This window comes from Gossypium arboreum, chromosome 5 (genome assembly GCF_025698485.1).
Source record: "Gossypium arboreum isolate Shixiya-1 chromosome 5, ASM2569848v2, whole genome shotgun sequence".
Lineage (NCBI taxonomy): Eukaryota > Viridiplantae > Streptophyta > Magnoliopsida > Malvales > Malvaceae > Gossypium > Gossypium arboreum.
This window is the reverse complement of record NC_069074.1, coordinates 32,708,046-32,768,993: the sequence shown is the minus strand read 5'-3', so window position 1 is coordinate 32,768,993 and position 60,948 is coordinate 32,708,046. Positions and strand designations below refer to the sequence as shown.

General features: G+C 33.2%; 2 protein-coding genes across 4 annotated transcripts; one reads left to right on the top strand and one right to left on the bottom strand.

The window, feature by feature from the left end:
• Positions 1–10,213: 10,213 nt before the first annotated feature.
• On the top strand, positions 10,214–12,372 carry LOC108452786 (uncharacterized). 3 transcript variants are annotated; one of them, XR_008282671.1, is made up of 4 exons: positions 10,214–10,287; positions 11,131–11,261; positions 11,373–11,441; positions 11,995–12,372. XR_008282671.1 is itself a non-coding variant. In XM_053027692.1 (4 exons), exons 1-4 carry the CDS (start codon positions 10,408–10,410, stop codon positions 12,092–12,094), a joined length of 354 nt encoding a protein of 117 aa, XP_052883652.1. In that variant the 5' UTR covers positions 10,350–10,407; the 3' UTR covers positions 12,095–12,372. The 3 variants fall into 3 exon arrangements, 2 of the variants coding, with proteins under 2 accessions (XP_052883652.1, XP_017606064.2); XM_053027692.1 differs by lacking the exon at positions 10,214–10,287 and adding an exon at positions 10,350–10,461; XM_017750575.2 differs by lacking the exon at positions 10,214–10,287 and adding an exon at positions 10,494–10,680.
• Positions 12,373–25,138: 12,766 nt separating this feature from the next.
• On the bottom strand, positions 25,139–27,238 carry LOC108452521 (pentatricopeptide repeat-containing protein At2g27610-like). Its single transcript, XM_017750319.2, has one exon. It carries the CDS (start codon positions 27,236–27,238, stop codon positions 25,139–25,141), a length of 2,100 nt encoding a protein of 699 aa, XP_017605808.1.
• Between the last annotated feature and the right edge of the window lie 33,710 nt (positions 27,239–60,948).

Genomic DNA, 60,948 nt, shown 5'->3' with positions numbered 1-60,948 from the left:
AAAGGTAAGGGCTTAAATTTTTTTTGAAAAGGTTTCAGAGCTTTTTTGATGCATTTTGAAAGTTTAAGTACCCAAATGAGTGAAAAAAAAAAGCAGGGCTTAATTGTTTTTTATAAAAAAAAAAAAATTGAGTGCTTTTTGCACCTTTAAGCCAAATAAAATTAATTAAAACTAAATTATTATGCTAACAAATTATTTCAACACGTGGAACCATGGGCCGAGTTACGTGGGACTAACAAATGAGTTTCGAGATATACGACTTCTGTTAGACCAACGATCGAAAGTAGAGGTATGTATTTTTTTTTTAAAATTTGAATTATATAATATTAATGTAGTTGATTTGAGATTTAGTAGTATCTATATATCTGAAATTTTTATTATTTTAATATAGTTTGGATGGATGTCATACGAGGATCCAACAATTCAAGAATGCATCCCGTTGGTTAATCCCAACATTTGGCACGTGAAAGTGCCATTGGTAGTGTACACTACCATAGAGATGCACAAGCCGGATAGAGTGTTGCGACAATTCGGGTTTAGGCAATCAATTCTATAGTAGAACCTCAAGAACTCGATGATCTGCATCCTATCGACTTGCAGGGGAGGACGGATGAGAATTGACCGATATTCACGTCAGATATATCAACATGTGGAACAATAGGTATGAGTTTTTACCTACCCACGAGGTCATTGTCGCTCTGGAGTTAGCCTGCAATTCGAGTACATGCAATGCTTTAGGGTTTATGGCAAGCCATACTTGTTAGGGGAAGAGGTGAGGAGTTGACAACCGCATACGAGGAGGCCACAACGGGCGCCTATACATCCAATGTCTAGTGAGGTGGGTCCATCGTCAGCACCTACACAAGAACTGTCATCGATGGCCGCACCACCTATTGGCTAGTATGTCTCGTCTTATTCTAGTGCGTATACTAACCCTTTCATTTTCATAGAAGCACAATATATTCTACCATGTTTTTCTACTTCTACTTCGATGTTAGGTTTTGTTTTTGAACCTTTGTCCCCAATGTATTACATGCCGATGCCTTCGACATTTCCAATGACGATGATGCCGATGACGATGTATAGGCCATTTATGTTTTGGGCACCGACCAAGAGTCCAGTCGTTATGCCATCGATGCATGGACACAATATAGTTATACCCTTACGTCGATAATGCCGCAAACACCTTCGGGATCATTGTTCTACCAAAATGGATCATCTTCCTAACCACCTATTCTTAGACCGAAGGATGCACGATGGCAATTGAGGAGCAATAGACCGCAATCAACCACGAATGAAGGCTTAGAAAATGAAAGGTCGAGACCACAATCTACACTGGAGGTTGAACCAAGAAATAATTCGACTTACAACCATCGACCACCTTAATGTGACACACATTTACTTTATTATTGTACTTTTCATTTTAATTTAAATAAATATCAAACGTTTTTATTGTATCGATGTTGTACATCATTATTTTTTAAATAAATATCGTTTTGCAATAAAGTTGGTCTTTGTTATCATTTCATAATATTAAATCAAGATTGTACATATGCAATAGAAGAAAGTTTTATAATTTATTGATTTGTATTTTATGGAAAAAAATATGTGTTTACAAATTACAACAAAATTAATGTTAATGATGTGTTGTACTTGTATCATCCCTTCAATTTGGACATGACAACATTGTATGGCCCGGTTCCTACACCACCAACATAACCTCGATTGGTTTGACATTTCAAAAATTATTATTTAACATTTCAAAAAATTATAAAAAAATAAATAATATATAATAAACTTTTAAAATTTAAACCAAAATATAACAAAACCCTAAACCCTAAATCCTAAACTCTAAATTCAAAAACCCTACTTTATAAATCATAAACCTTAACTCTGAAAAAAAAACCCTACTTTTGGAAGCTATTTCTGGCAACATGCTGAAAACGCTTATAGTTGGAAGCCTTTTCTTGCAAATCATCTAAAAATGCTTTCATTAGAAACAGCCTATTCCCATAATTTTTCCAAAAATCGACCTATTTTGGTTTTTTTTTTTGACATTTTTGAGTAAATTAGTCAATAAAAATATAAATATATTTGTTTACATTTTTATTATTCTTATTTAAAATTTTAAATAAATTGAGATGGTGTTATTTTGATTTACTGCTAATTAAATTAAAAATACCAAACTATTTTCTAAAAAATATTGCTGTAAATTCTTTGGTTCATCCATAGGAAGTAACCTTTAGCTTTTCTTTGTCCTGTGTTCACTTGAATTGTTATTTTTCATATTACTCCTCCTTTTAGATAAGTGAATATTGAAGTTATCTGCAGATAGAAGTGTAGGAACTTATATTAATATCAGAGTTTACATGTGAACTGCAACATAGTTGTTTCGATTATATTGATAAATTTATGTAACATGAAGTAATCAATTCATCGACTGTACTAGAAAATCTTGTGGATATGCTCTTTTGTAGCTTTTGTGATTCTCAAACTTTTTGGTTTTAGTGATATTTTACCTTGGATTTTTCTTTTGTGATTTTGCAACTGGAAACGAGGATTGTCTCTAATGAAACAGATGGTCCATAACTATGCAATAGAGGGCATATCCAGATAGTTGCAACAGCTTATCGGTTTCCTTGTTCATCTGTCTTTTGTTTGAACAAAAAATCAGGTTTTGTTTTCAGTTTGTGGTGTGTCTTTAAGGTGAAGCAAACTATGGTGTGTGTTTGAATAAGTCATCTCTATAATTTAAAATAAAAGATGGCTTTTAAGACTCCTTGCTCTTATTTTTGTTAGTTTGATGTTATTTCTTTCTTAATTATGTTAGGATTTGGGAACCGATAGTCCGAATGACCGAAAGTATCTGGACCTCCGACTCGGATAAACTCAACTTGGAAGAAGAATGTTCGCCACAATTAGCTGAAGACCTCGTAGGAATGCAAGATGCTCGCAGAGATAGCTCGCATAAGGGAGCTCGCGTAGGCTTCGCAGAGATAAGGTCACATGAGGGAACTAGAGTAAACCTCGCAGGGACGAGGTTGCGAGCCATGTCTGGGAAAAGGCCCCGTCCCTCGTGACTGGCGGGTACGAGGTCCACTAAAAGAGTCAGTCCCAGGGTCAGAAAGGATCGCGTGCTCCACAGGTAAGCGTCTAATAAGCTAGAGGAGGCCTAGAGAATGTCTGCATCAGGGATAGGGAATGTTAGTGCCCTCGGCCCAAAGGCCAAGACAAAACAGTAGGCCCTATTGTGAGCTATAATAGTATTAGTATGAAATATGTATAAATACCCATTGTGTTTCCCTTAATACATCATAAGCTAATATTACAACAAATTCAAATACATTTTCATCTAGTTTAGGTTGTTATGTTTTTCTTTTTAAGTATTCGTTTTCAATATCCAAATAAAAAACCGATAATTATCAGCCTGCAAGCATTGAACCGAACTTGTGGCCTTCTTGTTAGTAGCTGTAATACCCCCTACCCGTATTCATTGCCGAAATAGGGTACGAGGCATTACCAGAGTTTACGAATTAATTTTTTTAATTTTTTTTACTCAATATAGCCCCTTTATAGATATCTAATATTCCCTGCAATTTTAAACCGAGACCAATCCACATCAACCAATTCAATTCAACATATTTTCAAGATAGATTCATGCATTTTTATAAGATAACCTCATCACATACCAAAACCAAGATTTGTTAGCCATACCAATGGCTGGCCTTACATTCATTTCACATTAACATTTACTTTATTAGCTTATACATGCCATTGATTTCCAAAATAAAGTTTCTTGATATACCGAAATATTGAAGTTGATAGTGTGATGTGTCTCCAACCAAATCCGACCTCTGAGCTCTTAACACTACAAAATAGGAAAAAAAAATAGGGTAAGCACTTTGTGTTTAGTAAGCTTATGTAACAAGAATTATACTTGCCTAATATTTTCAATACAATGCAATAAACATTCAAATATCCATTCAATGCATTATTACCCTAACATGCACAAACTCAACATTCAAGTTAGTCCAATAGTTTCCACGTATCAATAATATATACCATGATTGATGAGCTCATCGATATCATGATTTCCATTCCCTTGTTATTTTTCCATATTTATCCTGTTAAATTTCTCGGAATTTCGATGGATTTTTAGAGGTACACTTTTAGTATACATTTTCGGGTCCGTCAATTCATACTCATGTGCGCACATTTCCATTTTAGAGAGTACACTCTCGCGAACCTCATCCTTACAGCGGGATTACCAGTCTAGGTTAAATCCCCTGCAACGGCAATTACTCTAAAGAGCTTGGATCTGAATTACCAGTCCAGGCTAAATTCAGACCCTAATTAGGATTACCCGTCCGGGATAAATCCATTTTCCACGTATTCTTCGAGAGGGCTTATATCAGGATAGGATCACTCATCCGGGCTAGATCCTTTTTACCGTCAATTCCTTTTTAGAGATCCATCGAATTTTCCTTTCATTCAACCAGGATTTCTTCTCCTTTTTATCAAATATATCAATGTTTTATCAATTTTCATACAATGAACATTCAAATCATATTCACATCAATAACATACATTTCAAGCATTTAATAATATAATTCAAGTTACACGAGCTTACCTCGATACTTGTTCGTATACAAAAATCTACTAATCCCGAAATTTTTCCATTCCTCGATCTAGCTTTGTATTTCAATCTTCTGGATCTAAATAAACAAATTTAATTATCAATTTAATACATTTCATGTTCGAATGCAACATTCTCTATAATTTCACTATTATTTATAGTTCATTCAAAGCTATCTACTTGAGTCATGGTCACTAAATTATTTTTATATTGAGCTACAAAACTCCAAATTAGGATCTGCTAATTTTTCCTAAAACTAGACTCATATATATTCTTACCATTAAATTTTCAGAATTTTTGGTTTAGCCAATAAGTACAGTTTATTCTTTAAAGTCACCCCTGTTCTGCTGTCTGACAGTTTTGACCCTTCTTCACTAAAAATTAATTATCTCTTCATACAGGATTCAGATGATGTTCACATTTATTTTTCTTGAAAATAAACTAATTCAGGATTCTAAAAATATAAATTTAAGCCCCTAATTATTTTTATTAAATTTTTTATGATTTTTCAAAATCATAATAGGGGAACCCGAAGTCATTCTAACCTTATCTCACAAAATTTATTATATCTCATGATTTACAAATTCATTACTTACAAGTTTCTTGTATCAGAAACTAAACTCAATAAGATTTAATTCCATATCTTGTTCATCTTCTAATTCGATTTATACAATTTATGGTGATTTTTCAAAGTTAGTCTACTGCTGCTGTCCAAAACTGTTTTAGTGCAAGCTGTTTGTTACTATTTTCTCCTAAGCTTTTAATAAATGATAATTTCGTCCCTACTCAATTAACCTCTTAATTGAGCTGATTTTTCTCAATTAACACTTTATTCTATCACTTTAAACTACTTTACAACCTTTTGAAATCATAATTTCAACACTAGACTTTAATTCCAAACATTTTCATAATTAGGTCTTAAAAATCAATTTCTATTGAAATTACCTAATAAAATAATCTCATAAATAAATTAAAGCTTCAATTTCATTCTATTTCGTCATAAACTTACAGCACTCAACCATGGTGACTTTCAATTTCATCCATGAAATCAAAAACTAATTAATTTAATAGTAGGACCTAGTTGTAAAAGTCTTAGAAACACAAAAATTACAAGAAATAGGCAAGGATTAACTCACTTGGTGCAAAAATTATGAAATACCAGCTTAAAGAACCCCTCCTATGGCGTTTTGGCTGATGAGAATGAAGAAAAATGAAGAGAAATCTAGATATTTCCTATTTAGTCCTATCTTTATTTAGTTAATTATGCAATATTCTAATTTTGCCCTTAAATCATCAATTTTCCTGCTGATTTCATGCCCTCGCCGTCCAGCCCAAATAAATTTTGGGTCTAACTGCCTTTTAAATCCTTTCTTATTAGACACTTAAGCTATTTAATCATTCTAGCAACTTTTATACCTTTTTCAATTTAGTCCTTTTCATTTAATTAACTACCCAAACATTAAAATTTTCTAACGAAATTTTAATACCACATCACTAACATTTCATAAATATTTATAAAAATATTTCCGACTCGGTTTTATGAGATTGAGATCTCGATACCTTGTTTTTACCCAATTTCTTCAATAATTTTTTTCTAACTAACCACTAAATCGGTAAAATTTTTCTATCGATATTTTCATACGATTTTCCTGTTATATTAATATTCATACAATTTTTTTTAAAAATAATTTCTCTTTAAATCGGATTTGTGGTTACGAAACCACTGTTCCGATAACTTTAAATTTAGGCCATTACAGTAGCGTGAAGCTACAACCAACAGAGCTAGCTAGCCAATTGTTTTATTTCTAGAAACAGTCATATATGAAGCTTTTCTCCATTAGTTAAATATTAATATTTTTAACTTTTGAATTTAAAAATAATAATACTTTAATTTTAGCTCCTCTAAAATGTAATGATTTAAATTTAATTTTTAACATCATAATTACATGAAAAATATTATATATTTTAACATATTTTAAAGATTAATGTATTGTGTTATCCACTTTCTTTTCCTCCAACATATATTGCATTAAAGATATCAGGTATCAAATATTATATCAATAGTTATAATTAAGTATTTAATTTTTAAAATAAATTTAAACTAAATCCGATGGTATTTAAATACGGGACTTCAAAGTTATCAAGAAAAACCCTTAGATACCAAGTGAAATAGATTAAAGGCAAATTAGGCTTTAAACCAAATATTTATTACAATGGAGAAACTCATCAAGGATGTTAAATTAAGCAAACAAGCTGATTATTTTTGAAATACATTTAAAGCTAACGCAATGAGATATATATATATATATATATGTGTGTATAAAAATTAATCATCAAATGCAGATGGAGCAATGTTGGATTCTGGAGCCAGAGAAGGAGAACCGACCCCTATAAATCCAATATTTTTTATAAAATCTTTTGCGATGAGTTCATTGGCACTGTTCAATAGATGGTACTTGTTTTAAAACACATATTTTAAACATATTTAGGTTTATAAAATTTTAATATTATCACTAAAGCAAAACTTTGTCTTAAAATATTTTATACATTTTAATTTTATCATGCACACTTTATTACTTCCATGTACATATTGCATGTATTATTATTAATTAATTTTAAACTATAATTTTATTATTTATTGTATATTATTTTTAAATACATTCATGCGTTCTAAATACGTAGCTTCCACACATATAAATACGCGATAGAATTTGTAGTATTGATAATATTGTTGATTGAGTTGGTATCAAAAGTTAACTTAACATCAAACCTAAAATTGGTGATAACATCACGATAAACAATTATAGTGCATTTAATATTCTTAATTTAATGTACTCAAATGTTTAAATTTTGATTTACTCGCAATTTAATCTAATTTTTTATTTTAATATTATACGTATTGCATGTGTTATTACTAAGGCATGATGACGTTTTAACCCTCCAACTTTACAAATAAAATTTTTTTAGCTCTGCATTTAACTTTTCACTTTTTTTAGCCATCATTTTTTTGTCAAATCATCCAAAAAAATGGATGAAAAAGTTAAAATTTTTAACTTATGTGATATAAACGTGGATTGCCATGTGGATGATAATAAGCATTTAATTAAATTTTAAAATTTTAAAAATTCAAAAAATATAGAATTTAATAAAATTAAAATCATTAAAATTATTTAAAATATATAAAATAATATTTAAACTTTAAAAATTTATTTAAATGTTAACATTCATTCACATGGCAATCCACATGTATTCCATGTTAACAAAGTTAACTTTTCCATTCATTTTAGGATGATTTGATAAAAAAAAATACAAGTTCAATGGCTAGAAGAGGTAAAAAAATAAAATAGAGGGCTAAAATGACTTTTTTTATGAAGTCGGAGGGTAAAAAGTCATTATATCTATTTTAATTAGTTTCAAACAATGCATTTCATTATTTATTGGGTTGAAATACAAATTTGTCATCTTATTATAAGTGAATATTGAAATTTGTCACTATACTTTATTTTCTTTGATATTTGCCATTATATTTTGAAAATCTGGATAAATTTATCCCTCAACTTTATTTAATTGAATTCTACTGCTAAACTTTAAATTTTATTAAAATTTTCTACCAAATTTGATTTTAATTAAATTTTAGTATTCAATATTAATTTTAATTTGAAAACATAATTTAATAAAAAATTCTTTCAAATATTTTATTTTAATAGTTAATGGTAATTTAATTTATAAATATTAAAATTTAATAAATTAACTAAGAATTTTATTTAATTAAATAAATACTTAAAATAAAAAACACATGCATAAAAAATAAAATTAGTTTTTAAAAATAAAATTAGTATAAAATATGAATGTTTGTCAGTAATCGAGAAAGTATGATACAAAATTCAATCAAAGTATAGCGGTGAATTTTTTTTTGGTAAATACAAAGTAAATTAATTACATACTATCTGCAATACTAGAAATCGCATGTTGAACATCTATACGTATTTGCTCCATCAATAAATCTAGAGTTTCTTAGAAACTATAGGACCGTAATGAAGATTCCTCATCGAAGCAGCCAATTCATGCACAACCACATTAGCCTCCCTTGGAATTTGTTGTACGACTACCTGCCAATATTATCTACACAGATTTTGAATTCATAGGACCAAACCTCTGTATGAAACTACACTGGACGTATCCAAAATGGCCCCAACAGTTAGAGCACAATCCGTTTCAACTATAATCTTCTTCCTTTTTACATTTCAAGCCAAATGAGACCATCATATTGCCCAAAGTTCAACTTGCTCAATGTTATATTTTCCAATGTTCCTTCCAACTCCACCAAGCCAAGTGTTGTGACCATTTCTCATCACTGTTGTTGCTGAAGCCAACCTCAAGCCCGGATTCCTTGCCCCATCTATGTTAACCTTAATGTACTCAGAAAGCAGAGGTCTCCACTCCCGATTCTGTGTATTTCTTGCACTATTACCAACAGATGCAACCGACCTATGTACATTAGATCTCGCCCAACGCCACAAAGATTGGAGAATATTAGCATATTGAAAGGCTCTCCTAAAACACCCAACAGTTTCGTTGTTTCCACAATTTCCAGCAAATAATTCCAAATAAAGAAGGCCAATCAAGTTCCGGAAAAGCTAACTCAAAATCATTTCTCAGATTCGCGGTGACCCATTCAAACAACGAGGTGGAAAAATTCAGAGGCCAAACTCCCACCAGGATAATTTGTTTACACACTTCACATGACTTGCAATAGTCTCTAAGCACACGAAGAATGGATTCCTCAGTAGTACCACAAATGCTACAAGAAACGCTACCGCCCATACCTCGTCTAAAGCGTTCAGCATTAGTCAGCAATCATTCCTTAGCACCAGCCAAAGGAACTGTCTAACTCGTTAAGGATCAACAAAAGACCAAACAAACTTCCATATGTTCTCCATGGTAAACAGTTCTGCATAAGAATATTATAGGCAGATTTAATAGTAAATTGGCCATTAGAGGACCATTTAGATACCAGAACGTCATGCCCGGCAAAAGGACACAAAGCCTGAATACCTGCAATATAAGGGATCACATTATTGTCCACAAACCTACGTATACCATATGCCAGTGTCACCTGATTGAGAGTGGTGGACACATCAATAGGTTTAATATTCCTACAAAAATTAATTAAAAGGTCAACTTCTGGAATCTGTGTCAGTCGAAAAGTTAATAAGGCTGCCAGTGGTGAATTTATTTTTAGTTCCAAGTATAATAGCAAGCATCAATATAATGGCAAATTTCAATTTACTCCTAAAACATAGTGATAAATTTGCACATTAATCTTTTTTATTTTATATTATTTTTAAATATATATACTTGTGTATTCTATACAACACGTGTATAGATGGGATAGAATTTTTGTATATTTTATTTCTGTACCTTAAAAGCGGTGAAAACAAAATATGAAATGGAAATTTATAAACGAAGAAAAAAAGAGTTCAAAAAGATTAATGGAATTTGTATTGTTTTGTATTTTAAGCATTAATGCTCTGCATATTTTCCTTCAAAAATCCAAATATGTCAAGATTTTAAATTACTTTGTCAATGAATGAAAGTTGGCAACCTGCAGAGGCTGACAACGAAGACTGCTCTATCTTATTCTAATTCAGGTGAGTGTTTTTTTGGATTTTTTCTAAAATTTTATATTCTTGTATTTCGATACTTAATATTTGATTAAATAATATTTAAAATGAAGAATAGAGAGCCGTTTCAGTTTCAGTTTTGCGGCAATGGAAAAGTGGACAACCCAGATAGAATCAACAGAACAGCTTTGTCTTTATCTTGTAAAGCCTCATCCAATCAATTACTTGCCTTTGCAACTGCCTATATATACTCTCTTTTTACTTACCAAATTGGATTCTTTGTCTTCCCTAGACCTTTCTTCACTTTGGGTTGTTTTAGTTTTTCATTTTCATTTTTCTGCTTCATCAATGGCTGCTTCTTCTAGTAGGGAAGCTATGAACAAGCAACTTCTTGACTTTATCCATTCAATGGAACAAGAAGTATACCCTCCCACACCCTTTTGTTTTCCCTTATGTTTACTTTTTTTTTTTAATGAATATTAGGCTTATTTATCTCATTTCTATACATGTTTTAAGGATTGATGAAATCAAAACAAACTCCACTGTTGACTTATACTTATTTCTTAATGATCTTTTCAAGACCGATAAAGTGAATATGAAATGTATGATATTATGCCAACTTCCATGGTGTTGGTGTTGGTGTTGGTGTTAGTGTTCATTGATTTATTTTTTTTGTTAAACATGTAAAAGATTTCTGGGATTCTTTAAATTCAACTCACTCCAATCGAAGGAGAAAAATTACCAGAAAATATGATTTATATCTTCTTAAGGGGATTTTTCAGATTTGAATTCTTAATTAGCTTTTTTTTTTTTAGCTTTATTAGCTACAATAAATAAAATGTGAATTCTGATACTTGTGATTTCTTGCAGGGTTTGGTCGACTACCGTTTCGCTAAGGTTCATATGTTGAAGGAATCAAGTGGTCCTTTCTTCTTTGCTTCATTGCTCCCCACATTCTGCCGTGACTCGACAGCAACCTTAAGAGACTTGACTGTTGCTTTGTATGTTGTTTTTCTTGAGATATATGGCCGCATTTATGTTGTGAATACTATTTTACCATCTGTTTTTCACTGTGGTCGGATTTGATTTGTACTTTTTATCTTGTCTTGCAGGGGTCAACCTCTGCTGAATTATCACGATCTGGGTGAATTGTGCTTTAAGATAAGAGGGGGTGCGGCGTGGTAAAATAACGGTTCCCTATTTTGTCATGCATCGATCTGAGAACACGATTTTGGAATATCCGGTTGAAATAAACATAGAATCTACACATGAGTATCGCTTTTAAGTACCTTTCGTTGATCAACTTATATGTTAGTTGCACGTGGCGTTCTTGCAAAAGAATCGGAATGTAGCATTCAATGATTCTCTAAGTAGAGCAGCTCTACGTTACGTATTGTTAGGAATATTTGTAATTTATACATACAAATATGCTTTAATGACCTTTCCTTATCTCTTGCATACATATGTCACAAGATTAGGATGTTGTAAGTGCGAGCTTTGGTTTATTAAAACGAACATGCATGTTTTTCATTTCTTCTTGTCATTTCTCGGAGAAATAACGAACTCTTGCATAAATGTGGACAGCATTCGATTTTAACTAATCCATGTTGCCAAAACAATAACCATGCAGTTATGTTATTTCTGACTGTAATCATCTCTAGCAATATCTCTTTAGATGACATCAAAATGATTGTGCATTTAAGCTAAATGAATTTGCTCTACTTGGTTTCCCAGCCTTGGAGTTTGTCGTATGGCTCATGCCTCTGGTCAACTTCATCAAGCTGTTCAGAACAGAGCAACTAAAGAAAGGAGAGAAATTTTTGGTTTCCGATGATCAATTTCTTCCCATACTATAGAAGGAAGGACCCTTTTGATCTAACTCGTTTTTCTTTTCTATCGCTATCGGATTGGCTGGCAAACCTTTGAACACAAAAAAGATCCCTTTGATCACAAAAGGACATCTTTATTATTAGACTTACTGTTGTATAATGGAAAATATTTGTCGGAGGCTCTTAAAAGTAAATGGTAGTTGCATTTTTCTAGTTAGATGTTTGTAATATATTGCATTTAGTAATCCTCTTCAGCCGGTGCTGAATTAGATGAAGGAATCTACATTTTAATCATATATACTATAGAATAGTCATGGATCTGACATACTCCCATATATCTAACTGCACAAATAAAGGGCAGCCTATAGTCAGTTCTATAGTAGGGATCTGCTGAATTAGATGAAGGAATCTACATTTTAATCATATATACTATAGGATAGTCATGGATCTGACATACTCCCATATATCTAGCTGCACAAATAAAGGGCAGCCTATAGTCACTTCTATAGTAGGGATCAGCTAGCCATTGGTATATCTTCGCCTGCCCTTTGATGCCTGAATTAGTGGTTAGTTTAAAGATTCGGTAGTTGGTACGATATCCTTCTCCTTTTTAAGTCATAATAGTTGCATTTGCTTTTAGTTTCTTTTAGTATTTGCATCATTAGAGTTATCATATAGTTCTGCTTTTACTAGTATTCGACAGATAGTTAAAATTTTCATATGCTGAACATCCAGATTAGTGGGGAAGAAAGTGCATTACATTTTGTTCTTGTTATCCGCAATGAAGCTGATAAATTTTTTAGGGAGGGTATTGGTATGTTCTCTTGAACTTGGCTGTTATTGGCTAAACAATGAAGTCCGAGTTCTTTTAGGTAAAGTTAATCATAAGCTACGTATTGTGAATGATTTTGTGTTCAAATGATGTTCAGCTGTCAAACAGAATTTGTATAGAGAACTTTGTTTAAGTTAAATATCTACACCGTGCCTTGTATTCCTTGTACGTTACTAAATTTAGCCGAAACATGAAGTTTCATTATCGCCTAACGTAAGAACTGCATGCATCAAGTTCGTTCCTGATATCGAATGGTAGTGGAATAAATGTATATTATTTTCTTAATTGCCATGTGTTAATACTTATACAAGTTTAAAATTAATTTGGGTAACATATATGAACTCTCTTAGAAGCGTAACAGTTCAGTTTACATGCTCTTATTTATCTGACCTTGTGGCTTTAGTTTCTGTGCCGTAATCAGAAATCTTTTCTTTCTATTTTCAGATTAATCACTGCATTGAATGCTGCAAAACAAGAATTCTCGATTATGCAAGAAAAATTGGAAACTCTTGCTCAGGTAAGTCAGTTTTCCCTTACTGGGACTGTTGGAAACTGGCCTGCATGCAGCATGTGAATTTCCAACATGTCAAGAAGCAGCCCGAGCCATGCAACACATGCAGCAACAAAGGTGGATATGTAGCCCATGCAGATTCAAGCACGCAAGAACAAATACACATAAGTTACCCAGGTAAAGTATGTGCAATGATTCATACACATAAGTTACCCGGGTAAAGTACGTGTAACTGAATCTGTTTGTTTTGGTTCTTTTGTAACCAAGTCTATGAAATGTGTTTTAGTTCGTTTTGAACTTAGTTTAAGCCTACATTTGATGTAGTTTGATGATATAGGAGCTGATGACCAACTTTACTTAAGTGTACAAGTTTAGTTTTGTAAGTTCCAATGTAATAAGTGGAGTTAGGTAGTGTTTAGGTAAAGGATTTGTTCATCTTCTGACCAGCCAAATGACTGGTATATGTAATGGCTTTAAGCCAATATTTCAAATGAATGAAAATTATCAGATTTTCTTCCATATGCTCCATCTTTCTTTGCTTTCAAAATTCTGTTCTCCATTCTTGACAGTAGCTAAAAGCTTGAACTTCAAGCATTTTTCCTTCATATTTTATCCGGTATAATACGTTGCTGCTGGTGCTCTGTTTAAAATTCTTACTTTACCCGGTTAAAGTGTGTCAAAAACCCAACAGGGACTCACTTGAATTGCTATATTTCATCCTACATCTTTAGCTTTTCTTTGTCCTGTGTTCACTTGAATTGCTATATTTCATCCTACATCTCCTTGTAGATGAGTGAATACTAAAGTTATCTGCAGATAGAAGTGTAGGAACTTATATTAATATCAGAGTCTGCTTGTGAACTGAAACACAGTTGTTTCGAATATACAGATAAATTTATGTAACATGAAGTAATCGATTCATCGACTGTACCGGGTACATTTCTGTATCAGTTTTCCCGTACAATGGGCCACGAATTTTATCACAGAATTTTCCTTGTTGCATTTTATGTATCAGTTGTACTTGCTGTTTTTTCAATCTCTATCCATCTATCTAATTGGGGTAATCACCTAATTTCCTGGGCTAGATATCTTATGAAGATACTTAAAGCACTGCATGTACTTCCTAGAAGTTTTGACTATCGTTGAGCTCGTTATCCACCAACTACTTTTAATACCCCACTCTTATTAGCCACCATTAGTTTAATTTGTTTATTAATAAGTATTGCCATATGACTTCATATCACGAACTCTCCTCTCCTGATTCTGAACGAAAGACAAATCAAACCTTTAACTTAGAAGGGTAAAAATCACTAAATGTATTAAGTATTATCCTTATATAAACAGTAGATAACTGCAGGCGGTCGAATTTCGATGGCATCCTAACTTAACAATACCGAACAATTTTCTGAAAGATTTTGCTGTAAATTCTTTGTTTCATCCGTAGGAAGTAATCTTTAGCTTTTCTTTGTCCTGTGTTCACTTGAATTGCTATATTTCATCCTACATCTCCTTTTAGATGAGTGAATACTAAAGTTATCTGCAGATAGAAGTGTAGGAACTTATATTAATATCAGAGTCTGCATGTGAATACTGATAAATTTATGTAACATGAAGTAATCGATTCATCAACTGTACCGAAAAATCTTGCGGTTATGCTCTTTTGTAGCTTTCGTGGTTCTCTAACTTTTTGGTTTTAGTGATATTTTACCTTGGAATTTTCTTTTGTGATTTTGCAGCTGGAAACGAAGATTGTCTCTAATGAAGCAGATGGTCCATAACTGTGCAATAGAGGGCATATCCAGGTGACAAACCGATAGTTGCAACAGCTTATCGGTTTCCTTGTTCATCTGTCTTTTGTTTGAACCGAAAATCGGGTTTCATTTTGAGTTTGTGGTGTCTTTAAGGCGAACCGTTTGAATAAGTCATCTCAATAACTTGAAATAATAGATGGCTTTTAAGACTTCTTGCTGTTATTTTTGTTAGTTTGATGTTATTTCTTTTTTAATTCAAAGACATTTTCATCCAGTTCAGGCTGTTATGTTTTTCTTTTAAGTATTCGTATACAGTATCGTGTCTGACGTATATTTAGATATGAGTATGGAATACAACCCTCCAAAAATTTATTGAAATACATTAAAATCTTTGGGGGGGGGGGGATGAAAATATTAGTGTGTGACACATACATGTTTGACATTCTGATCCGAGTTCGAGTAATATAGACAAGTAAGGCCTCTAACAGTTGAGGCAATAGCAGCAACAACAACTCCAGCAGCAGCAATAAGTTCAGTCAAGTTCTGTCCAATGTTACTCGGACTCGGGAATGAGAATAGGTGTCGGATATGGATGTGTTTGACTGGACTATATATTTAATTTTTTTCAAGTTTACTTGGAAGATCCTTGGAGGGTTAAATTTACATATGTATGGTTGGATTCATGTTAGAAATTTTAGTTTGGCCTGAAAAGCTAAATAGAAAATTTATCTGTTTATATTGTTTTTGGCTTAAGAAGTGAACACAACCTAAGTGCTTTTGGCCTCGGTTCCCTTGTTTCAAAGGGTTAAAATGCTGTTATAGTCCTTTAAAAAATTTATATGTTAATTTAAGTCTTTTTAATGTAACATGTATGCCTTTGTCCCCAAGAAATTTTAATTTTATTTCGACTCCTCGACACAATGCTTGGTATATCAAATTAAATATTATATACAATTTATATTCATAGTTTAACTGTTAAAAGAATATTTAATTTTGAACTGTGGTCTATTTGCAGAGTGTTCACACACTCTAAAAATAATTTAAATTCAAATCAGAAAATATTTTAAGTTCAAATCAAAATTGAAAAAAAATAAAAATAAAATTATATATTAATATATAATAATATTAACGAATTTAATATTTATATTAAAATATGAATATAAAAATATGATATCTAAAATCCTTCAATTATATGAAAAGACTTTAGTGAAATTTGATGATACTTGTATTGAACATTTTCCTATGTCCGTCACTTATACTTGAATATGAACATAAGATATGGGGCTTCCCATATAAAAATAGTGAATATGTTGCTGGTTCTAGCATAACTACAATCATGAATATCTTCAAATTTAAGTCCAAATTTGAGTTGATTATATTACAATTCACACATTATTGATAAGAGTAAATCATTGTCACATATATCCCCATTAGCATGCAATTCTTACGATTCAACCCCATAGACGTAAGTATGGTGTTCAGCAACCTATATTTCATGGAGTACGTAATGTTCAAAAAGTGAACAAAAAATCAAATCCATGAAATCTTCGGATCACCAATGTAATAGGTTTGATTAGTTGAATCAGATAATTTAATTAAAAAGATTTTAAGATCAAAGCATTTAAATATTTAATAAAAGGGTAAACTACACTATTACTCACTAAACTATGGGTAAGTTTTTTTTTTCGATCACTTAACTACAAAAAATTACATTTGGTCACTGAACTATTCAAAAGTTTTCATTTAAGTCATTGGGCTGTTAAACTTAATGCTATATGGCTTTCTCTATTTGGACTATATGTACCAATTAAAAGCTCTCTTTCTCATTTTCTTCTACAGTTCAGTTTTTTTTCATGAAACAACTTTGGACATCACGAATCTGTGGACAAAAAAAAATAGCGATTAAGTAACAAGTAAAAAAAATAGCGGAATAAATTGAGAAATTAAACACACAAATTTAACGTGGAAAAGCCCCTCCAAAGAAGATAAAAAATCACAGGCAAAGATAATTTTACTATAATGGCAAAAAAACAAAGAGTATAAAAGATGGAGATAAAAACTAAACCTCGAAAACCCGAAAACAAAGAACCCTCAAAATGTAAGCACAAAATTCTCTAAATGTATTATGAGTTTTAATCTTTAATGTGTGTATTTTCTAAGGTTGTAAAAGAGCCTATTTATAGGCTAAATTCGTAGGTCAAATAATAAAAAAATAATCTAGACTAATTAGTGTTTAATTGAAACAAATAAACAGAGTTTAACTAGAAGATTATTTCTCAAATTTGACTGAAATAGGAGTCATACTTAACAAATCTCCAACTTGACTCATATTTCCACAATGCCATCTTTGCCAAAACCCGCCACGAGCCTATCTTGAACTATGCAAGGAATTAATTGAGTCGAATATGTGCTTAGAAACTGGAAGACTTCTAGCCTTCGACTTGTACACTGCCAAATAAAAAATAACTCGGGTTTGATTTTCACGAACACAGTGCCTTAACTTTTTAAAACCTGCATCCAAAAGAAAACCTCTCTTCAACGAAACAGTCATGCCTTTTTCCCTCCTATGACCAAATTGCCTCCGATCCAAACGAGTTGACTTCAACTCCGTAACAGACGAGGGACATCCGATTTCACTGGTCATTGTAGAACCTTCCAGAATATAAAGACTGCCGGTTCTTTTACCTTTTAACAAAACGAGAGCTCCATGAGATACTATAATGTCGCTCGACTCAATGTTGATTCTTCACCCTTTCAAGTTTAAAATACTCAAAGAGATGAGATTCTTTCGTAAATCAGATACATACCTGATATCTAAGAGTGTCCTAATCGTCTCATCGTATATCCTAATTTTAACAGTACCAATACCAATTACCTTACTAGATGAATCGTTTCCCATGCGCATAACTCTACCTTCAACCGAACTGTATGTGGAGAACCATTCTCTATTGAGATACATGAGGAAAGAACATCCCGAATCTAAGATCCACTCGGACGTGAGCTTGGAGTTATCGTTCGTTGACACTAACAAGAAATCATCACTGCTTTCATTAGCCAAATTAGCACCAGCTACATCTTCCTCGTTACTCTCAGCAGCTTTTTTATTTTACAGTTTATAACAATCTGCTTTGACGTGACCTAACTTTTTACAATAGCGACATCTTTTGTCTCATTTCTTTGATGCTACCAAAACGGAAGTGTGACACCCCTAATGTGACCCTAGTCGGAAAGTAGTTTCGGGACCACAAAATCGAGTCATAAAAATAATTAACCGTCATATTTGATGCTTATTATATATATATATGCATGTGTGAAAATTTCATGTTTGAATTTTGTTAATTGTAAGTGAATTTTATTAAATAGGACTTGTGTGAGAAAATTTAGAAATGTGCTAGGCAAATGTTAAAGTGGCCTATTGATGCATGTTAGAAAATGCTTGTCCTTGCATGTCAAATTACCCAAAACTTTAGGTAATGGCCGGCCATGCCATGGGTTAAAGCATATTATAAACATTTTGTGTTAATGTTTTATGTTAGAAATAATAAAATAAAAAGGTTAGTAATAAAGTAATGAAAAGGGAGGGGTGATGAAAACAAAGTTGTCTCATCCATGCTCCCCCATTGCCGTGACTTGAGGAAGGAAGAAGAAGAGGATTCTCTTACTTCATGTTAGGTTGGTTGATGTTTAGGAAGAGGTATGTTTGATGTTATTCCATGAAATTCATGCATATTTCTAGATGTTGGTTTAAATTCTTTTGCTATTTGATGGAGATGATACTCGGCCATGGGTGTTGTCTTCTTGGTTGGTGTTTGATGTTGTGGTGATGAGGCATGAAGATGATTGAGTTTGAGTGCTTAATAAAAGGATGGGTCTTAACAACTTCATGAAGTATTCGCCATGGTGCTAAAATGTTGTATTGTGTTTAAACTTAGAATTTTTAGTTATATGGATGTGTTAAGTTGCTTGAAATGTTAGATTAATTTGAACTCATCACCAAGTTCTTTAGGCAACCCATGTTAAAAATTTCGGTATTGAGATGCCTAGAACTTTCGGCCATAGTAGCTATGGAGAAATAAGGTTTTTGTTTCTTGTTAAATTGGATGTATCTTGTTGTATGAGTGTTTGAACAAACTATGATTAAATAGATGCATAGATTCAAGGTGGGAAGAATTGGCTATTATGCTTGATACTAATGCCGAATATGAGAATGTTGTACTTGAAAAATGTAGGTGAACATGACAAGTGTATTCGGCTTAGGGCATAAAGGATATGAAAATTTGGTATTTATTTTTGATTGTGTGTGTATGACCATGGATAATTGGCTGCACAAATATTATAAATACATAATGTATGTTAAATTTATTAAGCTACAAAACATTATACATGATCGCCAAGGTAAATTATTTGAGTAAAGTATATCTTGATGGTACATTTCGCTAGTATAAAATGTATATGGATGTCGATGACTATGTTTAATTTGGGAAGTAAATTGTTTGATTTAGCTCAAGAGCCTAGAGGATCAAAGTTGGATAAGGAAAGGAAAAAGTGATCGAATAGCCGTCAGAATCGTTCGGCAACTTCCGAGGTAAGTTTTAAGTGATTAAACGTTGAGTAAATTCAATCATAATATGACATAATGAGTTGATTTAATAAGATATGATGTGGCCATGATATGTCTTAAACTCAAATGGTAAGTTCATAAGTGTTTGGACTTGGAAATTTGAGAGCAAATTGTAATAATTTGCTTAGGACAGCAGCAGTAACGTGATTTTAGAAAATCACTATAAATTGTTGGTGTGGAATTATAGGCTGAATAAAATATGTATTCAAAGCTTAATTAGTCTAGTTTCTTATAAAAGAGACCGTGTAAGCAAATAAATTTCCTATAAAGAGATATTTAAAGTTGTGTGAGACAGTGTGAGACAGTGTCAGAATGACTCCGAAATCCCCTGTTCTATTTTTAGAAAATCATTATAATTTGTACAAAAATGGTTATAAGATAAAATTTATATGCTTAGACTCCTTAATGAGTCTAGTTTCAAATGAAATCCAATAGAACATATTTGAATTCTGTACAATGAGAAATTTGATTCGTAGTGAAGAGTGGTCAGATTAGTCAAACAGTGAAACAGGGGAAGCTTTAAGAAAAATCTGGTATTGATTGGCCAAACCTAAAATTCTGAAAATTTTATGGATGGAAGATATATGAGTCTATATTCAGGAAAAATTAACGGCAATTGATTTTGAGTTTTGTAGCTCCAGTTATAAATAATTTAGTGACTATTGCTCAGGAAAACAGCTTGTAGTGAATATGTGAATTTGTTGTAAACATTGATGAAACTATTTGAGTTGCTTATAAGCTATTGCTGAAATTGATGTACAAGATAAATATATATATGTGTGTGGTAAAGCCGAATGGCTAGTGTGAAATATGTATGAGATATGTATATGTGGTAAAGCCGAATGGCTAATGTGAAATATGTATGAGGTATGTATATGTGGTAAAGCCGAATGGCTAATGTGAAATATGTATGAGGTATGTATATGTGGTAAAGCCGAATGGCTAATGTGAAATATGTATGAGGTATGTATATGTGGTAAAGCCGAATGGCTAATGTGAAATATGTATGAGATATGTATATGTGGTAAAGCCGAATGGCTAATGTGAAATATGTATGAGATATGTATATGTGGTAAAGCTGAATGACCAAATGTGAAAGGTGTGTATTATTAGATATTTGATGAGGCAAATGAATTACAAATATGACAATGATGTGAATGTTGTAACATGTGATTAAATGTACATGAAACTTGAAATATATTCCGGTAAGACCCGATGACTACGTGTGGAGATTATGTCCGGTAAGACCCGATGACTACGTGTGGAGATTATGTCCGGGTAAGACCCGATGACTACGTGTGGAGATTTTGTCCGGGTAAGACCCGATGACTACGTATGGAGATTTTGTCTGGGTAAGACCCGATAACTACGTGTGGGGACTATTCGAGCTAAAGGTTTCGCTGAAGATTCGAGTAAAGCATAAGATTATACGACTTCACAAAGAACAATTGGTAATAAATACGCTCAATGCGTTAAGTTGGTCGTATGTATTTTGATATTATATTTAAGCTTGATTTGGACTAAATCACAAGGTCGTTATGTGATGCATATGTGAGTAAAGCAATAAGACTGTTCTATGATTATTGTGCGTTTGGTCAATGTGGAAAGTTAGGTGAAAACATGTAATATACCTATGTTTATAAGAGATCACTATCAAGTGAGAATTTATCTGCCTATTATATATGATGAGATGTGCATATTCGGTAAAGGGATGGTATGCCCGAAGGAAGAGTGAAATAAAAATACGAACAACTATGTTATAATTTGATTGTTATCTGTTGACATTGCTTAAAACTTACTAAGCATTGTAATGCTTACTCGCTTACTTTGTTTCCTCTGCTTTATAGATCTCATTTGGAAGCTACAGTTCTCGGGGATCGCCAAGAACTAGTCACACTATCACTATCCACCGCTTGTTATTGTTATGTTTTGAATTATTTTATGGCATGTAAAGAATAGACCAAAGGTCAAGAATATTTTGGTTAATGTATATAAGCCATGCGAAAATGGCATCTTTTGAATGTGTACTTATAGAAGTTAAATTGTATCCCTGACTGTCTTTAGTATTTACCTAAAGGAACGTTCTTTATAAAAAAAATATATATATTCAAAATTTTTACTGTTCGGATATGAGTTTCAAGTTCGGTAATGCCCCTTTACCTATTCCGGCGACGGATACGGGATAGGGGTGTTACAGGAAGCTTGCTTATCTGCTTTGCTATCCAAACCAAACTCATTGTCGAGTTTGTCTCTACTCAACAAATAACTCTTCACATCTTGAAACGAGAGTTTGTTTCTTCCATAAAACAGGGTCTCCCTAAAAGACTTGTATGAAGGGGGTAAAGAGCACAATAATAGCATAGCCTGATCTTCATCGTCAATATGAACCTCAACATTCTTTAAATCATTTAAAAGAGTAATGAATTAACTTATATTATCTCTAAGAAGCTCACATTCGTTCATGCGAAACGTAAATAGACGTTGTTTCAACACTAAACGGTTAGCTAGAGTCTTGGTCGCATAAAGAGTTTCTAACATTTTCCACAAGGCGATGAGGTTTTCTCCATCAATATCTCCTGCAATACCGTATTCGCGAGGAACAACTTGATTGCAGACAAGGCCTTTTCATCAAGCTCTTCCCATTTTGTTTGATTTAGATTCTCAGACTTTTTCCTGGTAACAACCTTTTTCAAGCCGATTTGAACTAGAATTGCCATCATCCGAACTTGCCACAGATTGAAATTTGTCTCACCATCGAACTTCTCAATTTCAAACCTTGTTGCTGCCATATCTGAATGAGTTGATCTATGAAAATTGAACTAACTCTGATACCACTTGTTGGGATCGATCCGATTAAGCAATAAGTAAAAAAAATAGCAGAATAAATTGAGAAATTGAACACACAGATTTAATGTGGAAAAAGCCCTCCAAAGAGGATAAAAAACCACGGGCAAAGATAATTTTACTATAATGGCAAAAGAACGAAGAGTATAAAAGATGGAGATAAAAACTAAATTCCAAAGACCCAAAAATAAAGAACCCTCAAAATGTAAACACAAAATTCTCTAAATGTGTTATGAGTTTTAACCTCTAATGGGTGTATTTTCTAATATTGTAAAAGAGCCTATTTATAGGCTAAATTCATCAAATAATAAAAAAATAATATAGACTAATCAGTGTTTGATTGAAACAAATAAATATAGTTTAACTAGAAGACTATTTCTCAAATTTGACTGAAATAGGAGTCATACTTAACAGGTCACTGAACTATTCAAAAGTTTTCATTTAAGTCATTGGGCTGTTAAACTTGATGGTGTATGGCTTTCTCTATTTGGACTATTTGTACCAATCAAAAGCTCTCTTTCTCATTCTCTTCTACAGTTCAGTTTTTTTTTCATGAAACAACTTTGGACATCACGAATCTGTGAACCAAAATTCAAATAGCTTTTTTCTCTGATTTTCGACACTAATTGTCAGATCAACTTGGATCTAAGGCATATTCTTCTACTCATTGATAAATGTTAATTCACCATACCAATCGTCGAATCATCGCTTGAAGCTTGCTGGCGAAACTTTAAAAAAACTTAATAACCCAATGACTTAAATAATATTTTTTGAATAGTTCAAAGACTTAATGAAAACTTTTGAATAGTTTAATGACTAAATTGTAACTTTTTTAATTAAGTGACTAAAATAAAAATTTTCCCATAATTTAGTGACTGATGATTTAGTTTACCTTTAATAAAAATGTATATTTAACTAAATGATTAAGTACTTAAAATAAAATATATGTTTAACTAAATGATATGCACTATTAGGCCTTTTAATATATATCCATTAGATTGGAATTCTCATTGCATAACTTTTTTATTTAAAAAATATATATTCAAGTCATTAAATTATTAAAAGTTTATATTTTAGTCACTCAAATTTAGAAAGTTACAAATATAATCATTGAACTATTCAAAAGTTTACGTTTAAGTCATTGAGCTATTAAAATAGTTGTTGTAACATGTATGACATTTTCAGTTCTCACCAGTTGCACCAATCAAAAGCTCTCATTCTTTTTGTCTTTCACAATTCAATTTTTAAAAAAAAAACAATTTTGAACATCACGAATTTGTAAACTAAAATCGAAACAATTTTCTTCTTCAATTTCTGACGCTAATCGTCAAATCAAATATGTTCTTCAACTCATTGATAGGTACTAATCCATCATACCGATCATCGAATCGTCACTAGGAACTTACTAGTCAAACTTTAAAAAAAAATACAATGATTTAAATAATTTTTTTGAATAATTCAGTAAAATAAATGAAAACTTTCGAATAACTTAACAACCATTTTGTAACTTTTTAAGGTCAAATGATTAAAATATCAACTTACTAATAATTTTGTAATATTGAATGTAATTTACCCTTAAAAAAAACAGTTTAAACCCCTTTTTTTCCCCTTTTTCGTCGGTTCTCTAAACTTCCAATTTTATAACATGTAGTTCTCGGTTGAATTGACTAAATCCAATCTGATTTTTTCAACCGTGCTTATATGCATATGGTTAGAACAAAATACATGGCCCAGATTGACCATTCTACTATGAAAAACAGCAATTGGTCCAGGGAGCAATAAACGCATAATTTGAAAGGAAAGAAATACTGAAACGGAACTTTCTAGTTCCAAGATTCTAGGCAAAATTTGATCTTCTTGAAAGTTGTTCTCCATAGTTTAGTGTTCAAACTGATGTAAAAAAAATTTGCCAAATTTTCTGCTTCTAGTCTATCTTCTACTTTTTCCTGCACTTTTCAACAACAGCTTGAATCATAATTTTTAGCTCAGACTGAAAGAACAAGAAATTATAAGCTTACACTCTCCAAAAATATCCAAAGCTCAAGTGTGGAGAAGAAAGAGATCGTACAGATAGGACCAAGAATTAGCTGCACTTTTCAGGCTACCCCATGGAACTAATGAGTACAAACTCCAGAGTACATCAATCAACCTCACAACCAGCTATGCCGCTGCCTAAACTTCAACCAGTGTCTGTTCATCAATAGTGAGCACCATACTCCGAAAGCTTTACCAAGTTGCTTCATTTACATCATTCTGCATGGAATGACAAAATCTGATTCAGACAATTTTAATTTCTGATAAGTCAATCTCTTGTATGCACAAGACTACTTGCATATTGTTTGAAGCCATAATTGATGAAATATCTCTGCTTTCACGTGTTTTTGCCCTTTTTCTCCTGGTATAAGTCTTTCCAAATCTGTGTATACCATAAATAAGATACATCTGATAGAATGAAAAGTTATAGCAGTAAACGTTTCTCCAGTTCACAGCCTAAGCTCTTTCTTGTGAAAGATAGAACGATGTATGAGGAAAATATCCTGCATCAGACAAATGTACTGTCAATTGATTCAAAACTTCAATTAGGTTGACCCCTTCAAATTTTGTAGAATGACTTGAAGAAAAAGAATACATCTTGTTCTTCGATTCTATCCAGCTACATCCTGTATCTTTCTTCCTTGCTTTATCCTTCATGATTTTTCTCAATTCCGCTATTTTATCCCACATTTTGGCCTCTGCATATATGTTCGATAACATAATATGAGCTGAAGTATCTTCTGGATCAATACTCAAAATTTTCTCTGCAGCAAGTCTTCCTAAGACTAGGTCCTTGTGGATTTTGCAGCCCGATAAAAGACATCGCCAAACCACCTTGCTTGGCTCCATAGAGAAGCTCCTTATGATCTCATAAGCTCTTCTAGTTTCTCCCTTACGAGCAAGAAGATTGACAATTGATGCTAGATGCTCAAGCCTTGGAGCAATACCATGGTCCCTAGTCATGGAATCATAGTAGTACAAACCCTCCTTTAAAAGACCAGCGTGAGCACAAGCAGATAATAACCCAATGAAAGTGACATCATTAGGTTTGACTTTACCTCTCTGCATCATACTATAAATCTCTAGTGCTTCTCTCGCGAATCCATGTTGAGCATACCCTGTAAGCATAGTATTCCAAGAAACCAAATTTTTCGAAGTTAGAGAATCAAAAACTTCTCGAGCAGCATTCAGTACCCCACATTTTGCATACATGTCTATAAGGGCACTTCCAACAATGACATTAGAATCAAATGCAGGTTTAATAATACAGCAATGTGTCTGCTTTCCCCATTCAATTGCTGGGAAATCACTAGATACACCCAAAATGATGGAATATGTGTAAAGATTGGGTTTATATCCCTGAAATAACATATTTTTTAGGAGTTTGATGGCATCCTCATATTGACCTGACCTAACATACCCAGAGATCAGAGAATTCCATGAGACTGTATCATGGTCATCAATATCTTCAAAAGTTCTCAATGATTCTTGAAGAAACCCGCATTTTGAGTAAAAGTCTAGCACAGAATTTCTGACAACTAAAAATGAACTATATCCCATTTTAATGATCAAAGTATGAAGCTGGTTCCCAAGTTCAATATTTTCTGCATCAGCGATGGCTCCAAGTATAGAAGAGAATGTTCTTTCACTAGGCCTGATTCCTGAAGAGTAAAGCTTAAGAAAAATATCAATTGCTTCTCTTCTCTTGCCTTGTTGAACATAGCCTCCAATTAATGAATTCCAAGCAGCCAACTTTGATTGGTTTACCTCCAAAACCACCTGACAAGCCAAGTTCAGGTCTCCACACTTTGCATAAACACTTATCAACCCTGTCTCAACAAATTTGTCGAACTCAAGTCCACATTTAACCACCAAGCAATGTATTTGCATTCCAAACTTCAAGTCTTCCAATCCTGCACATGCACTCAAAACACTTGCACAAGCAAACTCATTAATTTTCACACCCACCCTTCTCGACTTCAAAAATATATTCAAACTCTTCAAGTTATCTGCCCGTTGATTATAACAAGAAAGAAGTGAAGTCCAAGAAATCGAATTCGGCAACAACATTGCATCGAAAACCAACTGAGCTGACTTCAGCAACCCACATTTTCCATACATATTAATCAAACTGTTACTAACAGGTGTACTAAAATCCACCCCACTCCTATAAATCTTGCCGTGAACTTCCCTCCCAGCTCTACCATCACCTAAGCTAGCACAAGCTGAAACAGCACTAACAAAAGTATAATAGTTTGGCTCCACACCATCATTAATCATCAAACTGAAACAGTCTAGGGCCTTTCCCGGCATACCAACTTGAGAATATCCCGAAATCAACGCAGTCCAGGAAATGACGTTTCTTTCAGGCATTTCTTCAAGCACTTTACGTGCATCGAAAATACGGTCGAACCTCACATACATTGCTAGCAAATGGTTGTTAGTGCAAATATCTTGGGCCATCCCAGATATGATGATCTTGGCGTGGAGCGCTTTGCCTTTGGAAATGCTTCGGGTGTCGCCGAAAAGGCGAATAAGGCGAGGGAATGACGCCATTGCGAGGGACTCTGAATATGGGTATTGGTTGGTTGAACATCTAGAGATGGAAAGAAAACATTGTTAGAATTATTAAGAAAGATTTAGAAGTTTGGGAATGGGCCGCCGTTGTATGTTCTTCGTTTTGTTATTTATGAATGCTTTCGCCTGGACTTTCTGCTAGTGTCATGCGACGCTGCATTTGCAACAAACTCTGCATGCGTTCGCTAAGTAGATGCGAATATTCAACAAATAATATTATTTAATTTCAATGGTAAAAATAATTAGGTTAAATTCTGTCATTAGTCCCTGTAGTCGTGTTTTTAGTCTTTCTGTGTTTTAATTTGGCAATTTTTAGTCCTGTACTTTATGAATTTTTAGCCTTAACCAAATAGTAATTGTTAAATTCATTAAGTTAAGTTTGACTATTTTCAAAATGCTATCATGTTGCTTTCATATATTACTCATAAAAAAAGTTAGTTAAATTTAAAGATTTTCATTTACGTTCGATGAAATTTTGAAATTAAAAAATATAGAGACTAATAAATTATTAATTGGATAATATGGGCTAAATCTATAACTTTAGGGTTAGTATAAGACTAATAGTAAATTTTAACCAAACGAATTTATCGCTAACATTTAGTTAAGACTGAAATTTCAAAAATTGAAAAGTACAATTACTAAAATTGATCAAATTAAAGTATATAACTTAATACACCACTTATGTGGTGTATAGGACTTATAGTAAAATTTGACCAAATAATTAATAAAATCAATTTTTACTTGTTTCTCTAACTTCTAAATTGACTTTTTTGGTTTCTCAATTTATCTATTGAAACGAGCCCAATAATTAATATTTTTGTAGGCTTGTTAAGGGATAGATGCTGACCACGAGTTTTAAAGTTGATTAATACCTAGGACAAAAATTGAACATTCAACCACTTGTTAAGGTAGGAGAGACCATTGCCATCTCACCTAACTTCGGTGGTTAAATTATCAACTACTTTAAATATATTGTTTAATCATATAATAAATATAGTTTTATCATACAAATTGACTCCGAGTTAACATACATATGGATGCTTTAAATATATCATTTATTGATACATGAGGAGAAGGTGGTGGTGAAAAATAGACCAATTCACCTAAACAGGTGGAAAGTTGAAAAAGGATAAGAGAAGGAAATGAGTAAGGAAGGTCAAAAGGCAAGGGAAGGTAAGCGTAGTAGGCAAATGTTTAGGGTTGCTGAGAGGGTCAAAAAATCATCTCTTCAATGTGATGGAAGGTATTTATAGGGGAGGTCCCATGCCTGGTAATGCCTTTTCACCAACAATACGAGTGGTGGTCCACTCATGTGATGGGCCAGGTGGTAGGCCGATTGCCCTCATGTATAACACTTCCTTAACATTTTCTTTGTTGTGGTAATACAAGGTTGTTACGCCTCAATGGTCCCTTGGTGGTCCACTCATGGAGGTGAGTGTATTCCTTCAAAAAGCAAGTGGCTTGGAGGATGAGACACCCGAGTGGTTGGCCAGCCAAGTGATGTAAGATGAAGGACTGCCTAGATGATCTTCGAATGGGGTACTAGCTAAGTGGTGTGCGACGGAGATCCATTCGCATATATATCTCAAGTGTCTTTTTCAAAATCAAGATTAAATTAATAAAATGGTCAAATATTGAAGGCTAATTTTGTTATTATACCAAGCAACGTCAGCATTTGGTTTAGCAGTCAAACCTATTTTAACGGTAAAGTGATTAAAATTGACAACTTATCTGAACAGAGCAATGGCGTATCCAGCCGCCCCTCCTAAAATGGAAAATTATCCATTTAAGCCCTTTGGAAATTTTAAAAATTTAATTTAGTAGAAGTAGAATTGCCCTTTTCCCTCCCCTAAAAATGATAAAAAAATTTTGATTTAATCTTTTAAAAATTATAAAAAATATAGGCTATTAAAAATTACAAATTAGTTTCGGCCCCCCTAAAAGAATGTTCTAGCTTCGCCTTTGAACAAGAGTGACTCAAATTGACAACTTATCCAATAGGAGTGGCTAAAATAACAAGTTTTTGAAATGAGTGACCAAAATAGGAATACGAGTAAAATCGAATGGCTAAATAGGTAGTTTACCCTTAATTTAATTTTTAATAAATGATCATACCTTTTTTGTCTGTGTTCCTTCGTTTAGCTTCAAGGTTGTTCTATGAAACTGCAATACCTGTGAAAACACCTTGGTATTGTCGCAACAATGCTGGCTTAACTACGAAAGTTAGTATATAGGCGACAAAGAAGAAAGAAAACAATACTCAATTAAAGGCATGCAAGAACAACAAGGTACAAAATGCTAAGTTACAAGAGATTATTCTAAATCCTACCAATGACAGCATATTACATATATATATGTGTGTTTGAGGATCAAATTGATAGAATTTTTAAATATGAAGGGTTAAACTTATTGAATTATTTAAATTTATGACTAAATTGATAGAATATATAAATATTGAGGACTGGATAGATTATTATACTAGTCAATAAACGATCACGTCATCATTCTCGTTAACCATATAACGGAAAGCGACCAAAACAAAAATAATCTAAAACGTTAATGATGAATTTGAAATTTTTATATTTTGGTGATCAAAATAGAAACATACTAATATTTGGATGACTAATTGTAGAATTTACCTAAAATTAATTAATAAATTATTTTAGTTTTTCAAAGGATAAATATAAACTTTAATCAAAACTCTAACAAGTAAATAATCATTAAAACTATTTTTTAAAAGTCTAATTTCTTTTTAAAAATTTTAAGCTAAAAGGAAAACCTAAAAATTAATATTAAAAGAAACTTATTAACGTGTGAAGAAGTTATCCTTTAGGGATTTTTTAAGGAAAATTATGTGCAATGTATAGAATTTGATACTAAAGTACTCTTTGGGAGGCTCATTACTTCAATTAGTCCCCGTGTTCCTTGAATGGATCTCTTAATTATTGAGAGAGTTGCCCAAAAGCAGTATATAAGGCGTACCCAGTAAAACTTACAAGTAAACCAGATATAGAGATGGCGAATAAGGATGCTGTTTCCATTATTATATAATTTCAAGATCACAGTGGGTCTATGATAAAATTGTTTATTTACAGCGGAATGATATACAAAGTCAACAGATCTCATCGAATACAAAATAAGATTTATGGCTTATAACAGCCCGGTTTTAGCTAAATCAAAATAGTGGTTTCAGAACCATAAATCCTAGGTCGTAAAATTATTTTAATATTATTTTTTGTGTTTACAGTATGTGATAATATATGTGTGAAAATTTCGTGAGCTAATTTTATCGTTTAATAGCTCAATTTGAGAAAAATGACTTAATCGCGTAAAATGCAAACGTAGCATGGTATAATTTAAAAGTGCTTAATTTTCATTGCTTATTAAATGAAAGGTCCTTATGTTGTAATTAGACCATTGATAGTGGAGATGGACATAAATAGCCTTAAATTAGGTGATTTATTAATGTTTAAACTAGGGTTATTTTGTAATGTATGAATTAAAGCTTAAATAATTAACATAAAAACATTATCATCTTTATTTTCATCATCCATAACTGAAAATAAAGAAAAGAAAGAAAGCTTGAAGTTCATTTAGGGTTCGGCACTTGTGTGGCTTAATTGAGGTATGCTTTGAGCTCGGTTTTTAATGATTTCTATATTTTTGTGATCGTTGCTTTGAGTTCTAGCTAGCCCATGCCATAGTTTTTGAATTGGTTGATGAATTTGTGAGTTTTCATTGATGAATTCTTGAGCTTTGTGATAGATGATGATGAATTATGGAAGTTAGATGATAGATTTTCATGTCTTGTTAAGTGATTTTTGGTAAAAATACAAATTAGGGATTATATTGTGAAAAGATGAAAATGTGGGGTTTAAAGTGTGAATAAATGAAAGATATGGGTTACTAAGGGCATAAGGGTAATTCATCCAAGCATGGGTCTTATTGAATTTTGTGAATTTTGTGTATTTATGAAATAGAGAGTAAATTGATTAAATGTGAAACTTTAAGGGCTAAAGTGAAAAAATGTCCAAATATGTATTTGTGGATTAAATTGAATAAATATGTGATTGAATAAGTTAATTTTGAATGCATATAGATCAAGAACAAAAGAAATCCAACTTAGATTGAGGCAAGAACAAAGTACTCGACTATCGATTAGTTTCGTCATTTTTATGTCCGAGGTAAGTTCGTACGTGATAAACATTGTTACAATTATGTTTTTAATGCTTTAATATTGCATAAATTGTGTATATGCGACTACAATTGCGTATGATGACAAATCGACTATATTTGGCACTTAGTGTGCGTTTCGAGATAGCTTCGGCTATATAAAGCATTTAGTGTACGAATTGGAATAGCTTCAGCTATATATATGGCACTTAGTGTGCGAGGTTGAGAAAGCTTCGGCTATGAAAGGCACTTAGTGTGCGAGATTATAATAGCTTCGGCTATGCTTTGGCACTTAGTATGCGAGACTTTGAGTATTTCGACAGTATCACGTAAAGTATGAGTTCGGTATGAATTTGTACAGGTATGTACATATAAAGCATGACCAAATGGAAGAAGTAATGAACTTGTTCATACATACTTGAGTAAGTATGAGGAAAGCTTGTTGGTCATCATGATTCAGATATGAATTAGTTCAAATTGATGATTTATATGTTATAAACTGTTGAGTATATTTAGTACGAGCTTATTAAGCTTTTAAAGCTTACTTGTGTGTTTTTTCCATGTTTTAGAGATTATTAAAGCTAGCTCGGACATCGGGGATCATCGGGAACCATCATCACACTATCGACTACTTGTTGGTATTTTTGGATGCTTGTAAATATAGTGTATGGCATGTATAGACTAGTGAGTTGATGATATGATTTAAGATTTGATCTAGCCATAAGATTTGGCTAGTTTTTGTTGAAAATGTTGGGTATGTATTTGGTCATCTAAGTTGACCTAAGTTATGTGCATAATGCCTTATATATATTGGCTTGTTTTGGGTATGTTGGGCTTAGTTGTTGATATAGTTTAATGATGGGTTTTGTGATATGTAATAGATGATAATATGATGAATTAATGTATATGGAACTTATGCAAGTTGTGATGAATTTTGGCATAGTGATTTGTTAGGTTTTGAATGTGGAATTGAGTGGTTGAATTGGTTGATGATAGATGGTATGATATGTGTGTGAATTGGTATGTTTTGGTTGCCTATAATTGTATGGAAAGGGTTCTAAATTGGTTGCTATGTGTACATGAGTGAAGGGTGGCAAATTGGCTTTTCAAATGGCCTATTTTTGTCCACACGGGCGTGTGTCTCAGCTGTGTGTGATACACGGTCATGTTACACGACCGTGTGTCCCCTGGGGTACCCTTCGAATTAAAGTCAGTATACCCTACAGGTTTGACACGGCCTAGACACACGGGGGTGTCTACTGGCCGTGTATGGCACACGGGCTGGCACATGGGCGTGTGGCCGGTCGTGTGACCCAAGTTAATAACCTCCCTAGTTTTCCCACGGCTATGGCACACGGGCGTGTCTCCGGCCGTGTGGTACAAGTCAGTATGTATGCCCTGTTTTCACACGGTCTATGACACGGGTATGTCTAGTAACCGTGTGAGGCACACGGCCTGTTCACACGGTCATGTGACCTTTAAATGTTGAAAATTTTATAAGTTTCTCAAAGTTTATGAATGTTATCGGTTTAGTCTCAAACCACTTCTAAGCATGTTTTAAGGTCTCATAGGACCTTATAAGGGACAAAGTGATTGAGATGAATGGGTTTTAATAATGATTTTACAAATGTATAATTTATGTTGTGATTGATTGGTAATGCCTCGTAACCCTATTCTGGCGACGAATACGGGTTAGGGGTGTTACATTTAATTGGTATCGGAGCTACGGTTTAGTCGATTCTAGGACTAACGTAGTGAGTGAGAGTCTAGCTACACATGCCATATATATAAACTGCGATAGTGTGATGATTCCTGACAGTTAAAATATGTTTTTCATATAGCAAATGAATCTCGATCGAGCCGTAGCTGACGATGTTTAAAGTAATGCACCCGCTCCCACTCAATGGGCAGTGTAGTCTGATTCTAGACTCGTATCTAGTAGCCAAGGGGGAGAGGCTAAGCCTATCTAGTAGCCAAGGGGGAGAGGCTAAGCAAGCTTTCTTCCAAATGATGAGTGAGTGGTTTACGGAATTCGTTCAAATGAATCCGGCTGTTCAAAAACCTCCACCCCCACCTATTCCTCAGCAAATCCCGATTGTGCCACAAATGATAGATCTGATTTGATTGAATAAGCCACCAGTGGATAGGATTCGTAAACATGGGGTTAAAGAGTTTCGAGCTACAGTTGATGATGATGCTGAGAGAGCTGAGTTCTGGCTTGAGAACACGATCAGAGTATTTGACATCGGTGGTGGAAAATGTTGACATCGGTGGTTCCTAGAGAACGGGTGACTTTGGAATTCTTTCAGACTGAGTTCCGGAAAAACTACATAAGCCAAAGATCTCTTGATCAAAAACATAAAGAGTTTCTGGAATTGAAACAGTGTCGAATGATTGTCACTGAATATGAAAGAGAATTCGTACATTTAAGCAAGTATGCTCAGAGTCTACTGAAGAGGTCATGTGTAAAGATTTGTTAATGGGTTAAATAAAGATATAAAGCTGTTAGTCGGGATACTTGAGTTGAAGGAATTTGTAGTATTGGTTGAGAGGGCTTGTAAAGCTGAGGATCTCAGCAAAGAAAAGAGAAAGGCTGATTCAGAGGCAAGAGATTCGAGGAAGAGATTGATGAATAAATATTATCATTCCTCGTCGAAAAAATCTAGAAACTATTTTAACCGATCGACAGCTTCAGTTTGATATCAAAATAGAGATTGCGGAAAGCAATATACCAACCCTAAAGCTCAAGCCACATCGGTATCAAGTGTTGGTAACGAAAAAGATGTTAAACCCGATTGCCAACAGTGTGAAAGACGGCATTTTGGAGATTGTTAGGTGAAAAATAATAATAAAACTTGTTACAGTTGTAGTTCACGAGATCACTTTATTAAAGATTACCCAAAGTTAGCTGAAAAAGATAATGCTCAGAGTGCGAGGCTAAGTAACACTGCAGTTAGAGGGAGACTATCCCGTTATGTTGGAAATGTGAGTGGTGGTAGAGGTGCAACACGAGACACTGCTGCAAGATCTGATGCTAGAGCACCTACATGAGCCTATGCTATTCGCGCTCGCGAAGAAGCGTCATCTCCAAATGTTATTACCGGTACTTTTACTCTCTATGATACTAAAGTTATTGCATTGATAGATCTAGGATCAACCTATTCATATGTATGTGTAAATTTAGTATCTAGTAATTAGAGTATCGAACGCCATAGGCAAGTGTGTTTTGGTTGATAAAATGTGCAAGAACTGTCCATTGATGATTCGGGATAATTGCTTTCCAGCCGATTTGATATTGTTGCCATTTAACGAATTTAATATAATTCTGGGTATGGATTGGCTAACGTTGCATGATGCTGTTATGAATTACAAACGAAAGACGATTGATCTAAGATGTCAAAATAATGAGATTATCTAGATTGAGTCAGATGATCTGAATGGCTTACTAGCAGTGATTTCATTGATGTTGGCTCAGAAATATGTGAGAAAGGATTGCGAAGCTTATTTTGCTTATATGCTTGATACGAAAGCGACTGAAAAAAAGATTGAATTAGTGACAGTTGTGTGTGAGTATCCAGATGTGTTTCCTGAAGAGTTACCAGGTTTACCATCGATCCGATAGGTTGAATTTGGCATTGAGTTAATGTCGGGTACAACGCCGATATCGATAGCTTTGTACTGAATGACACCGACAGAGTTAAAAGAATTAAAAGCTCAATTGTAAGAATTAACCGATAGAGGATTTACATGACTGAGTTTCTCGCATTGGGGTGCTCCCTTTTTTTTTGTGAAAAAGAAAGATGGCACAATGAGAATGTGTATAGATTATCAACAGCTTAACAAAGTGACGATCAAGAACAAATACCCTTTACTGCGGATTGACGATTTGTTTGATCAACTGAAAGGGGTTACAGTGTTTTCAAAGATAGATTTGAGTTCGGGCTATTACCAGTTGCGAGTTAGAGATTCTGATGTGTCAAAGGCTGCATTTAGAACTAGGTATAGTCACTATGAATTTTTGGTTATGCCTTTTAGACTAATGAATGCACCTGTTGTATTTATGGACTTACTAAACCGAATTTTTAAACCATACTTAGATCGATTTGTTGTTGTATTTATTGACGACATATTGATTTATACACGAGATGAAACTGAGCATGCCAAGCATTTGAGAATTGTATTGCAGACTCTGTGTGATAAGCAGTTATATGCAAAGTTTAGTAAATGTGAATTCTGGGTGTATGAGGTTGGTTTTCTAGGGCATATTGTGTTAGCATCGGGTATCCAAGTCGATCCGAGCAAAATTTTTGCAATAATGGATTGGAAGCCTCCGAGAAATGTATCTGAAGTCCGTAGTTTTCTGGGACTAGCCGGCTATTATAGACGGTTTGTGAAATGCATTTCAATGATTGCAATCCCGTTGACGAGATTGCTTTAGAAAGATGTAAAGTTCGAATGGTCTGAGAAATGTCAGAAAAGTTTTGATCAGTTGAAAGCTCTTTTGACTGAAGCTCCAATGTTAGTACAACCAGAATCGGGTAAAGAGTTTGTGATCAATAGTGATACATCATTGAATGGTCTAGGCTGTGATTTGATGCAGGAAGGCAAAATCATAGCTTATGCCTCGAAACAATTGAAGCCGCATGAAAAGAATTATCCGACACACGATTTAGAGTTAGCTGCCATTGTGTTTGCATTGAAGATTTGGCGTCGTTATTTATTTGGTGAGAAATGCCACGTTTATTCAGATCACAAAATTTTGAAATATCTGATGACTCAGAAAGATTTGAATTTGCGATAGCAAAGATGGCTAAAATTGTTAAAAGATTATGAATTAGTGATTGATTATCATCCGGAAAAGGCTAATGTTGTTGCTGATGCTTTGAGTCGAAAATCTTTATTTACTTTACGTGCAATGAATACTCAGTTAACTCTACCTGATGACGACACGATTGTAGCTGAGTTGAAAGCGAAACCTTTGTTTCTACAGTTGATTTGTGAAGCTCAAAAGGTTGATAATGAAATGTTAGCAAAACAAGCTCAATATGATTCAAACCCTAATTCAGAGTTTCAAGTTGATTCAGATGATTGTTTGAGATTCAAAGGTCAAATATGTTACGAGAAATTTAGAGTTGATTCAAATGATTTTGAGTGAAGCACATGGTAGTCATTTGTTTGTTCATCCGGGAAGCACAAAAATGTATAAGGATTTGAAACAGCTTTATTAGTGGCATGGTATGAAACGTGACATTTCAGATTTTATTTCTAAATGTTTAATTTTTCAGCAAGTTAAAGCTGAGCATCAAGTATCGTCTGGTTTATTGTAGCCAATTATGATTCTTGAATGGAAATAGGATAGAGTGACTATGGATTTTGTGTTAGAATTGCCCATATCTTCAAGTAAGAAAGATGCAATCTGGGTTCTAGTAAACAAGTTAACAAAATCGACCCATTTCATTTCGGTATGAACGAATTATTCGCTTGAAAAGTTAGCTGAGTTGTATAGCTTCGAGGTTGTGAGATTACACGGAGTACCTATTTCTATTGTTTCAGATAGAGATCTGAGGTTCACGTCAAGGTTCTGGAAGAAACTGCAAGATGCACTGGGTACAAAACTACATTTTAGTACCGCATTTCATCCGCAGACGGATGGTCAATCCGAGTGAGTTATTCAGATACTCGAGGATATGTTGAGATGTTGCATTCTTGAGTTCGAAGGTACGTGGGAAAAGTATTTGCCGTTGATTGAATTCACGTATATCAACAGTTTTCAATCGAGCATTAAAATGACACCTTATGAAGCTTTATACGTCGGAAGTGTCGAACATCGTTGTATTGTACTAAACTTAGCGAGCATAAGATTCACGGTGTTGATCTGATTAAAGAAACAAAAGAAAAAGTGAAAATGATGTGCGACAGTTTGAAAGTAGCTTTGGGTCAACAGAAGTCTGACGCAGATTTGAAACGAAAAGATATTGAGTTTCAGATCGGGGATAGAGTGTTTTTGAAAGTATCTCCGTGGAAGAAAATACTTCGATTCTGTCGTAAAGGCAAATTGAGTTCGAGATTCATCGAGCTGTATGAGATTATCAAGTGAGTTAGACTAGTGGCTTATCGGCTAGCATTGCGGTCTAAGCTAGAAAAGATTCATAATGTGTTTCATGTATCGATGCTACAAAGGTACAGATCCGATCCTTCGCATGTTATTTCCCTGACTGAAGTTGAGATTCAATTAGATTTATCGTACAGTGAAAAACCGATCTGAATTCTAGCTCGTGAGATAAAAGAGCTGAGAAATAAAAGAATAGCGTTAGTAAAAGTGTTATGGCATCGACACGGGGTATAAGAAGCTACGTGGGACACCGAGGATGCTATAAGAAAGCAATATCCAAACCTTTTCGCTGGTAAGATTTTTGGGGATGAAAATCCCTAAGGGGGGAGAGTTGTAACAGCCCGATTTTAGCTAAATTAGAACAATGGTTTCGGAACCACAAATACAAGGTCGTAAAATTATTTTAATATTATTTTTGGTGTTTACAGTATGTGATTATATATGTGTGAAAATTTCGTGAGCTAATTTTATCATTTTTATAGCTCAATTTGAGAAAAATGACTTAATCGCGTAAAATGCAAAAGTAGCATGCTATAAGTTAAAAGTGCTTAATTGCCATGGCTTATTAAATAAAAGGTCCTTGTGTTGTAATTAGACCATTGATAGTGGAGATGGACATAAATAACCTTAAATTAGGTGATTTATTAATGTTTAAACAAAGGTTATTTTTGTAATTTATGAATTAAAGCTTAAATAATTAAAACAAAAACATTACCATCTTTATTTTCATCATACATAACCAAAAATAAAGAAAATAAAGAAAGCTTGAAGCTCATTTAGGGTTCGGCACTTGTGTGGCTTAATTGAGGTATGATTCGAGCTCAGTTTTTGATGAGTTCCTTGTTTTTGTGATCGTTGGTTTGAGTTCTAGCTAGCCCATGCCATAATTTTTGAATTGGTTGGTGAATTTGTGAGTTTCCATTAATGAATGCTTGAGCATTGTGATAGATGATGATGAATTATAGAGGTTAGATGATAGATTTTCATGTTTTGTTAAGTGATTTTTGGTAAAAATACAAATTAGGGATTATATTATGAAAAGATGAAAACATGGGGTTTAAAGTGTGAATAAATGAAAGATATGGGCTACTAAGGGCATAAGGGTAATTCGGCCAAGTATGGGTTTTATTGAATTTTGTGAATTTTGTGTATTTATGAAACAGGGACTAAATTGATTAAATGTGAAAATTTAGGGGCTAAAGTGCAAAAATGCCCAAATATGTGTTTTTGGATTAAATTGAATAAATATGTGATTGAATAAGTTAATTTTGAATGCATATAGATCAAGAACAAAATAAATCAGACTTAGATCGAGGCAAGAACAAAGTACTCGACTAATCGACTAGTTTCATCGTTTTTACGTCTGAGGTAAGTACATACATGATAAACATTATTACGATTATGTTTTTAATGCTTTAATATTGCATAAATTATATATATACAACTACGATTGCGTACAACGATAAATCAACTATGTTTGGCACTTAGTGTACGTTTCGAGATAGCTTCGGATATATAAAGCACTTAGTGTGCGAATTGGAATAGCTTCAGCTATATATGGCACTTAGTGTGCAAGGTTGAGAAAGCTTCGGCTATGCAATGCACTTAGTGTGCAAGATTATAATAGCTTCGGCTATATTTTGGCACTTAGTGTGCGAGATATCGAGTATTTCGATAGTACCACGTAAAGGTATGAGTTCGGTATGAATTTGTACAGGTATGTATATATAAAGCATGAAATGCAAATGGAAGAAGTAATGAACTTGTTCATAAATACTTGAGTAAGTATGAGGAAAGTTTGTTGGTCATCATGATTTAGATATGAATTAGTTCAAATTAATGATTTATATGTTATGAACTGTTGAGTATATTTAGTACGAGCTTACTAAGCTTTTAAAGCTTACTTGTGTGTTCTTTCCATGTTTTAGAAATTATTGAAGCTAGCTCGGACATCGGGGATCATCAGGAACCATCATCACACTATCGAATACTTGTTGATATTTTTGGATGCTTGTAAATATGGTGTATGGCATGTATAGGCTAGTGAGTTGATGATATGATTTAAGATTTGATATAGCCATGAGATTTGGCTAGTTTTTGTTGAAAATGTTGGTATGTATTTGGTCATTTAAGTTGGCCTAAGTTATGTACATAATGTCTTATATATATATATTGGCTTGTTTTGGGTATGTTGGCCTTAGTTGTTGATATAGTTTAATGATGGGTTTTTTTATATGTAATAGATGATAATATGATGAATTAATGTATATGGAGCTTATGCAAGTTGTGATGAATTTTGGCATAGTGATTTGTTAGGTTTTGAATGTGGAATTGAGTGGTTGAATTGGTTGATGATAGACGGTATGATATGTGTGTGAATTGGTATGTTTAGGCTGCCTATAATTGTATGGAAAGGGTTCTAAATTGGTTGCTATGTGTGTATGAGTGAAGGGTCGCAAATTGGCTTTTCAAATGGCCTATTTTTGTCCACACAGAAAGAGACACGGGCATATGTCTCAGCCATGTGTGATACACGGTCATGTTACACGGTCGTGTCTCCCCTGGGGTACCCTTCAAATTAAAGTCAATATACCCTACAGGTTTGGCATGGCCTAGACACACAGACGTGTCTACTGGCCATGTATGGCACACGGGTTGGCACATGGGCGTGTGGGCGGCCATGTGACCCAAGTCAGTAACCTCCATAGTTTTCCCACGGCCATAGCACACGAACGTGTCTCCGGCCGTGTGGTACGAGTCAGTATGTATGCCCTGTTTTCTTACGGTCTATGACATAGGCGTGTCTGGTAACCGTGTGAAGCACACGGCCTGTTCATACAGGCGTGTGACCTTTAAACGTTGAAAATTTTATATGTTTCTCAAAGTTTGTAAATGTTATCAGTTTAGTCCCGAACCACTTCCAAGCATGTTTTAAGGACTTATAGGATGAATGGGTTTTTAATGATGATTGCACAAATATATTATTTATGTTATGATTGATTGGTAATGCATCGTAACCCTATTCCGGCAATGGATATGGGTCAGAGGTGTTACATGGCTACACAAACCGTTGAGGGTAGTTCTATATCTGGTCCAAGACGAACTACTGTAGGGGATTTTTTGAAACCATTGAATTCGGAATATGATAAGGTAGCCCCTAGATGGAGAACGACTCCTTTGATGGGTGTTGCAATGGCTTTATTTGCGATATTCTTATCTATTATTTTGGAGATTTATAATTCTTCTATTTTACTGGATGGAATTTCAATGAATTAGATTCACAAGAATCACGAAGCCTCGCTTTTCAATGCAAAAAGTGAAACTTTTAGTTCTCGGGTTTTTTTAGCCCCATTCTATTTCGGTAGCTCGACCGCGAAACTTATTTGTTTCTGTATTTCCTGAATATGAGTGTGTGACTTGTTATAATTGATCCTACTGATAGTACAGAAAATAAGTCTGTCAACTTGATCAAGATAGTTTTATCCCATTGTCAACTTGATCAAGATAGTTTTATCCCATTGGATAGTCATTCTAGTTTCTGGAGCATGGAATATATGAAATGGATCACAAAGTATTTGAACTATGATTCATACTTAATATTCAAACCTCGCTACCGGACTGAAAAAAAATTCAAAGAAAGAGTTATATTATTTATAAATCAAAAGATTTTTTATTCTTTCAAACTCTCATTTAGTTTATGCTATTTTGATCAAAGGACAAACCTTTCTTTTCTTTCTATTTTTATTTATTTTATCTATTATATTGATTGAATAAGTGATGATCCAATGGTTCTTACTCAAAGAATCTTTGGACTTAGTTTGAAATTTTTATTAAATCATCGCGGTTCTGGTATGAATCTGAAGTTTCAGTTGATTCATAAGGTCTTTTGAAGTGAATTGCAGAATAAAAGCTTTCTCACCTGGAGGAAAAAGCTCAATCGAAGAATCCTCTTTTTTCTATAGCAGAACTAAACATAAGTTTCTTCAGAATGCCCATTCAAACCAAAGCGAACGTATACTGAAGAGTCATAACATAAAAAAAATATTTTTTTTGTCCACAAAAATAGTTTTTTAACCGTCTGTAAATGTAAAACCGCTCAACTTAATTCAGTAACAAAATAAGCAAGAAATCGAAATACTGGATTCATCTCATATATCAAAGTATTTTGAAATAAAGACTTTTGCTTTGTATTTTGGTTACTAAACTTTTAAGTTTTTATACTAAATTATATGAAACCAAATATGAAAATATTTATGTGAGATTTTTATTTCTATAATAGTAAATTTATCCCTTTAATGTTTACACATGCTATCAATTTGATTTTAAATAAAATAAAACTAACAATTTTAGCCCTTAATGTTTACAAAATTTATTATTTTAGTCTAAAAATATTCGATAAATTTAACTCTCAACATTTACAAAATTACAATTTCTAATTTTTCAAAATTTTGTAAACTTTTTAAAAAAACCCAAGACCCAAACCTAAATTAACTGGGAAAAAAAAAAGAATAGTTGTAACAACCCGATTTCAATGAAATCGGAACAGTGGTTTCAGGACCACAAATCCGAGTCAGAAAGAAAATTATTTTAATATTAGTGCATGGTCTGCACTATATTAGAAATAACGTATGAAAATTTCATTAAGAAAATTTCATTAAGAAAATTTTACCGATTACATGTCTAATTTAAAAAAGGACCAAATTGCATAAAATGTAAAAGTTGAGTTCTAGTAGCTATAAGTATCAAATAGCTATGGAATTCAAAATTTGAGGTCCTTATACGGAAAATAGGCCATTAAATGGAGTTAGTAGATAAGTTTGATGAATCATCCATGAAAAATTAGAAAAAGAAAAGGACTAAATTGGAAATTGAAATAATTAAAGATGATAATAAACTAATATCATCTTATTTTATCATCTTCCCCAAATTGAAATACATGGAAACCCTAGCTAAGAGAAAAGAACTTAAGCAATCCACTACAACAAAACAGGCTTTTAGCGGCGTTTTTAATGACGTATGGACAAAAAACACCGTTATAGATCGAGCATTAGCGGCGCTTTTTGAAAAACGCCGCTATAGATAGAGCATTAGCGGCGCATTTTAAAAAACGCCGCTATAGGTCGACCATTAGCGGCGCTTTTTGAAAAACGCCACAAAAAAATTAAGCACAACTCCATTGTTTTGTGTTGAGCTTTATTGGCATTAGTGGCGCTTTTTGAAAAACGCCGCTATAGATCGAGCATTAGCGGCGCTTTTTAAAAAACGTCGCTATAGGTCGACCATTAGCTGTGCTTTTTAAAAAATGCCGCAAAAATTTTTAGCACAACACCGCCGTTTTGTGTTGACTTTAGCAGCATTAGCAGCGCTTTTTGAAAAACACCGCTATAGATTGAGCATTAGTGGCCCTTTTTAAAAAACACTGCTATAGGTCGACCATTAGCAACGCTTTTTGAAAAACGCCGCTATAGGTTGACCATTAGCAGTACTTTTTGAAAAACGCCACAAAAAAATTAAGCACAACGCCATTGTTTTGTGTTGAGATTTAGTGGCGCTTTTTGAAAAACGCCGCTATAGATCGAGCATTAGCGGTGCTTTTTAAAAAATGTCGTTATAGGTCGACTATTAGTTGCGCTTTTTGAAACACGCCGCAAAAAATGTTAGCACAACGCCGCCGTTTTATGTTGAGCTTTAGTGGCATTAGCGGTGCTTTTTGAAAAACGCCGCTATAGATTGAGCATTAGCGGCGCTTTTTAAAAAACGTCACTATAGGTCGACCATTAGCAGTGCTTTTTGAAAAACGCCGCTATAGGTCGACCATTAGCGGCGCTTTTTGAAAAACGCTGCTATAGATCGAGATTTAGTGACGCTTTATCAAAAACGTCGCAAAAAACATTTTATCTGTCTATTTATTATTTAACTGGTTTATTTGTATTAATTAAAATACAATTTATTTTTAATTGAATACTTAAATTCTTAAAAAATGACACGTAGAAAAAATTTGGAAGTAAAACATAGAAAAATATTTGTTAAAAATGAAAAAATAAAATACTATTATTTAAAATAATTTTAAAGTTTTTCGGTATATGACTATTTTTTAATTTATATATTAAATAATTTCTTATATAATCGTAAAAGAGATAGTATTAATTTTAAAATATTTAATTAATTATCATTATAGTTTAGGGTTTATGGTTTAGGGTATATGGTTTAGGATTTAAGCTTTAGGAGTTACTATTTTAAGGTTTATGGATTATGGGTTTAGGGATTATGGTTTATGGTTTATGGTTTAAGTGTTGGGGTTTAAGGTTTAGGGTTAGGCATTAAGGGTTATGGGTTTATGGTTTATGTTTTATGATTTAGGGTTTATGGGGATAGGGGTTAGGGATAGGGGTTTAGGGTTTATATTAATTAGTGTTTTTAATTTATATATTAAATAATTTCTTATATAATTGTAAAAGAGATAATATTAAATTTAATATATTAAAATTATGATTATAGTTTAAATTATTTAAGAGAAAATAGATAAACTTTATATATATTAAATGGTTTAAGATTTAAGGTTTACTTGAGATTTGTTAAATGATGAAATTTTATACAATCAATTAATGCTTTTATATTTAAAAATATTTAATCTAAACCATTTCATATATATTTAAATGTTAGATTTAAAAAACATTGATAAATAAATAAAAAAAGTAATGATTGATATGGATTGGTAACTATATAGTTAGGGTTTAGGGTGTAGGTTTATGGTCTAAGATTTAGGGTTTATGGACTAGGATTTAGAATTTAGTATTTGGAGTTTAGGGTTTAATTTTTAGCGTTTAGGGGTAAATATGGTGAACTATTTAACTTGTGTATCTTAGATTTTTATAATATAAATCTAAATAAGATAAATATAAATTATTATTTTTAAAATATATATATGTCAAAATGGGTTAAATCCCAAAAGCATACATGAACAATGGTTTAGTGTGCAATTGTATACATGAACTTTAAGTTGATCCAGTTCTTGTAAATTATTAACACAATTATTGATATAACATCATTTTATATTTATATATTGCATACATAGATATTTATATTTATTCAATATAAAAATATATTGGTGTATTTATTTTTAAAATATGTATGATTAAATCAATATTAAAGTTTCAACTATACATTTAAACCACAATTAGAATTTCACGTCTACAATTACACATTAAACCGAAATTCATATATAATTTCGAGATGTATCTCTATCAAAATTTAGGTGTATACATATAATTAAATGCCATTTATATAAAAATACCATACTTAAAAGAATAATGTTTGTATTGTTTGTGTCATTTTGTATTTTTTAATTCATTGACTCCATTTTATTTCATTAAAGTTTCCTTTTGTATTTTATATGTTAATTTAAAATTTATAAAATCTTCAAAAAATTAAAATTTAAAAAATTAAATATTTAATATTTTAATACATATTTCGCTTAAAAGTTCAATATTTAAAATTTAAAAAATCCAAAAATTTTGAAAGAAAAAATATAAAAAATATGTTAAAAATGAAAAAAATCAAAATTGAGCAATAGTGGCGTTTTTGGGCAAAACGCCACATAAAATTGAGCTATAGTGGCGTTTTTATCAAAAACGCCTTTAAAATTTGAGCTATAATGGCTTTTTTTGTGAAAACGCCGCAAAAGACCATTATTTTTTATACCAAAAAGGGGAAATCAAAATCCCGCTCACTCTCAAAAAATAATTTTTGGTTACCCATTCGTTACTCCCTCTTCTTCTCATATCCGTCGCGCGCCCCAATCACACTTCTTTTTCCTTTTCATTTCACTGCACTGAATTCACCCACCATAGCTACTCCTTTTCTCTCGATCTGTTAGGGTTTCTTTTAATTCTAGGTAAATCGTGCTCTCTATTTTTTCCCTTATTTTAATTTCAGATTATTTCTTTATAATTTTTCTTTTTTTGGGTTTCTGAAATAATGATTCATTTATGTTGTTTTGACAAATCTGTATTAAGAAGTAACGAAATTTTTCCCTTTGATTTGGTGGCTGGAAGATTGAAGAAGGGATTTTATTTATTGTTCTTTTGCAAACATTGCCTTTGTCTTTTGTTTTGATAATTTCACAGGGGTTCAAAGCATCATTGTCTTATGGTTATTTTGGGTTTTTAAACTTGTGAGATTATTTGTGTTTCTAGCTGTTGGTTTCAATTAGATGAGGCTAACATCTCCATCACTGGTGTATAGAGGTATCTTCACCATGTTCCTCGCAGGTTCAAGATATGTTTCAGGGAAGGTAGGAAAATGCTAATGTCCTTAGGCTCATTGCTTTCTGATTTTAGTTCCATTGCGTATTTCTATTCTTTAAGAAATTTTGGGTTTTTTTTTCCTTTCAAAATGTTCTTATTTTTTATTGGGGGTGATGTATAGGTATTGAAGCAGCACCAAGGAAGAAGGTTGCAGCAGCTTCTGCTTAAAAGGCAAATTCTAATGGTATGAGGTTTTGTTTTGGATGAAGCCATGTTTATGAGGAAACATTTAGTTAACTTGATCAATGTTCTTGTTCGTTTAAGATGCCCTTAAATCAATGGATCAGAAACGGGTTCATGATTTCCTTTTAGAAATAAGGTAATGCAGGTTCGGATTTTTAATCCTTTTTCTCATTTATTTTTCTAAATTTGTATAATAATATTTTGATTTGAATATTATAATTATTGTCTGCAACAGATACAAATCTTTCTTTGAATTTATTTACTTTTTATGCAAATAATATATTAAAAATGTAAAACTTATTAAATTCAAATATTTAATGTATTTAAATATTTAGCTATTGGTTTTTAAATCTGTATTACTGTTGGTTTAAAGTCTGTAAACATACTCGGTTTAATAAAGTTTTCTTTATTTTTTTTTTTGGTTGTGTATAGAGGCATTACGTTTGCCCCTTCACATCACATTCTTTTCAGCTGTTCCCGCTCTAATATACTTGTGATATAGTGGAGTTTGATACAGAGAATTTACAAAAAAGAATAGCCTTCTTTACCAGCATGATCTGTTTTTGTTTGCCCATGACAAGGGGGATTATATTTCTATTTATCTATATAAATATGGTATTAATATCATATACATAATCTCGAATTATTATTTTATTAATGGGCAATAGGAGAAAGTTTTTTCACTGTATGCTAATGTAAGTATTTTAATGTATTTGTGCTCAGACTAATATATCTGCCCTTAGCTTGAGAGAACAAGATGAAGGTGTTTATAGGAAGTCCAGGAACGGTGAGTGGGTTAATGCTAAGGATATATCAATGTGCATTTTCTGCTGCTTCCATTGCAGTCATGGTCTCTGCCTCTGATTTCTCTTCCTACACTACTTTTTCGTACTTTCTGTTTTTACCTTTTCCTTACTTTCGATTCTGCTTTCAAATTTTACGTTTTTAGATTCAATGGTGCTTTTTTCCTTTTGTTTTTCCTAGTTTCGATTTATGTGGAAAATTTTGATCTTCTTTTTATTTTTTTCCATTATATCAGTATTCCGGGGTTTGATGATCAACATAATTTTAGGTGAAATTATGTGTTTGAATCGGATTACTTATCAGCTTGGGAGCATAATTTTATTAAGCAAAAACTATGGGTGAAAGATAATTACCTTAGCTGATTTGTAGACTTGTGGATTATTACCTCTTTGAATGTTGGTGCAAATTTGTTTCTAGTGCTAATATTTAAAAGAATCCTGCAGTTGTTTTTGCTACTCTGGGTGTTCTGGTTTCAATTTATTGGATGTTGATTAGTTTCTAGATTTGAAATCTGGGTATGTTTACTTTTTAAGTTTAGATCAATTTTGGACCCTATTATTTATGCTTTCTGTTTCTTATGTCAGCCGAGAAGCTTTGAGTATTGACCTTGAAGGGTATCATTCCAAATTCCAGTTTTGTGTTTTTGTTAAAAATGGAGATGAATGAGAATTTGCTACCTTCAATTTTACTGTTTGCTTGCATGAATGTTTAGCCTACCTATTCTTTTGAAATTTTATTCTAAGCTAAATAAGATGTAACAATTGTGTCTGGGAAATAATAGAAAGTTGGTTGTTTCAAGTGTACTTTTGTTCTTAATAGCAAATTTTGTTTCAAACCGAGTGATTATGTTGGGGTTAACAAAGACAAAGAGAAAAATGAACTGATCTCCATGGAACTTTTCTTCTACTATACATAATGCAGTGATAATGGTTTACAATATAGTGACAGCCTTTAACAGAGCCCTTCATTTGTGTTAATGACATTCGAGACAGAAATATAATATAGGTTTGAATGAACTTGAGTGAATAGTTTTCTAAAAGTATATAATCTCTTTATGAGTCTTCTGTTTTTCATGTCTGATCCTTCAAATATGCAACTCTGTTGGAACTTGTTCTTATTCATTTTTGAAGTCTCACGAAGTGTAGGTTCTGTTGTAAAAATGTTGAAAACAGTTGTTTTGACGTGTAAAATAGCATTTAAGCTTATCTTCTGTGGAATCTTATAGTTCTATATATTCCTGGGAAAGGGGGGAAATGTTTAGGTTTGATGGGGTGGAAAGGATGGTTAAAGTAGAGAAGAAATGTACTACAATAATTGTTATTTTGTGCACTGCAATAATTACAAATTGCTTATGGAAAATAGGTTTTCATCCATACTCTAGTTGGACATTTTTTTTGCTTCTTTGTTGATGTAACTTGTCTGTGATTTCAGCTTATGAAGCCAAATATATAAACGTTTTTATTCTCTGTATGGTTTTCTATTTGGTTCTCTTGTAAAATGAATATAAACATTGACAGAATTGTCAATTTCTTTTAATTTTTTGCTTGTGTGTGTTCCTTGAGCAACAATTCAGACGAGGTTACAAATGGCAATAGAGGTTAGAGACAGTCTCGAGATAGCTCACACTCCGGAGGAATTCTCTAAGTTATATGCAGGCATTGTAATACTTTGGCTTCATCTAAGCTTGAACCAGCCCTCTGTTGTATATTGTTTCTTCTTCTTTTCTGATCTTTTTCCTTTGATTAATGAGAGTTGATGATGATTTGGTATTCTTTTCTCACCAGGATGAATTTTGTTTTAGAAATAGTAATACTTAGTGAGTATGTCTATGTGTGTGTGTGTGTGTGTGTTTTTTTTATGTATCAAATTACATATTGAATCAATGTTTAGGTATTAAATTTAAATTCATTAATTTTTATATTTAGTTTTAAAGTTAAATTTTTATAGAAAATTTAATTTAATTAATATTTTTTATTTATCCTTAAATGTATATAGTTTAAAGTTCAAATTTCAAAAATAAAACATAATATAATATTTATCATAGAAATACATATTATTTAGTTAAAATTTATTTTTTTAAAGGTCATGTTCTTTAGCGGCGTTTGTGAGAAAAGTGTCGCTAAAGGTTTATTTTATAGTGGCATTTGTGGAAAAAGCGTCGCTAAAGGTCATGTTCTTCAGCAGCGTTTGTGGTAAAAGCGCCGCTAAAGGTCGTGTTCTTTAGCGGCGTTTGTGGGAAAAGCGCCACTAAATGACGTGTTCTTTAGCGGCGTTTGTGGGAAAAGCGCCACTAAAGAACATGTTCTTTAGTGGCGTTTGTGGGAAAAAACGCCAGTAAAGGTCATGTTCTTTAGCGGCGTTTATGGGAAAAGCGCCGCTGAAGGTCATGTTCTTTAGCGGCGTTTGTGGAAAAAGCGCTGCTAAAGGTCATGTTCTTTAGTGGCGTTTTTTTTACATAAACGCCTAAAAATGTTAGCGGCCTTGTTTTTTGCGGCGCCTTTAAATAGTTTTAGCGGCGTTTATAAGCGCCACTATAGACCCAAAAAAATGCCGCTAAAAATCTTTTTTGCTGTAGTGATCTTACTTGGCTTAATTAGATCTGGATAGATCAAATACGGGAGGTAAGGAAATAGTAACGGATTAGTAGTATACAAGTTCACGAATATTATCGAGGTAAGTTCGTGTAACTAAATTGTATATTTATGTGATATGCTTTATTTATATTCATGTGATTTGTACAATTGTTAAGTATGAAAATAAATCACATATCCGACAATATCTGACAAGCAATAAATCTCATTTGAACAAATGAAATTAGATGGATACAGGGTTCCCGAAGTGGTTGTGGTTTTGCATATGTTGCAAACACATCATAGCTCACAAGAGCATCCCGTTATAGCTCATATGAGCATCCCGATATAAGTTCTCTTGAGCTTTCTGATACATGGTTCTTCCAAGCTTCCTGTTTATGTGCTCTTATGAGTATTCTGATCGATAGTGATCCTGCATGTGTTGCAGAAACACTACAGCTCTTATGAGCATCCTGATATATGGCTATTTGGAGCTTCCCAATTAAAATCTCTTTCATGAGCTTTCTGATAATAGCTCTTTGGAGTTACCTGTTAAGCTCGCATGAGCTTTTTGATTTAAGCTCTTATGAGTTTCCTATTATTAAGCCCGGATAAGCTTCCCATTACAAGCTCATGTGAGCTTTCTGTTATTTGGCTTGGAAGAGCTTCCTATTTAAATGCTCAATGAGCATTCCTGAATATGAATTGATGGGAAATAGTATGTACACTTTGTGTGTACTAACCATGTATCCATCGATATTATAAGTGGTTCAACGGGTAAAGTTATGATAAATGACAACAATAAATTTGTGATGAAAGATTATGAACATATATTTGACTACAAACATGACTTGTATATGAAGTTTGTATACAAGATATGAGAATTTTATGGAAATGATATTTGCTTGATATACTGAAGCATGAATTGATTGTTACTTGAATGTGGAATTTGTTTGATGACCTTGTTCATCCATGATTAAGGGTTATTATATGTAATTACTTGGTTAACATGATGTGGATATGTGTTTAGATTAATGATCAACTTGCTTGAATATATTATGTGTATTTATCTTAACTGCATTTGAATGGTAAGTGATTTCCCGTTATACAAACTTACTAAGCATTTAAATGCTTACTCTATTTTATATCCTCTGTTTTATAGTACTTGGAGGCTCGTAAAGGTTAGAAGTTGGTCGGAGCTACATCACACTATCCTACAACTCATTTCAGTATAAATAGCAAAAATTTATTTTGATTATAATGGCATGTATAGACTAAAGTGGTCAAGGATGACATATATGTGATTGGTTGAGATTAGCCATTGGTATGGCTTGTAAATGGTATGTTTTGATAAATAAAATGGTCTTAATATGTTTAATGTGTGTTTGAAATGGATGATTAATGAAAATCATATTGGTATATTGATTATGATAGTAAAATTGATAGAACATGCCTATATATACATATGATGTTTTGGTAAGTATAAATACTTGAACATATGTGTTGATATGTCTTACATGAAAATTATTTTGGCTTGATTTGAATGATTTATATTGGATTGGAAATGTGTTTAAATGTTATTGTAGGTGAAAGAAAAGTTTGGGTGAGAAATAAGGCTTGGAAATGGCCCTATTTTGCCCACGCGGGTAGAGACACGGGCATATGTCTCAACCCCTGTCTCTACCGTGTGTGACACATCGCCATGCGCATGAGCATGTGGGTCAGCTGTATGTCCCCTACATCTTTAAAATTGCAAAACAGAATGCTCAAGTATTTTCACACGAGCAGAGACACGGGTATGTGTCCCAATCATATGTGGCACACAGCCTGGCACACGAGCGTGTAACTTGGCTGTGTAGCCACTGCACTTAATTAATGTAAATTAAAATGTTCAAACAGCCTAACACACGGGCGTGTAGCTTGGCCATGTGACCCTAGTCAGTAACCACTTTAATTCGGACACGGGTTGGGACACGACCATGTGTCCCTATTTCGAATGTCCAGACGACCTGAGACATGAGCGTGTGTACCCTACACCTAAAATATATATATATATATAGAAAATTTTCAAAAAATTCTTTGAGTACCCGGATTAGTCCCGACTTATTTTTATGGCATATTTTGAGCCTCGAGGGCTCATATAAAGGACAATATGATTGTTTATGATTGATTTCTGATATAAACGAGAAATGATATGAAATGTTTGTATTTGATCTGTTTATTTTGGTAATGCTCTGTAATCTTGCTCCGGTGAAGGATACGGGTTAAAAGTGTTACATTTATTAGTATCGGGGCTACGATTTAGCCAATTCTCAGACTAACGTAACATGTACGAGTCTAGCTATACATGCCATTATATAACCTGTGATAGTGTGATATCTGCTGACCATTTTAAATATTTTTTTCACACAGTAATGTCATCCAACCAAGCTGAATCTAAAGAAGCTAAGAACAATGCTCAAGCTTCAGTACAAAGAGTAGCATCTAGCTCCAGTGTTGTTTGTTAAAAATAAAGATGGTTCAATGAGGTTGTGTATTGATTATCGGTAATTGAATAAGGTGACAATCAAGAATAGATATCCATTACCCCGTATTGATGATCTGTTTGACCAGTTGAAAGGAGTTTCTATGTTTTCAAATATTGATTTGAGATCAGGTTACTACCAATTGAAGGTGAAAGAAAGTGATGTACCGAAGACAACATTTCGTACAAGGTATGGCAATTATGAATTTTTAGTTATGCCTTTCGGATTGACAAATGCTCCTAGTGCTTTTATGGATCTCATGAACCGTGTTTTTCAACCGTATTTGGATCAGTTTGTGGTGGTTTTTATTAATGATATTTTTGTTTATTCGAAATTCGAATCTAAACATGAGCAGCATCTTAGAATTGTTTTGCAAATATTACGGGAGAAATAGTAATATGGAAGAAACAGTAATATGGAAAACTTAGCAAATGTGAATTCTAGTTATCAGAGGTTGTGTTTTTGGGACATGTGGTTTTGACAGAGGGAACTAGAGTTGATTCGTAGAAAATTGAAGCCATTGTTTAGTGGAAAGCACCAAGAAATGTGTCAGAAGTACGCAGTTTTCTGGGTTTGGCTGGTTATTATCTGAGATTCGTAAATGGAATTTCAAAGATGGTTTTGCCGATGACAAAGTTGTTGCAAAAGAATGTCCCATTTGTTTGGGATGATCAGTGCCAGGAAAGTTTTGAGAAATTGAAGCAATTGTTGACAGAAGCATCGGTTTTGACATTGCCAGAGTCAGGAAAGGATTTCGTTATTTACAGTGATGCTTCTTTGAATCTCAGGTGTGTATTAATAAAAGATGGAAAAGTGATAACTTATGCATCTCGGTAATTAAAACCGCATGAACGTAATTATCCGACAACAATTTAGAGCTAGCTGTCGTGATTTTTGCACTGAAAATTTAGAGACATTACTTGTATAGTGAGAAATGTTTTATTTATATTGGTCATAAAACTCTCAAGTATCTTTTATCTCAAAATGAGCTGAATTTGAAACAGCGTCGGTGGATAGAACTTTTAAAAGATTATGATTGTGTTATTGATTACCATCCGGGAAAGGCCAATATGGTAGCTGATGCATTGAGTAGAAAAGCAACAATTGAATTACGAGCAATGTTTGTATAGCTTAGTATCAGTGATGATGGAAGTCTATTGGCTAAATTAAGAGTTAAACCGGTAATGTTTGATCAGATCAGGTCAGTATAGTTAGAAGACGACAAGTTGATGAAGAAAATAGAAATGGTTCAGAGTGGTATATTAGAAAATTTCAGCATTGATGATCATGGATGTTTGAGATTTCATAATCGGATTTGTGTACCAGATGTTTTAAAATTGAAAGAGTTGATACATCATGAAGCACATGACAGTACTTTTGTGATGCATTCGGGTGGAATAAAAATGTACCGTAATCTATGAAAATCTTATTGGTGGCCAAGTATAAAAAGAGATATAGTTGAATATGTAGCTAAATGCTTGGCTTGTCAACGAGTAAAGGCAAATTATCAGGTTTCTACTAAATTACTTCAGCCTATTAATATTTTTGAATGGAAATGGGACTGTATTACGATGGATTTTGTAACCGAGTTGCTATTGTTAGTAAGTAAGAAAAATGTCATTTGGGTGATTGTTGATCGGCTTACAAAGTTAGCTCATTTTATAGTTGTCAAAACTGATTGGTCACTTCAGAAACTTGTTGAATTTACATTCGAGAAATTGTAAGATATCATGGTATTCCAGTATCAATAATTTCTGATCAGGATCCGCGTTTCACATCGAGATTTTGGAGGTAGTTGCATGAATCTTTGGGTACACGACTCAATTTTAGCACAGCTTTTCATCCATAGACTGATGGACAATCAGAATAAGTTATTCAGATTTAAGAAGATATGTTTTGAGCTTGTGTCATTGATTTTGAATCTAGTTGGGAGCGTTATTTACCATTGGCTAAATTTGTGTACAATAATAGTTTCCAGTCAAACATTCAGATGGCTCCATATGAAGCTCTATATGGTCGAAAATATCGATCAGCTGCATGTTGGATGAAACTAAATGAAAGGAAAATGATTGGGCCAGAGTTAATTCAAGAAATAGAGGATACTGTTAAGAAGATTCAAGATAGACTGAAAGCCACTTTTGATAGACAGAAATCATATGCAGACTTGAAACGTCGAGACATTGAGTATTCTATTAGTGATAAGATATTTCTTAAAGTATCGCCTTGAAAGAAAATCTTGAGATTTGGCCGAAAGGGAAAGTTGAGTCCTCGTTACATTGGGCCGTATGAGATTATAAAAAGAGTTGGGCCAGTTGCTTACCGTTTAGCTTTGCCTCCAGAATTACAGAATATTCACGATGTTTTTCATGTTTCAATGCTCAGAAGATATAGATCAGATCATTTTCATGTTATTTCGATAGAGGATATAGAAATCCGACCTGATTTGACATATGAAGAAGAGTCAATTGAAATATTAGTTCGAGAGGTAAAAGAATTGTGTAATAAACGAGTACCATTAGTAAAAGTATTATGGTGTAGTCATAGTATTGAGGAGGGAACTTGGGAACCGGAAGAAACTATGATATCTTAGTACCCTCCATCTCTTTTCAGGCAAATTTCGAGGACGAAATTTATTAAAGGGGGGAGAATTGTAATGAATAAATAGTCAGGCAATCGGAAAGTGTATTTTTGGGTCATCGTTTTCGTGAAATAGATTCGTAAATATTTATTAAATATATTTACAAAGTTAGTTGTGTGGTTAATTAGGTTTTAATTAGGAGAATTAGCTTGAATTAAGGTTAATTAGGTATAAGGATTAAATTGAATAAAGTGTAAAAGCTTAATTATAGATTAAAGAAAAGTTGAAGGACTAAATAAATAAATAAACCAAGTTAAGACAATTGTATGGTAATAATAATGTACATATGTAATAAAGACATAAATACATTTGTAATATACATATATACTTACTTAGTATTTAAGAATAAATAAATATATTATATTATATTATATTATATTATAATAGTTTAATAATAAATAAAACATAAAAGATAGAAAAGAAACATATAACAGAGAAGTGAAACAAAATAGGGGAAAAAAAGGAAAAGAAAAATAAAAGGGAAATTAGGGTTTTTAAGGTTCCAAGCTTAAGTGGTAAGTCAATTTCACCCATTTTCTTGTAATTTTTGAGTTTTTGGAATCCTAGAACAAAATATTACTTGATTCATGTTGAAAATTTGAAAGTTAGTAAATGTTTAGAAGTTGTTCATGTTGAATAAATTGAAGAATTAATGATTAAATTGATAGAATTTCAAGCTAGAATAGAAATATGGATTGAATTGTAAATTAAATTATAAGTTTTGAGTAATAGGGACTAAATTGAGAGAATTTAAAATTAGGATTTTATGGTGAAATTAGGGAGTTGAAAGTGGAAGTTGAATTGATATATGGAATTAGTTTTGTAAGAAAAAAAAAGTTAGTTTGATTTAAGGACTAAATTGAAATTTAGGCAAAATTTGTGTATAAATTAAAATATTCAATGTTAAATTGTGTTGTATTGATGATTTTTAATTGTTCTAATTCTGTAGCTAACGTTGAGCCGGAGGCTTTGGCTAAGAAATGAAAAGACAAGATTAACGAGGATTAGCTCGAAAAATATGGTTTGTATTTCTATAATCTGAATTTAATAATTATTTGTTGTATTTATTATTTTATATGCATGGTAAGTGAAACTAAGGTGAGTATTCGGATTTTTTATGTTAAATTGAATGTAAGTGAATTTGTGATTAATGTGAATGTGGATATTGGATATTGATTGTATTGAAATATGAAAATTTGAATTGAGTTGAATTATGAGTATATGTAATTATTTGAATTGAAATGTGTATTGATTGGAAATTAAAAAGCGATGTGTGTAACACTCCAAACCCGGCCTAGATGTTATGGTCAAATCTGGCGATACCACGTGATAGCATTTGAAACTAGGTTGTTACAATAATATAATTTTCCATTAATTTACACTTGTTAACCCCAAAATCGTTACTTATCTAACCATACATTTTTACGTATTTCATTGCGAAAGCTTTTAAAAGCCGTTTGAGTAAATCGTGTGTTTAGAGAAAACTTTGTCTTTTTGAAAATCGAGTTTTTAAACGTCTTAGCAGTTATCCATAAAAAATAAATAATAACCCAAATAAAGTAAAAGTCCCAAAAAGTCCTCAATTTACATCAAAAGTTACCCCAGAATATAATTAAAAATTAAATACCCAAAGTTGATGAAAAAGTTTAGGTTCGTGTGGCCATCGCCAAGTCCTCCGCTGCACCGATTCGTCAAGTTTGGGGATTACTTGCACAAATTAAGCAGAAGGGGTGAGTTTACGTAAACTCAGTGTGTAATTCCCCGTGTAAACAAACAGACAATATTCAAAATAAACTTACTCTGGGCCTAAGCCCTTTTCAGTATCAGTGACAGTATCAGCTAGGGCTTTAGCCTATTTCAGTACAAAAGTAGTTATGCATTTGGGCTTTGGCCCATTACAGTATCAGTAATCAGTACAGTAACAAATCATGCAGTAAACAAGTCCTACCCAGCCAGCTTCTACACACCATCTCTGTCTAACCCTACACTCCATGTGGGGATATAATCAACCTACCCATCTCTACACTCCAAAATGGTACCAAAAGCGGCACTAGACAGTAATTTGCAGTTGAGCTACCAGCATATTAGGCTTAAAGCCTTTCAGTACACTTCCTCTACATATATCATCCCATCCCCATACAATGCTACATACAATCATGGCATGCTATCACATAGTGTCATGCATATAATCAGTACAGTATTCTAATCATGCACAGTAAACAATCATACATATATCATTCAGTCAAATAGGGATCAAAGCATTGCTTACCGACCCCACACTAGGTTCACAGTCGACTCGAGCGACCCGTGCAACCTTAGCAAGCAAATCAGTAAATTAGGCTCACATACCCATATGATTTACCTGTGTGGGTGCGCACGGCCTGGCTCGTCGCTCACACGCTCGTGTTCCGTCACACGGCCTACTACACGGGCGATCACATGCCCGTGTGGTGTTGACAGAATACTTTTTCGGCTTTTCACCAATCCTCATTTTTGGTGTTTCGGATACACACCTAGTTTGCTTTCGATACAAAAGTCCCTCCAAGCAATCCCAACCCATAATTGTGCAGTATACACTCGATTAACCACTTAAACAACTGAATTAACCAAAACCCAAAATGGGAATTTTCACCATTTGAGCGACAACTCTTACCTTCAAAATAAAAATAGTGCTTTCACGCCTTTAAAATGGCGATTAGGACCGATGCACAGCCCATTGATTGATTCCTATCACCAAAACCCATCTTCAATCACTTAATTAGGAAAAATGTTAAGGCTACCCAAAAGAAAGACTTACCACGCGCGCGCAATCCAACTTCGTACAGTAAGAAACAAATAGGAACCGAAATTGCAAAAAAGAGAGTAAGGAGATGATTGAATTTTCAACAGTAAAAATAGAGGGAGAAGAAGGAGAAACGGCAGTGACTTTTGGGGGAGAGAGAATTTCGGTAATGGGGAACAAAATAATATCCCCATAACTCTCTAATCCTCCAAATTACTCCCCCACTTGCCTAACAACTCCACTACTCAGATCCAGTTTTCCTCAAACACTCCTACAGCCTCCAACAAAATAGTAATTTCCTTACTCCCGCAGGGATTCGAACACAAAACCTCCATCACACCCACACTCCACTTAACCACCAGACCAGCAGGCCCATTTTGATATAATTTTACAAACCTTTAATTAAGAGCCTACTAACTAGAGATAGGGCTTCATTCATAAAAAATATCAAAAAATTTCCAAAGTTAGAGCTCGAACCTAAGACTTATCTGGCACATCTAAAACTCTTAATCACTGAAGCAAATACACATTTTTGTTGTAAATTAACAGAACAGAAATATAAATTTTAGGGCGTTACAATATGAAACCCTATTAACTGTATCGGGCTGAGTCAGATATAGTTGACATGCTATAGGATTGAAAGAGTTTAGGGATACTTCGACCACGAGTTGATGAGATACTGGGTACTTCGGATAAATTCGATGAGGTACTGGGTATCAACTTACTTCGACAAGGCCGATGAGACACTGGGTGTCAACTTATTACTTCAAATTATTCAATGATACACTGGGTATCGTATTGGTGTGTTTTGGTTGGATCCGTATATCCGCCAAAGTCTGAGTCCTGTTAATAGGGATGTATGAATGAATTTGTAATATGAATAATATCGAATGATTTTGAACATGAATTTGATTATGATATTAAATTGAGTTATGAAAATTGAAATGTATGAACCAATGAGTTCATTATATGGTTATTGACATAATGAGATGATATGTGAATCCTATTGAGAAAAGCTATTTGAATAGCAATTGATGGGAATTGAAAGTGTTATGAATGATGGTTTAAGAAATTGATTATTTGTTTTAATGATCTTTGATTATGTGAGGCTAAATGTATGTAAATATTATAAATTATTGCTTAATAAGTATTCGGATTTTAGAAATACCACTGAGTTTTATAGTCAGCGTATGGTTTGTTTCCGTGCGCAAGTTAGGTTAAAGTTTGAACGTTAAATCAGCATCCAAAGCTGATCTCGAACTCTTTGTCGTGAAGTATATTTCTTTTTAGTAAATGGCATATACCTAGGATGTACTATTTGTTATTTTGGGAAATATTTGTAAATGATGATATAATATGAAATGAGTTGAACACATATGTGAACATATGTTTCATGTTTAAAACAATTAAGTGATGTGCTTTGGTTGAAATAGGCAAAAATTAGGAAAAATTTTGAAATTTTGCGAAAAAATTTTTAAGTTTCCAATTGAGTCCCAATTTGATTCTAACACGTATTTTGGGCCTCGAGGACCCATAAAAGAGACTATATGATTAATTTATGTAATATATGTGTATTGAACTGGGAAATGTTTGTATTTGTTCTGAAATGTTTGGTAATGCTCTATAACCCTGTTCTGGCAACGGATATGGGTTAGGGGGTGTTACATAGAGGTATATCGCGCTCCAGTCCAAGATCCCAGGCTACATCTGCAGGGAGTGCAGGCAGTGTCAAAAACACTAAACCTAGGTGCAAACACTATAATAAATTCCATTTTGGTGAGTACCGCATGAAAAGTGGAGCTTGTTTTAGATGTGGTTCCTATGATCACTATCTTGAAGATTGTCTGGAGAAAGTTGAAAGAGATGTTGTACAGACTTCAAATCCAAGTAACTCCACTACAAGAGGTAGAACACCTCGTAACCCTGGCAATGTTAGTGGTAGTCAAGGTACGGCAAAAGATACAATCATCAAAGCTGAAGCACGAGCACCGGCAAGGACATATGCTATTAGTGTACGTGATGATGCCTCTGCACCCGATGTTATTACTGGTATTTTTTCTCTTCTTGATACTGATATAACTATTTTAATTGATCTCGGTTCAACTCATTCATACATTTTCATTAATTTAGTGTTATTAAAAATTTACCTATCGAGTCCACTAAAATCATGGTTAAAGTATCAAACCCCTTGGGTCAGTATGTGATGGTGAATAAAATTTGTAAGAACTGTCCATTAATGATACAAGGTTTCTGTTTTCTGGACAATTTGATGTTATTGCCATTTGATGAATTTGATATAATTCTGGGCATGGATTGGTTAACTCATCATGATGCCGTGGTAAATTGTAAACAAAAGCATATTATGTTAAAATGTTCTGTATTGAATCTAATAAATTGGATGGGTTGTCTAATGTGATATCAGCCATGTCAGTACAGAAATATGTCAGAAAGGGTTATGATGTTTATTTTGCTTATGTATCCGATATTAAAGTGTCTAAATCCAAGATTAAATCAGTGCCAATAGTCTATGAGTATTCTGATGTGTTTCCGGAAGAATTACTCAGATTACCACCGATCAGAGAAGTGGAATTTTCTATAGATCCTATTCTAGGGATGACACCGATATCTATAGCACCATACAGAATGGCCCCTACATAATTAAAAGAGTCGAAAGCACATTTGTAAGAATTGACTGACAGAGGTTTTGCTCAACCTAGTTCTTCACCTTGGGGTACGTTGATTCTGTTTGTTAAGAAGAAAGATAGATCTCTGAGATTGTGTATTGATTATCAACAGTTTAATAAAGTCACAATCAAGAATAAATATCCACTACCTCGTATTGATGACTTGTTTGACTAGTTGAAAGGTGCCACCGTGTTTTCAAAGATTGATCTCTATTCCGGCTACTATTAATTAGGGTAAAAGACTCAAATGTACCAAAAACAGTTTTCAGAACCAGGTACAAACATTATGAATTCCTTGTGATGCTATTTGGCTTAACGAATGCACCTGTGGTATTTATGGATCTTATGAACAGAATTTTCAGACCGTATCTAAATAGATTTGTGGTGGTCTTTATTGATGACATTCTGGTATATTCTCAAGATGAAACCGAGCATGCTGACCATTTGAGAATTGTTCTGCAAACATTGTGTGAGAAACAGTTGTATGCTAAATTCAGTAAATGTGAATTCTGGCTTCGGAAAATTGGTTTTCTTGGACATATAGTATCTGCTGAAGGCATCAGAATAGATCCGAATAAAATTTTCACAATTGTTAACTGGAAACCACCAAAAAATGTGTCTGAAGTTAGAAGTTTTCTGAGATTAGCTAGCTATTATCGGAGATTTGTGCAAGAGTTTTTGATGATAGCTTTGCTGATGACACGGTTGTTGCAGAAAGATGTGAAGTTTGAGTGGTCTGATAAATCCCAGCAAAACTTTGATCGCTTGAAAGCCCTTTTGACCGAAACACCAGTTTTCGTTCAGCCTGAATCTGGTAAGGAATTTGTAATTTATATTAATGTATAATTGAATGGCTTAAGCTGTGTTTTGATGTAAGACGGTAAAGTAATAGCTTATGCATCTGAACAGCTA

Excerpts from the sequence above, each read along its gene's own strand:
- LOC108452786 (XM_017750575.2), top strand. The coding sequence starts at position 10,609 with ATGGCTGCTTCTTCTAGTAGGGAAGCTATGAACAAGCAACTTCTTGAC. Across the intron at positions 11,262-11,372 it reads AGAGACTTGACTGTTGCTTT|GGGTCAACCTCTGCTGAATT; the intron begins GTATGTTGTTTT and ends CTTGTCTTGCAG. Across the intron at positions 11,442-11,994 it reads ATAAGAGGGGGTGCGGCGTG|CCTTGGAGTTTGTCGTATGG; the intron begins GTAAAATAACGG and ends TTGGTTTCCCAG.
- LOC108452521 (XM_017750319.2), bottom strand. The coding sequence starts at position 27,238 with ATGGCGTCATTCCCTCGCCTTATTCGCCTTTTCGGCGACACCCGAAGC.